The sequence below is a fragment of the Erythranthe guttata genome, chromosome 6 (genome assembly GCF_056151865.1).
Source record: "Erythranthe guttata isolate IM_541 chromosome 6, IM_541, whole genome shotgun sequence".
In the NCBI taxonomy this organism is placed as follows: Eukaryota; Viridiplantae; Streptophyta; class Magnoliopsida; order Lamiales; family Phrymaceae; genus Erythranthe; species Erythranthe guttata.
This window is the reverse complement of record NC_142538.1, coordinates 16911389-16963401: the sequence shown is the minus strand read 5'-3', so window position 1 is coordinate 16963401 and position 52013 is coordinate 16911389. Positions and strand designations below refer to the sequence as shown.

At 32.9% G+C, this 52013-nt stretch overlaps 7 protein-coding genes across 7 annotated transcripts in view; 3 read left to right on the top strand and 4 right to left on the bottom strand.

Moving 5' to 3' along the window:
- The window catches only part of LOC105955687 (eukaryotic translation initiation factor 2 subunit beta), a 4022-nt gene extending 3564 nt beyond the window's left edge, over positions 1–458 (top strand). Inside the window, exons 9-10 of the mRNA XM_012979468.2 lie at positions 1–70; positions 163–458. The exon at positions 1–70 is cut by the window's left edge and continues 16 nt beyond it. Of these exons, the coding sequence (XP_012834922.2) occupies positions 1–70; positions 163–240 (148 nt within the window). The 3' untranslated portion in view covers positions 241–458. The remainder of the gene's footprint in view (positions 71–162) is intronic.
- Positions 459–3213: 2755 nt separating this feature from the next.
- On the top strand, positions 3214–12316 carry LOC105955688 (Duplicated homeodomain-like superfamily protein). Its single transcript, XM_012979469.2, has 4 exons — positions 3214–3986; positions 4516–5436; positions 7432–8553; positions 8924–12316. The coding sequence occupies exons 1-4, from the start codon at positions 3734–3736 to the stop codon at positions 11851–11853; spliced, it is 5226 nt and encodes a 1741-aa protein (XP_012834923.2). The 5' UTR covers positions 3214–3733; the 3' UTR covers positions 11854–12316.
- Positions 12317–12945: 629 nt separating this feature from the next.
- Positions 12946–17483, bottom strand: LOC105955689 (Pseudouridine synthase family protein). The gene is made up of 13 exons (XM_012979470.2): positions 17329–17483; positions 17190–17247; positions 17032–17106; positions 16755–16845; positions 16324–16471; positions 15482–15569; positions 15204–15288; positions 14963–15038; positions 14811–14878; positions 14490–14559; positions 13730–13808; positions 13305–13398; positions 12946–13136 (listed from the first exon to the last, which is right to left on the bottom strand). Exons 1-13 carry the CDS (start codon positions 17405–17407, stop codon positions 13074–13076), a joined length of 1074 nt encoding a protein of 357 aa, XP_012834924.1. The 5' UTR covers positions 17408–17483; the 3' UTR covers positions 12946–13073.
- A 527-nt stretch (positions 17484–18010) lies between these two features.
- LOC105955690 (uncharacterized) lies at positions 18011–20565 on the bottom strand. Its single transcript, XM_012979471.2, has 4 exons — positions 20218–20565; positions 19564–19717; positions 18899–19192; positions 18011–18800 (listed from the first exon to the last, which is right to left on the bottom strand). The coding sequence occupies exons 2-4, from the start codon at positions 19696–19698 to the stop codon at positions 18216–18218; spliced, it is 1014 nt and encodes a 337-aa protein (XP_012834925.1). The 5' UTR covers positions 19699–19717; positions 20218–20565; the 3' UTR covers positions 18011–18215.
- Positions 20566–24103: 3538 nt separating this feature from the next.
- On the bottom strand, positions 24104–27804 carry LOC105955693 (Transcription initiation factor IIF, beta subunit). Its single transcript, XM_012979475.2, has 6 exons — positions 27435–27804; positions 25899–26007; positions 25154–25284; positions 24974–25048; positions 24703–24846; positions 24104–24492 (listed from the first exon to the last, which is right to left on the bottom strand). The coding sequence occupies exons 1-6, from the start codon at positions 27711–27713 to the stop codon at positions 24376–24378; spliced, it is 855 nt and encodes a 284-aa protein (XP_012834929.1). The 5' UTR covers positions 27714–27804; the 3' UTR covers positions 24104–24375.
- A 999-nt stretch (positions 27805–28803) lies between these two features.
- Positions 28804–33372, bottom strand: GTE6 (general transcription factor group E6). The gene is made up of 9 exons (XM_012979472.2): positions 33270–33372; positions 32453–32580; positions 31989–32204; positions 30785–30862; positions 30172–30396; positions 29944–30042; positions 29774–29832; positions 29451–29601; positions 28804–29322 (listed from the first exon to the last, which is right to left on the bottom strand). The coding sequence occupies exons 2-9, from the start codon at positions 32576–32578 to the stop codon at positions 29107–29109; spliced, it is 1170 nt and encodes a 389-aa protein (XP_012834926.1). The 5' UTR covers positions 32579–32580; positions 33270–33372; the 3' UTR covers positions 28804–29106.
- A 1895-nt stretch (positions 33373–35267) lies between these two features.
- Positions 35268–37385, top strand: LOC148770308 (uncharacterized). Its single transcript, XM_088820001.1, has 2 exons — positions 35268–35499; positions 36502–37385. Exons 1-2 carry the CDS (start codon positions 35442–35444, stop codon positions 37146–37148), a joined length of 705 nt encoding a protein of 234 aa, XP_088676127.1. The 5' UTR covers positions 35268–35441; the 3' UTR covers positions 37149–37385.
- Positions 37386–52013: the final 14628 nt, after the last annotated feature.

The following is a 52013-nucleotide window of genomic DNA, read 5'->3' as shown; positions in this document are numbered from 1 at the left end:
CAATGGCTGCAAAAGTCCGGATACTATCCTTTCTAAGGAAAACCGTCTCTTCTTTCTCAGATGTGAAAAGGTAGTCAGTCGTCTCCCTTTACTTCTCGTCTTTTTTCGTGTATATGAAATGTCGCTCATTTTTTTTTTTCCGTGTGCTAAATTTCTTGTTAGTGTGGTTCTGGGAGATCGGTTGCTCCAATCAAAGCTGGATTTGTTGCTCGTGTTGGTCGTCGTAAAGCTGGAACATGATCGAATTCGGCTTCCTATTTATTAGAACAATACTTTTTTTTTTTTAAATACTTTTGATTGATTTTTAGATGTTTTGTGGCAGTAAATAAATGACAATGCATTTTATTTTCCTAAAAAAAAAAAAAGAAAAAAGAAAAAGAGATACACATTTGATATTGCATTGCGTGAGCGTAGTAGTAACCTTTCATTTATGAAGTGGTACAGATGAGACTTTTCAATTTGGTCCTTGAAGTCTTCCCATGTCAGAATACTACCCCACTATTTTCTTATTGTTTGCTATAACCACCAACTTTTGAAACTTTCTCGTGCATACTGTTATCTAGTGTTGTTTACATCTCTCGTGAACGAGGCGAGAGTTTAACTAGTGCACTTTGAATGATTGTACATTAACTTGTACATAGTTTTTCTTTATATATTATATATACATTATTATTAATAAATCTTAAAAAATATATATATAAATAATTACCAAAAAGTATGGAAGATATGTATTGTAGGGAAAAATATGTTTGAGGTTGGTCCTACCATGTTGGAGGCCTAATTATGAAAACAGGCAGTGGGACCCATGAAAGAATAAATATGCATATCAACAATAATTGATTAATTTTTCTATAAAAAAAAAAACAATAATTGATTAATTGCAAATATTAAAAATATTTTTTTATAACCGCATGATTGCAGGATTTTGTAGCTACAAGTAGGGCCATCAAATGAGAGTAGTTGGATTTAGTCATATGGTATAACTTCTAGTTTTAATATTTTATTTTTTATTCAAGCTTCTGGAGTATTCCCCATTAATTTGGATGTTTTGATTTATCAATTTCAAGAATCAAGTTATTTTAACAAAATAGAATTTGCAAAAAAAAAAAAAAAAGAAAAAGAAAATGCTGAATTCAATTGGTCTTCTTATCGGTTCTTTTCATGCTTCAAGTTCAAGTCAATTAAAGTCAAACTATGGACTGAAATCAAGGTCAACATGTCCCCAATAACCTAATTATTCACTCACTAATGTACCTTTTAGATACATATTGATCGATCTTCGATCGCCGGTTTTGGTGATGATGTCAGCATAAAATGATATCGGGATTGCGATTGGCTTTCGTTCCTGCAACGTCGGGAGAAATTTCTTGACGTAGAAGTTCCAACGATCAAAATATAATTTATGTTTGTACGTATATTGTGAACTTTAGTTAAAAAATATTAGGGAGTAAAAGTTTGATTGAATCCCTCTATTTATACATATTTTTTATTTATTGAGATGCAAGTTTCATTAAGATTTTTAACCTAAGTTCCTTTTTATTTGGGTCTGACGCGTTTAATGGACTTTAGTTAAACAAGCTTCATTTCCCCTAAAAATCCCGATCCGAGGTTACACCATAATATCTATGGCCTTACTTCGTGTCGCCGTGCGTTGTAAGGGCGAAAGACACTTCCCCTCCTTACTAGGGTTTTGTATGCTCTTTTAACGGAGTTGGGCTTTTAGTTTTGGGGCCCCCTTCTTGGGACTTCGTTTGTTTGATTGGATAAGATCTTTCGTCCTTTTGAAATAGTGGTTATCGACATGTTAAATTGAGTAAATTAAGACTTTGTTTGGTTAGTGAGATTAATCTCGATTAACCAAATAATTGAACTTTATTTGATGTTTGGTAAATCAATAACTTCTCGAGTCGACCCGAAAATATTATCATAGTGTATCTTGTATTTTAGGAGATTTTTAATTGGATCTTCTATGGTCCCAACAAAATAATTGAGATTTCGTTAGATTGTTTAATCTTATCTTGACCAATCATGTCTTCACAACCAAACACGGCTTAATGAGGATGTAAGTTGAATAGCTCATAACTATTTTATATGAAATTGAATTATATTGATTTCAATTGTATTAAAAAACTAACATACATAACTACAACTTTGTTTATGCTTTATGAAAATTGGGCCAAGCCCAAGTTGCAATAGCCCAATCCTAGTTAATTAGCATGTGAGAATCACGTGACCTCCACCGTAATATTTCCTGCAACGCAGGGGTAATTTCGGAATAACGCAAAACGAAATGAACACAAAAGTAAAAGTTGGAAAAAAGAGGGAAACCGGGGGGGGGGGGGGGGGGGGGGGGGGGATGGGGTGATGTAGGTGGGCGGGTGCTGGAAAAATGTGATCATTTATTTTAGTTTTTAATTTTTAATAAATTAAATTATAAAAAAAAAATTTGGACGCAAAAAAGCTATTAAGCTGAGAATTTAATTGGCCCGTTGGAATCCGCATACACACACGGGCAACGCACACGTATGCGGCGCCGATCAGCTACACCCGTGTTTTCCTGCACCTGCTTTGCCGAGTTGTACGTTGAGAAAATCTACTACTAGCAATCATCTTGTCATAAATAATTTGTAATTACATTTTTGGGCAAATTAAATAAAAAGAAAAAACCCATTTTTTAATTTTTATATTTTTAATTTTTATACTAAACATATGAAAAAAATAAGAAATTAAATATAAAAGAACGATATTACAAAAATTAAATTCCTATAGTCTAAGGTCAACCACCATAGTTTTTTGCTTATTAATAAGCGATTTCTTCTGCATGTGAAAATATCGTTTAGGTGTTTACTGTAAGTTATTATATTAAACTATTATTTTTTAAAGTGGAAAAAAAAATCTAAAATCATTGATGTGTATAAAATAATAGTTTGAAAATTAATTTTCATTAAATTTAATTGTGTTTATATATATAATAGAAAACAACCTTATGTTACAAATATAAAAGAAAAAGTGAGACATGTATTACAAAATCTACAATTCTTAAAAAAAAAGAAAAAAAATTATTAATTAGTGGTATTCATCACGGTACAACTCCTCAAATCACACAATGCCACGTGTCAAACTCTAGAAAATCTTTTCTTGTAGTAGCATATTCCACCCCCCACCCCCACCCCCACACACAATAACACCACCCCCACTTCTTCTCACCTCATCACAATGGAAAAAATATTAAAAAAACAAAAAAAATAAAAATAAAAATAAAAAATAAAAATAATAATAAAAAAAAGATAGAGAGAGAGAGAGAGGAAGAGAGAGAAAAAAAAACCCCTCTTTCTTCTGTCACTTCTCTCTCTTCTTCTCTTTCCTTTTTCCCCCCTTTGTCTCTTATCACTTCACTTCTCCTACCCCCAAAGATTTTCATTTCCTTTCCTTTAATTTTTTTTTCCAATTCCCCCCACAAAATCAAGAAGAAAAAAAGATTAAAGAAAAAAAAAGAGAGAGAAAACCCATATAATTTTATTCCTTTCTTCTTCGTTCCTCACAGCTTTGAAACCCTAATTTTTTTTTTTGATTTTGATTTTGATTTTGCCCACCATAAATTAATTAATAGCATCCCGTTGTTTGACCCAGCGCACAAGTGTTGTTTCTGGATGAAATTAAAAGAGGAGGCGGCGGCGTAAGGAGGAGACCCAGAAGAAGCAGGTTGATTTAGGAGGATAAAATTAGTTATTTGATGCCGCCGGAGCAGGTGCCTTGGGATCGGAGAGATTTTCGGAAGCACGAGAGATCCGGGTCTGACCCGCGCTTTGGTGGTGGAGGATTCGGCGGCGGCGGCGGCGGAGGAGGAGGAGGACCCGATAGATGGCGGGAGCAGCACCATCATCCACACGCGCCGCCGCCGCACCCGCCGCCTTATCAGACCCACCACAACCATCAGCAGCAGCGCTGGTATTCGGATTTTCGCTCGTCTCGCCCTATTCCTCCTGGTGAGTTGTCAATTGAGTTTTTCAATCTATTTTTTTTCAATTGAGCGCTGGAATTTTTTTTCTCATTAGAATTAAAAAAGTTTTTGGTAATGGAGATTGCGTTCTCGTTCTTGTTGAGACGATTCTGAAAGTTTCTTTTTTTTTTTTTACTTTTTATTTATTTATTTCATGTGATTCAAAGTGGGCCGAAGATTTTGTATGTATTTGAGGGTAAACAGTTTTCTTTCAGTGAGTAGGTTATAAGTGAAAAGCTTTTCACGTTGTTATTGCCCGTCTAATTTCTTGAAAGTAGGCATGGGGACCATGTTTTTCGGCCATAATTTGTGCAGATCTGTTATTTTTTTGTAAAATCTACAGTGTTGATGTTGCTGTACAGATCCGTGTCTGTTCAGCCTTTCTTGCCCCTTAGAATATGTGAACCTGTAACTACTGAAATTATTCTAAAATTGCAAGATTTACTGTGTGCGAATGCTTTTTTTGATTGCTCTCCAACCCTATTATTGGGTTTGGAATTTTTTTTTTGGTGAAGGTCAACATAAGCAGGGTGGTTGGCACATGTATCCTGATGAGTCTGGTCATGGATTTATGCCTTTTGGGTCCAGATATGGTGACAGAAACCTAGATGATGATAACTTTCGACCTTTTGCCTCTCGCGGCGAAGGAAATGGAAGGTATCTTAGAAACAGCAGGGAAAACAGGGCATCCTTTAGCCAGAAAGACTGGAGATCTCCCTCTTCAGAACCTGCTGCATCGTCCAGTGGTCCTGGCAGACCTACCATCGAGGTTAATAATCAGAAGTCTGTAGAGAATAACCAAACATCCCATAACAATGACAGCAAGAGCAATGACTCCTCTCACCTTCTTCCGGATTCCTTACCAGGTCAATCTCAACCTCTCGTAAAAGAGAAGCATGAGAAGGACGATGACATTGCTGATGTAACGGCCAGCTCAGGTCAGAAAAACGAGAGAGAAAATGGGCAGGAATCGGTAGATTGGAAGCCTCTGAAGTGGACGCGCTCAGGAAGTATGCCTTCAAGAAGTCCTGGTGTCGCCCATTCTAATAGCTCCAAGGGTGTTGTAGTTGACCCTGTTGAGATAGTGGCTGAGTTGCAGCATAAGAATGTGAAACCTATTCAATCTCCTGCTGCTTTTTGTGCTGTCTCCACTGCTCCAGCTCCAGCTCCAGCTCCAGCTCCATTGGATGAGAACATTTCTAGGAAGAAGCCTCGTCTTGGATGGGGTGAGGGTCTAGCAAAGTATGAGAAGAAGAAAGTTGAAGGCCCTGAAGATATTGAGACAGAGTATGGACTGGTTGTTAGTGTTAGCAATCCAGAAACTGTAAAGTCTCCCTCTGTTAACCTGCTTGACAAGAGCCCTAGAGGAGTTGCAAGTTCGTCAGATTGTGCCTCACCTGCTACTCCGTCTTCGGTCGCTTGTAGTTCATCACCAGGTAATATATCAGATACCCTGCTAAGCATTTTACCATTTTTTTCTGTTCTCTGTTTTTTGGCAGTTACCTATTTGTCCATTTATTTCTTGTAGTTTTGTTCCCCTCAGCTTTCAAGAGAGCAATAATTCTGATACACCTAGCCGTCTTGCAATCTGATTTTCTGCTATATATTAAAGAAATTCCTTTCTTGTACAACAAAATTAACATGTTTATTTGTTTTAAAATCTTATATACATGTCATCAGAAAGAACAAATTTCTGCCATGTTACGGTGTACTCGTCCTTATGTAAAGGAGGCAGCTAGTTGTAATGGTATCATTTTCCAATAAATTTTCTATGGTTCTTTTTGGCTTTCCTTTCACATTGAACTGGTGATACCAATGCATGTAAAACAAGCTACCACAAGGAGGCTTTATTCTGGGTTAGATGGCAAAATATGAATTAGGATTCTATTATTTGGAACTCTTACCTTTGTAACTCCTTGCTTCTTTAGAATGTGGACTCGATCTAAACAGAAGTGGGACTTATCCTTTATGGTTTCATGCCTGCGATATTACAATTGTTGCCTCCAATGATCTTGTACGCGTTGAAGGTACATTGAATTACAGAGAACTTGAGAGCCACTAGGGAATTGTTATCCGAAGATTTTTGATGGATAGAACTACTTATCACTTATCAATTATAGATGATATTTAGAGATTGATTTACTTAACTGAAAGTAAGACATATACATCCATACCCAACTTTTGATCACTGAACAACTGGCAGCATCTTGGCCAGACACCCCTTTTTTTCTAGTGGCCATCTTGCTTTGTTTTTGGATCGAGTTTCAGAAACAAGCTGTCTTTGGTCATAGGTTAATCACTTGTTGCTTTGTGTTGACTCCATAGAGTACTTAAATTAGTAAATATTTTGATGACTACAGTCACTCAACGACTACTCATCTAAGTTCTTATCGCAAAAGAAATGATGAATTAGGATTCCGCAAATTCAATGCAACTGTACACTAGTGGCGCAAAGAAAGGAAAGCCTTCAAGTTTTAATGCCTGGATCACAATTTCAACACCATAAATATGAATTTGACCGGTCTCATTGTTTTGAAGATTAGTTTGACCCAAAAAACCCGTGTGTTTATGTTGAGAACATCATATTTTGCTCTTGCAATGTTTTTGTGAAGTTATCAACAATTGATTTTGTTTTACATGGAAAGGCTAGTATACCATGAAAAAAATCTTGTTTTAGCATGTTAAATAAAAGAAGGGTTTTTGGAAGACTTGGTTGCATATTATTTCTTAAACAAACTCAAACATGGATTTCTTTGTGGAAAAGAAACTGCGTATATATCATTTATTAATTGGCGTATATGAGTCTCTCTGTTTGTTGTTTCGAGAAAACTTGAACTGAACTTAGTGTAAAATATTATGGTGTATTTAAATGTGTTTTAGATTCTTTTTGTTGGTTTGTCATCCTTGTAAAATCTTTCTTGCTGGAGTGTTGTCTGAACTTCCAATAAACTTGGTTGCAAATATTTGAAAATTAGGCAGAAACATGCTAATTTGGCTATTTCTTGTTTAGTATTCTAGTCCATCATGAAACTTAGAGATTATTTGCTTCTGTGCCGGAAGAGCACGAGGACTGTTATAGGCTGTTATGATAAAGAAACAATCAGTTGCTTCAATAGTTATCGCCTTGGGCTGCAGGTAATACACGTGGCACAATTTGAGCCCCCTCTTGCCATTAACATTATTTTTGCTCTTGTGCTGGTGGTGGTTCAGAGTTGTAGATTACTTTAATTGATGCTTGATCAACCTTCTTGGGGTTTTCACTGATATTCTAGAGGAAAGCTGATTGTTCTCCTGTATTTCACTAAAACATATATTTGTTGCACTGTGACGAAATTAAGATTGAGTGCAGGTTGCGTCATCAGTAAAATTGCTTGTTTTTCCCTCCGAATGCAATTTTTTGCTTCTCATTTCATGTTCTTTTAATCTTACAGGTATTGAGGAGAAAGAATCCGTCACGGCTGCAAAGGTTGATCATGATACCACAAGCTTGAGCTGTTCACCTAATATTATGTCCCAGACTAACTATGAGGGACCAACTTTTAATTTAGAAAACTTGGATCTCACATCTATTGACAAACTGAGCACCTTAATTAATGAATTTCTGCAGTCCGACGATCCGAGTTCTGTAGAAACAGGTTATGTACAAACCATCTCAATGAACAAGTTGTTGGTATGGAAAGTCGACATTTTAAAAGCACTTGAGGTGACTGAATCAGAGATAGATTCGCTTGAAACTGAGCTCAAGTCATTGATAGCTGAACCTAGAAGTTTCTGTGCTCAGCCTGTTACTTCCAGCTTGCTACCGGAAGACTGCCATTTGAAACCTGGTGAAGAGCAAGTTACTGATTCCAGTTTTACTGTTGGATCTGCTCCATTGCAGGTTGTTTTACCTGGAGACATGACTGTTGAGAATATGCCTGCTGGACTGGACGACGAGCATGTGGCGGTGAAAGACGAGGAGATTGATAGTCCAGGCAGTGCCACGTCTAAATTAGTTGAGGTGTTGCCTTCTGTGGAAGAAACTGTTCCTTCTGTCACTGCAGAATGTGGGGAGGAACTGATGAATTTGGATAATGATCCCAGTAACTCAGGGACATGTTTAGAATACGGTCTCAGCGATGAGGATAACGCTTGTCGTATTGTGATTAATTTTGAAAATCTTGGCAAGGTTGGCTGTGTGCTATGTGATATGGGTCATATTTATAAATCTGTATTGGCTTCCAATAAAGATTCTATGCATGAGGCTTTCCAGGAGTTGAATAAGTTATTGCCGGCACAACAATGTCTTTTTGATATTCCGACTGCATCCGGTGTCTCTTCTTCTCAAAGTGATTTGTCAGTAATAAAGGAGAGGTTTCTGATGAGGAAGCGGACCTTGCAATTCAAGCAGAAGGTTATTACCCTCAAGTTTAAGGTGTTTCAGCATTTCTGGAAAGAAGGTCGCATAGTTTCTATTAGGAAACTTCGAGGGAAGTCTCACAAGAAGTTTGATCAAAGTCGGACTGGATATAAAAAGAATCGCTATTCCAGTCGATCCAAATTCTTTTGTTCTGGTAAGCAATTATCTATTTCTTATTTTCCTGTTGTGTTTTTTCTTTCTCCCTCCCTTTCTCCCCGTAAGTGTTACCCGCATTCATTTCGTTTGCAATGATGATGATGTATACTTGCTGCCAGTGCTCTAGCTTCCAACCATGATAAAACAAACTACAATTTTTGAAATGGGACTGGAGACAGATCTCTGTAAGGGGGGAAATAGCCACAGCCATAATAGTGATTAGTGAAATTTGAATTTTGAAATGATTTTACAGTTACCGTGACCTCCTTACATTTGCTTCTAACTGATGTATATATGGGATTCAAAATTGATTTTGTGTAGGCCAATATTTCCTGATATTTCACAAATTATGTCTTATTATTTTGCAGCTGGGAGTCCCAGAACAGTGTCTGCGGAAGAAGTAATCGACTTTGTTAATAGGTTGTTGTCGGAGTCACCATTCAAGCTCTGTCGGAATACTTTAAGGATGCCGGCATTGATTTTGGATAAGGAGATAAAGATGTCAAGGTTTATCTCAAATAATGGTTTGGTGGAAGATCCTTGTGCTGCTGAAAAAGGAAGATCTTTCAGCAATCCGTGGTCGGCTGAAGAGAGGGAAATTTTCATTGATAATCTTGCTATTTATGGGAAAGATTTTAAGAAGATTGCATCTTTTCTGGCCCACAAAACAATAGCAGACTGCATCGAGTTTTATTATAAGAATCACAAATCGGAATGCTTTGAGAGAGCTAGAAAGAAGCCAGATTTTGCTAAGCAAAGTAAATCTCAGTCCACCACGTACTTGGTCGGAACAGGGAAAAGATGGAATCGTGAGGCAAATGCTGCTTCTCTTGATTTACTTGGTGAAGCTTCTATGATGGCGGCTAATGTAAATGATGGCATAGATATTCAGCAGAAATGCACATCTAGGATCTTCTTTGGTGGGTCTAGTTCTCAGAAAGCGCCAAGGGTTGATGATGGTCCATTGCAGAGATCAAATAGTCTGGATATGTACAGCAATGAAACTGTAGCTGCTGATGTGTTGGCTGGTATTTGTGGTTCCCTGTCATCTGAGGCTATGAGTTCTTGCATCACGAGTTCTGTTGACCCTGCTGCTGATGGGCAACAAGATTGGAAGTCCCAAAGAGTCAGTTCTTGCGTAAAACGGCCTCTGACCCCTGATGTTACACAGAATATTGATGATGAGTGCTCGGACGAGAGCTGTTGGGAGATGGAATCTGCCGATTGGACTGATGAGGAGAAATCTATCTTCGTTCAGGCCGTGTCAACTTATGGCAAGGATTTTGCAATGCTCTCGCAGTCTGTCAGAACAAGATCGAGTGACCAGTGCAAGATATTCTTTAGTAAGGCTAGGAAGTGTCTTGGATTGGATCAGATTCAGCCTGAAGGTGGCAATGCTGTCTCTGCGGATATTAATGGAGGTGGCAGTGACACTGAAGATGCATGTGTTGTGCAGACAGGGTCCGTTGTTTGCGATGATGCAGAATGCAAGATGGAAGAGGATCTCCCCCCTCCTAACATGAAGTCTTCTCATGAATCTGGTATGGCAGGAACTCATGATTTAAAGCCTGATTTCAAGTTATGTGAGGAAAATACCCAACCATGTGCCACCGCTGATTCTATGGCAGCTGAACTTGTTTCACAGAATTTGTCGATGGGTGATAGTCAGGTCAATGATAATGCGAATAGCAGAGAACGTAATGGTGAATGTAGATCTGTGCTGGAAAATAGAACCTTGGTTTTATCCTCTAATACAGAACCAGTACGAGTTGAAGAGGGAAATGATCTTGGCCGGCTTAATGGATCAAATGAGGCGGCATTGCCTGAGGTTTCTAATGGGCGTCCTTGTGAAGAGAATGACGGACACGGGCTTATCTTACCTTTAGATAATTTGGACAATAGGAAAGTTGAAGACAGAGTTGCTGATTCTAGTGAAGCGACTGCTCTAAACTGTGCAGCACGTGAGATGAAGTCTGAGCCCCAACTGGCGGCTGGGAATGGACGTCACCCTTCTGTTGATAGCCAAAAAGGGGCTGACCTTGAAACAACCAGTTCTGTAGAAAAGTCTCATGTCATCCCATTGCGACAGAATGGTCACTTTGCATTGGTGGATTCATCGACGTTGTTTTCTGTTCCCATCAAGTATCAAAGACACTCGAGTACTAATGCTCTATCAAGTGTTGGTGCTAACGGGATAAGTGAAAAGCATTCTCAGAAATTTTCTAAGAAAGGTGATTACCAGCAGCAGCAGCAAAGTTTGAGCCACTCACTATCCGATCCTGTTGAGTCCTCCCAGATTCTCAGGGGTTACCCCGTTCCGGTGCAAACTGTGAAGGAGATAAATGGGGATCTTAATTGGAAAAAACATGTCTTGCATCAAAATGTCTCAAAGTCGGAAGGAAAATTGCATTCAGATCGGCATACAGATTTCTCCCTTCAGAAATGTTCTAGTAGTTCAAGAAATCAGAGTGGCATTGTCCAGGCGACATTTCCAATCAAAGAACAGAGCAGGAATGATTCTAGACCCCGATCGGGTAGCTCATCCGACGTGGATAAGCCTTCCAGGAGTGGTGATGTGAAGTTGTTTGGTAAAATCATAATCTCTTCCCAAGACAAAGCTAGTTCTCGTCTGCAAGAAAACGGTGATAGTAACGGTCCGCAGCATAAATCGGGTAGCCAGTCACTGAACCTGAAATTCGGCAGTGATCACAAGGTCAACATTGATTCTTCTCAGTCGAAATTCGATTACAGTAACTACCTTGGCTCCGATAATATTGCGCTTAGGGGCTTTGAATATACAGGCTTCCCTCCTTTGCCCGATTCTACTCTCTTGTTGAACAAATATCCTGCTGCATTTAGAAACCACCATTCTATTATGCCAACGGTGAAATTGGAGCAGCAGCCGCATTTACATGGACTCATTGGCAATCACCACCATCCCCCATTGAATGCCGTATCTGTTTATCCGAGTGGAGATTTGCAGCAGCCTTTTACAATGGATATGAAGAAGCAGACACAACAAGATGTATTGTACTCTGAGATGCAGATAAGAAACGGGTTTGATGTAATGCAACAACAGCAAGGAAGAGGGGGTATGGTTGGAATTAATGTTGTGGGTAGAGGAGGGGGAGGGGTTGTTGTTGGAGGGCAGTGTTCGTCTGGCGTTTCTGATCCTGTGACAGCCATTAAAATGCACTATGCTAAAGCTCAGAATTTTAGTATACAGGCAGGAAATGTAATTAGAGAGGATGATAATAATAATAGTACATGGAGAAGCAGTGGGGATGTAGGCAGGTAGCAGAAAGTGAAGAGAGAAGGCGCCATCTTCTCAGTGGCAAGTTTTCTTCGTAATTCTTGTCGCGTTTGTATTATATAGTTTTTGTTGAGTAAGAAGTTGATAGAGAGCAGCAGTTGAACAAGTTTTAGAATCCGTATTTTTGTTTTTTTGTTCAGAAAATTTCTAGATCTTGTAATATTTGCAGGAGATTTGTATTTGTTGTATTTGTTGATGGAAAATACCCAAAAAAAGAAGAAAAAAGAGAGCTACCCTATCCTGTTGGAATTTCTGTTCGGGTGCGCGTATAGTGGTGTTCGACGATCTATATGAAGAGCTTCGCTAACTCTCTCTCTCTCTCTCTCTCTCTCTCTCTCTCTCTCTCTCTCTCTCTCTCTCTCACAGGTGTTTGTTTGATTCTCTCTTTCTTGCATATTTTTTTGCAAGGATTGATTTGTTGTTAATACAGAGGATTGACTTTAGTCAACTGGGATTTAAGCTTCTTAAGCTATGGAAACAGGTGCTGCGTGTGAAATTTGGTACAACAGGTGAATTACCAGTAAATAATTCCATAAAACAAAACAACCTGTGTCTATAGTTATATCATATGTTACTCTTTAATTTAATTATTATTTATTTTAATTTTCTAACTTGCAATAAGTTAATTTTAATTTATTCCCATGTTGTGTGGCATGTGTTTGTTAGGTTGGAATTGTTAGTAGGTTGGATTGGAGTGATGAGTTTGTAACGAGTATTTCAACTTTGGTGGTACACCAAAACGTGACCACTTGTTTTTTTATGAGTATTAATTACCAAATGGATGGGACTCTCTCTCTCTCTCTCTCTCTCTCTCTCTCTATATATATATATATATATATGTAACTTGGTCAACTCACCTACTTCATGCTCATCTCTTAATTCTTCTCTCTCTCTCACACACGCACACACACATATTATATAATAATATTTGAATGAATGAATAATTGTACTAAATAGAACAAGTGGATGATTAAAAAAAGTTCTCCATCTTATCTTTTTCTCATGAAATTCGGCTTTTCGACGACATGATTCCGTTGAAATTTTGCCAAAAAAGCATAAATATAATGTGGAAAAATATGCAGTAAAGCAATGTGTATAAATTTTGGACCTTTGCATAAATATAATTTTACAAAAATAACAAAAAAAGAAGAAAGAAAGCAAGCACAATAAAAACTAAATTTATCAAACAAAAGTCGTAAAGGACACTAGTCAATTACGTCTACCGTCCGTCGTAGAATAGATGGTAGAGGAGCAGTGATTTCAATTATCTGCAAAAATGGAACATATATGTAAATTTTCGACTTAATTACCTATTTCTCCTTAAATCACATTATCACGATATTATCCGAATAAAATCACGCCTTTTTAAAAACAATAGATAAACGAAAAGCATATATCAAGAAGTATAATATGTAGGAATGTAATTGTATACGTACCTCATTAGATACAGGGTGCGTAAACAGTACACGATGTGCATGCAAATGGTATCCGCAATCTCCAGGAACAGGTTTTTCAGGCCTCTCATATCCTCTGAAACGTAAACAAAAAGAAATAAATAAATAAATTAGAAAAAAAGAACTGTCAGCTAATCATCAGCAGTTCTATTCTATGACCAATTTTAAGCTATTTGAGACTATATTAACTCACGAGTTCATGTAAATTTTTGGGGTTCAAGTTGCATAAATCAACATTTATACTGATGAAGAGCATATGCTGGTAATTTCTTCAGTTAGTTTCGTCAGTTGTAAGTGAATAACAAACTAGGTAATGTCATGAAGGAAGTATAGCAGCTAAAGAAGATATGATCCGTATGATAATAGCAAATAAGAATGATTATATAATTTAGAATATCATTCTATACCCGTCTTCAGCGAAACTTTGATCTACAAGTTCATGATCGGAGCACTTTGGTTGTCCACCTGTGCTATAAAGAGGATCACCTGATACGCAGCAAGACATAATTAGAACATGACTATTGCAAGAAGAAAACAAATATTTGCACTTCAAAAGATGTAAAATTTTCATTACAAATAGAACTTCGCTTTTACTTTTTGTGACATATGGTTCTTGAAAATTTAGAAAATCTTCATGCATACATAAACTCAAAAACTTTAGTGCGGTAAAAAAAGTTTTTCAACATGATTTCTCAAAATCGTTTTGAAAAAATTCTAGATTACTAATTCACATGAAAAGAGTACTGTAGAAATAATGTCTTTTGTTGTAAAGAAGCTGCCAATGGTTAGTTGCTAAAAGAATCCTGAAAAAACAGGTACATGACAAACAACTGTAAATGTTTCATCAATCAATGTGGGTGCGAGCCTGTAGTTTCACAACAGATTGATTTTACAGAAATGCTTGAGATCGAACTATAAGGATGATATAATATCATGAACTTGATCATTTAAGACAAGTAACGTACGTATTAAGGCTATTATGTTCATGTTGACTGGCGGAATCAAGAGGGAGGATCATACAATAACTAAATAACACAAAGTAGCAACTTTTTCAGTGCAAGCAGAACTCTATGAACTCTTTGAAACTTTGAACTCTTTCATCTACCTCATAACCTTTTTTCAACATAAACGTACATATATCATGAGAAGAAGAATTTTCAAACTTACCTATCAGTGGATGCCCAATGAAAGAAAGATGAATGCGTATTTGGTGTGGCCTCCCAGATTGAATTTCAACCTAACATACAATATTGTACTGAATCAAGACTATACGTAGAAAAGAAGTTGCAAATAAAGCGAGTAGTTATGTAATGGTCAAATACTCCACGATATATCCAGAATCGACATAAGGCATATGAAATCTAACAGAAGAACTTTCTTGCGGATGGAACAATAATACTAGCATTTTTTATTATCCTAACAGACAAATTATCAGGTACAGATAAATAAAGAGCTTATGATTAGTAATGTCCTATGTAATCACTAAACCTGGACCAATGTGGAATTGTTCAGCATGTTTCTCTCCAAAACAACTACTTTGCTCCAAGCAGGTTTCCCTGAACAATAGAATGGTAGAATATGAATAACCAGCCAATAATGTTAGAAAAGTAACGTCTGATAATTGATAACATTTACAAAACCTGAAGGTGAGGCAACATACAACCCATTGGCAACTCCAGGATATTTGACCAGCCCAATGGGTTGATCGATGACAACCTGTCAAGAAATAAAGTAATGTATGAAAATAAGAAACGATATGGAAACTGAAATGATGCCCACTGGTTACTCATGTATGACCAATTTGTTTGATACGGAAAATTGACGAATCTACATAAAGAAAGAAAGACGAAATAGGGGAACAAAAAGAACAGTAGTTATTACCTCATCCTCAATGATTATCCCACTTGCTAGGGCTCGATATAGTTTTGTTATATTTCTTGTTGATTTCTGCTGTTGATCATTTTCCCTGTAAGAAAATTGTATCAGCGGCACGTATGTAATACAAGAGCCATGTGAGCATCGATGTGGAAACTTGTTTGGGTTCCAAACTGAAAACACAAAAAAGTATTGATTCTTTTATATGACATCATCCATGACAATGAGTCTAGAGTAAATGGGTGATGATAAAAGCAAATTATCAAATAGCTGTTTTCACTCACCTACATACCCCAACAACTGATGTCCCATCAGCAAAAAATGCTGCCAGACGAGATTTTGCGAGCTTCGTTTTTGCACAAAGTAGTATTCCTAGTGGCACAAAAGGATACGAAAAGGTGCAACTTTTATGTGATCTTGAGAAATATCGAGTTCCATGAAGAGTAAAATAGCATCTTACCAGCAGAAAGCAATTTACAAAGTAAAGGAAGATTTACATTTATCAACTAAAAAAGAGAGAATTAAGGCTTTCCGTCTAATATCAACAACCTACTTACTATCTGAACTCCGACCTCTGCCATCCAAGATTAACAAAAAGTTCATATCCATATAATGATGCAATACGCATTTAAAGTCATGATTTCATTGGCACAGTAAAGGTTTTTGCTTTCCTCTACTCGAGTGTGCCTAGGTCTGTAGGCTTATATCCAAGAGAAAAACACACTTATCAAGGACCTATATATGTATGATCTTTTATACACCCTTCTTTTACAAACTAAATTAGCTTCTGGATTGAGAATAGTATTACAATGAAAGAACTTTATGCGAAAGAAAGAGAAAACCTTTCACCTTGTTTTCCAGATTCAAAATTGAATAAGTGCACAATGCATACAAGATCTATGTCTGACCACCTTCAACCACCTCTCTCTTTGGATGATAAAGCAGGTGATAGAAAGTCTAACTTTTGGAAAAAATATTTCAAAAAAAAAACAGCAAAAAGAATTTTCAGGAAAAAAGTGAAGGGTAGCCTAAATAGTATAATCAGAATACATCCTGATTAACTGTCATTTGAATTTATAGATACAGAAATAACTTTGAGATTTAGCTGCTGTACATAAAGACTAACCTGATGTGCCTCTTCCAAGCCGATGAACTGGAACAGGATGAGGCTCTTGGCATCCGCCTGCATGTCGTTGGAGCTGTGTCAAGACAGTTCGCTGCTGGAATAACCCTCCAGGTAGAACTTGTAATCCCGAGGGTTTATTCAAAGCAATCTGGATGGACAAATAAAAATTAAAATTCAACTAAAAGCATTTATCATCAATATACATTGATTAAGTGGATATGTTAAGTGGCCATTGTAGTTGACATTTCTTCGATTTTGTTCCTTCATTTTGAATATATCATAATATTTTTTTTCTTTTGTCAATTAGTTCAATACAGAAATTTAAGTAGGAGGAGAATATTTAACCTTAGTGATGGTTGAGATAATAAAAAAGATCTACGGTTTTCCCCGATTACTAAAGAAAGCATTCAAATTCAACTTTATTTATTTACCACATCGTCATCCTCGTATAGAATTTCCACCAAGTGTGGAGCATCCGGCTCTTTCCAAGGAAGCCGATGATAAACTAATTCTGCACCTCCCCTACCATAAAACAGAAACAATACTCAATCAGAACCAAACTAACAATAGTATTCCTACAAGCATCTCAACACAATTTTCATCCCTACATTTAATTACAATAATACAATATCTTTTTCCCCCCTTTTTTTGATATGTGAATTGCATTAACAGTTAATTATCAAGTGACATAAATCTCAAACAAAAAACCTGAGAATTGTATTGGGATCGGTCACAACACCGCCATTGACAGTTATCTGCTTATTGTGAATTCTCTGCAACCAACTACTCAACAATCAGCGCACAATAAAAAAAATAAAAATTCCCATAATTAGGTTTCTTTCAGTAAATTTAATTTAATTCGTTACCCGTGTAAAGGGGCTGAACTCTGGTACTTTCTAGAGTAGAATTCAATCAGTGTCGCACCTGAAAAAAAAAAAAAAAAAAAACGAGAAATATTACTGGACATAAAATTATCAATTTTGTGTGAGGCGGCGAGAGGCGTACCGTCATCGGAGGGGCGGAGGAGGTCACGGTAGTATATGCCGTCGTTGAATTCCGGCCAGGGATCGCCGAACGAGACCATTTTCTTCTAGTAAAAAGTTGGGGTTTCCGTTGAGAGAAAAAAATGAGGGGAGGGAAGCATTAATCATCTCTCTACTAATTTAAAACGAAGCCAAGTAGCGACTTTAATTATTGGGTAAATTACAAACACCCCCTGAGGTGTGGTCAATTTACAAAACAACCCCTCTTGTTTGGATAATTATATCCATCCCTCAACTATGATTTTTTCTTACACCTCCACCCTTATGGTGTCAAATTCAATATAATCATCTAGATTTACGTGGAATGTGCTCTAGTTTGTACTCGTTTTGTGTAAAAATAGAGTTTCTGATGCACCACGATCTGATATATACAAGCCGAAAAACACATATTATGATCATCTTCCCTCAAAATGTAGAGTTCGAATGGGATAAAACGGGTACAAAAGTGATAATATTCCATATAATCTCGAATGGGATAAAACGAGTTCGTTTTTTAGCGACACATTTTTTTTACTGTAGTAGTCGTCAATTCATTCATTCATGGAGGAGATATAAACTTTTGAAATTATTGTTAGAATTATTATTTTGAAAAGCTGAACAAACACGAATTCATTTCGTGAAAAGAATAAAAACCAAACCAAACATTGATGAAGTATTGTTTTAATTGAAATTCATCTGCACATGTTTTCCAACCCTAAAAAAGATTGAAGATAAACTATAAAAAAACACTCTTTAATTCTCATTACAAATCAAGAACTATTTTAAATCATCAATTACATAATACATATATATAAGTACAACAAAATCAATCCCTCATTTATTCAATTATTTTTTTTTTAAATAATAAAATCAGCTTACGACGAGGGCACTCGCAGACGATTCCAACCCAATTTCGAAACCTGCACTCTCACCACAACCACCACCATCAACCGCCGCCGCCGATTTTTTTCCGGCAGAAACCGTCAGAAGGCGATGCCTCTCCGCCCGAGAACCGATAACCTGACCCAAAATCGAAGCTCCGATAGTAAAAGCCATGGCGGACTTTGGCATCAGAACCGATTTCCGGAGCATAGCTATGAACGGTACAGCCGCGTGCACTGCAACAAACCACGACGGAGAGAATTTCTCAGTGTGCTCTCTCCAAACTCCCAACGGTATATTTGCCGCCATGCCCAAAACTCCGATCACGAGTACTTTTGCAGGGAGGGGCTGAGGGCGGAGATTCTTGGCGAACGCGGTTTTCGATAGGGCAGCTCGGGCAGCTACTATGGCTGGCGGGCAGACGTATTTGACACCTGGCGGTGGCTGGAGCGCCTTTGCTACCAGAGGGATGACGTGGCTTACGGCTCGGTAGGATTTCGCGATCGGGCAGTTTCCCGTTTGGAACCACTCGTTGCTCATTGCTTCGTGTTTTGAATTATTATTATTATCTCCCTGTTTTTTCGAACATAAATATTATTATCAGATCGAGTTTTTATTAACAACGTAATTAATTAATGCGAGAATACGTTGGACGAATTTGATTTAATTACCTTTGAAGAAGATTCCTTTTTCGAGGGATTCGGTTTCTTCTTTGAATTCTTCCACTTCTCGGAGAACGCATCGAATCCAAAAGCTCCTCCGAATGAAGATAAGCTGATGGTAGCTGCCTTTGCAGCCAACGGATTGAATCGAGCCGTTAGTGATTCGGAAGAAGAAGACTTTTCGGTGCGTGGCGTTGACCTTCCGTAAAGTGGGACAACACCGTTTTGGCCATGGAAAAGTTTGAAAGCCATGTCGAAATTTGGACCATCCTCAAAAATAGGACCCTTTTTCTCCCTTATTACCTGAAAAAAAAAAGGTTTTCGTCAATAACGAAAAATACGATACTTCTAATTTAGCTAAACCTCATTATTAATGCAGTCGGGACTGGGGAAATTCTATTAATTTAGCGAATTAGTAAACTATCGAGTTAATAATTTAATACGTTTTCACCGAGTCAGGACCGAGAGAAACTAATATTTAATCGAGGTTATTAATTTATCGAGGTTCTGTTGTATATATATATATATATATATATATATATATATATATATATATATATATATATATATATTATATATATATATATATATATATATATATATATATATATATATATATATATATATATATATATATATATATATATATATATATATGCAAAGACGAAACTTACGGGCATGGGGAAAGCCATTGCTTTGGAGAAGGAGAAGTTAGTGGGCTCGTTAATGTTCTGCAAAAACGGACACTTGACAATGTCCTGATTAAATGTCGACGAATCCACGTTCGAGTTCCCCAAGAAACAATCCATCCTAGATGAATAAATTAATCTGCACAAATACGAAACAAAATTCAAAGGATTACACTCTCGTTTAAAGCTCAAACTAATCGATTTTTAGAGCTCCGAATACGGATCTTATCGTTATAAAAGCCGACGAATCAAGGTATAACAACAAGCACCATCAAATCAAAGGATAACCAATCATTCAAAAGTATTCCAAACCAAATTGAAATTATTCTCATCAAAACTATATATGAAATTATAATCCCTTGTAACCAAATTCTTTAAACCCACATCAGCTCAAATTAAAATCTCAAAGAAACTACGGAAAACCCAGCAAAGTATTTACAGAAAACCCCAAATGAGTACCATTCAAGAATTAGAATTACAGCTCAAATTAAAAAAATAAAATTAATGCAAACCCATAATATTTTCAAAAAAACATGAATGGAAATTCATCATTAAAAACAATTGAAAACGCAGAACCAACCCCCACCAATCAGAAATCGGTAAAAAATGCAGGAACCAAAGAAAGGGAAGATCAATTACCTAATAAAGCAATGCTTCAATGGGGTTGGTTAACCGATCAAAAAACCTCCAGCAAAAAATGGGTTTTTTAGTGAGAGAAACAAGGAGTAGAGTTGGTGGTAAGATGAGAGAGAGAGAGAGAGAGAGAGAGAGAGAGAGAGAGAGTGGGGTGGGAAGAAAATGTACAGAAAGTTAGGTATCTTTTAGAGAGAGAGAGAGAGGCGACCACATCAACGCCACAAGCCACAAATACAAGGTAAGAGGGGTGGGTGCATGCCGAACGCCTACTTTGATTTTTTGGCAATTTATTTATTATTTAATGAATTTTGGAAGATTTCTTCTTCTTGTTCTTCCCCACGTTTCTTGAATGGGGAATCATTCTTGGGTCAATTATTATAGTCTGGCTGTTTTTAGTAAATTTTGCATTTTGCACCCTGTAAATAGAATCTTTTGGACATTGCTACCTGAATAAATAGAAACTAACAGTTCACACCCTTAAAATTATTGAGGTTTTTTTTTTTTTTTTTTTTCTTTTGATAAATAAAAAATTGGGGCTTTAAGATATAGGTACAAAACTTATTAGAACTAAATGACAAGTCTAACTAAACATTTGATTCACATCCTTTATACATTTCATTCCAAAAATGCCCCCACATACAAAAAATGAAATATACACCAAATAATATTTAAACTGCATTTATAATTTTTTTCATTCTGCATTTAACATTTTTATTTTCGCATCTAGCATTTTTTTATTTTTTTTTTCGTAGAACATTTTTTTTTTGCATTTTCGTATTTTTTTCTTTTTTCTACATAATATTAAAAATTGTGATTTTTTAACTTTTTTTTCAGCCGTAGTCTTCTATATAAACCCGTAGGAAACCATAGTAGTCCGTAGTCATGTATAGACTCGTAGAAAATTGTAGTAATCCATAGTCACGTATTCTCAAAACCCTAATTCCTCCTTTGAACCCTAGCCGTCAGACACCATAGACACCCATAGATACTCATAGACATCTATAGACATGAAGTCTCCTCCTTTGAACCCTAGCCGTCAGACACCATAGACACCCATAGATACTCATAGACATCTATAGACATGAAGTCGAAAAATCTTAGATCTGTCCCACCAAACCGTAGATCTCCTCCACCAAACCCTAGATATGTGACGCCAACATCACCACGCCGCTAAAAATGCCACAAAACCCCACCCACGCTGCCATAACCCCCCACAACGTCGAGCACCACCGACACCATCCCCCAGCCCCCGAGCGCCGCCCCCCACCGCCGCCCTCATGACCAACCCGCCACAGAGCCACCGCCGCCGCCCCAGAGCCGCCGCCGCCATCACCATCAATCCCCCCATGCCACCCCCTCCAACATCATAGTCGCACAACGTTGAGCACCACCGACACCATCCCCAGCCCCGAGCGCCGCTCTCATGACCAACGCCGCTCACCGCTGTCGCCGGCCCAAAGCCGCCGCCCGCCATCACCATCCCTCCCCCCATGCCACCGCCTCCAACATCATAGTCGATTCCATCGTCACAACCACCACCCCCTCTCAAATCATGAGATGGAGTGTAGCGAGAGATATCTTGAGATTGAGAGAAATAAATCGAGAGAGCGAGACAGAGAAAGCCAGAGAGAGAGAGCGAGACAGAAAGACGAGAGAAAGAAGAAGAATAAAGAGGAAAAATAGATCTGAGAAGAAACGTGAATATGTGGGTTATAAGATTTAGGGTGCAAGGGCAAGATAAGGATTAAAAAAAATTAAGGATGTGAGTCATATATTATTTCAATATAGGGATTTAATTAAAAAATTGGATTTAGACTTGTCATTTAGTTCAAATTAGGTTTCGTACGAGGGACTCCTATCATATTACCCCTAAAAAAGTTATTGAGGTTGACTCTTTGAATATTTCAAGAAATGGGAAATTTGGTAGAAGGCCCTCGTAATATAATTGTATTGCTATACGAACATCAATTTGTTTTTTTTTGTTTTTTTAGTTTTTATGTATGTATGTAAGCTATAAAACTTGAGTATATTGAATTGTGGTTCCTCGTATAGGCGTCACCAAATGCGGGTAGTCGTGGGGATCCATTGGTTCGATTGAGAACTTAACTGATGATTAAGCTCTCGATCAGATGCTCGATTAGCATATCGTGGAGTGTAGGATTTGTAGGTTATGATTCGTACTTCTGGTGAAATATTTTTAACACGAAAAGAAGAAAAAAAAAGATGTCTTTAACAGGAAAAAATGTTTTGGAAAATATGAAGAAAAATTAGTGATGGAGAATTTTTGATAAATAGGTGTTGTAAATCTATAGTTTCTATTATCCAATAAGATCATTAATGAAGTTACGGTTATCAATATGGACGATCAACATCCCGATTTAGAGGTAAAAATAGCTATTTTGACCCAAAAAAAAAAAACTTAGAGATTCGGGCTACAAAGCCCGAAACAAAAGAACACAATTTAGTCGCAGTCTGTATTTTTGGTCAAAGACTTTTAACCCAAAAAAAGAAGAGTTGTTCTAATATGAAAGAATTTTAGTGATGAAAGGACTTGTAAATAAATTACTACTTTATTTTATTTGGAGATAAATTATTGAAGTACAGTTATAGATAGGGGTGCAAGTTGGAACGGAAATTCCGATTTCCGCCGGTTCCGATCCGAAAAGTTCCGATTTTGGAACAAGTTTTTTCATTCCGATTTCCGAAATTCCGATTTCCGATTTTTTCCGATTTTTTTGGATTGGAATTGGAATTATATAAAAAAAAATTGGAATTTCCGATTTCCGATCCGATTATTTCCGAAATTAATTCCGAAAAAAATCCGATTTTTTTCCAAAAAATACATCTTTGAGTAATATATATATATATATATATATATATATATATATATATATATATATATATATATATATATATATATATATATTATACTTATTTTACATTATTTAGTTGTATTTATTCTTTATGGGCCATGTCACCTAAAAAAGCCCTAGTTTATTTTATGTAAAACCCTAGTTTTACGTTTATTATTTCTTGTGCAAAGCTAAAGAGTTTATTTAATTTTTGCTAGAAGTTTTATTGGATATTATGATGTCGTTTATTTTTATTTATTTTTTGAATTGAAATTTGGTAGTTATTTTTATCGACGTGGATGTTTTTGTTTTTAGCAAATTATGAAATTTTCAGCGAAGTTTCGAAATTTTAATACTTATATCATTTCCGAAAAATTTCCGAAATTCCGAAATTTCCGGGCCTTTTGGAATTGGAATGAATTTTTAGATTCCGAAAATTTTGGAATTGGAATTGGAATTGATTTTGTACTTCCGAAATTTTTTGGAAATATTCCAAAAAGGCTAATTCCGATCCGATCCTTCCGACTTTCAGCCCTAGTTATAGAGCAGAGTGACTAACGCATCATAAGGAGATTATAATAAAAATAAATAAATAAATCAGCCACATGAAACATGCATCATGCCTTTGAATGAATTGGATAGTTGAATAGTCAAAATGCTAATTCAATCCATCCAACCAAACATGTATATCAATATATCCTTCCATAATGCATTAGTCAACTTACGTCTCCTTTGATCGGGAAGATTAGTCATAATTAACTAAATAATTGAACACTATTTAATGTTTTGGTATCCCTAATAATTTATCGGGTCAATCTGCAAATATTATATTATTATAATTTATCTTGCCTTCTAAACATATTTTTTTATCGAATTATCGAATATTAAATAGTATAATTGGATTTTATTAGATTATTTAATTTTATGTTGATTAATCTTGACAACCAAACAAGGACTTTTATAAATGTTCTTTGCATGCCATGCCAGTGAAGAGCAATTAAATAAGACCCAAATTGTGTTAGTTTAGCAGCAAAATAAGTCAGCAAAAGTGGTGTTTACTAGTGGGCACGTATATTAACGAACGAGTCAACACGGTATTGAGTTGGGTAAACTAATATATCCACTATCCAACCTAATACCACAAAGTAAACATGCCTTTAATTCCATCAAACATAGTATTACTAGATCACTAATCAAAAAAAGAAAAGAAAAAAAAACACTAAATTCTCGAGTTAAGTGGTTAATGCTGTGCGACGACGAACTATTTCCAGCAAAAAAAAAAATTATCTTCAAAATCTTGAATTATATACTATGTATCTGGTTTGTCCTCTGATCTTCGATATTCAGGTTTCAGCTCATACGATCCTTGGTTGGCTCCCTTGTTGTTGTATACACACAGAAGCTTCAGCATATCTTTAAGAAATTGCTGCCATGTAAATCGATATATAGACACGTATAAGTACATTCGTCCGTGCCAATATTCTTTCCCAACAAACGACACAATAAACACGAGTAAAATGTATTTCAGTGATTTTTTGCGGTAATTTTACGGCCAAATTTTAGTATCATTACAAAGTTGCCTTCGAGCATCATCATAAGGGAGAACATGATATATATATATATATATATGACATACCTCAGGCTGATCGGTCTTCTGAACCAGTTGTTTCAGTGTCCAATTTGGTTGTTGCTCAAAGAGCTTAAACATGATCTTCTCCATTTCTTCAGGGTCTCGTCTTGTTCGTTTCGTTTCTGATCCCTTTGCTGGAGCTTTCTTTTCCTATTCATCACATATAACACCACATTTCATAAGTAAACACGGTTAATTATGTACATTCATCAACAAATATAATCAGCTCCACTAATATTTTTATTTAAAATCGGAAGACAACGATGAAGTGAAGTACCACTGCTACAGAGGACTTCATATCAAACATTCCAGGCATGGGCCTCATTCGCATTCCACTATCGTTATCAATGATCTGCATAAGATTCGAAACAAGTCGAAAACAGAGGATATATTATACGCATCAACAAAACTAGGTCATGATTATTCCTTGCCCAAGGGAAAGAAGGCAATAAACCACCTTTATTTGTCTAGTTTTAGTCGAATATTTATTTGTCCTCTCTCTGCAGAGTTTTGCATAGTCATCAATATTCTCATTGTGAGGCTTCATGTCGAATTTATGGTAGATTTTTCCCTCCACCGAAGGTTTCCCTACAAAAGCATAGATTTGGTTCAGGTCTCGATAAAGAGCATCATGTGAAGAAATAATCCAACGTTAAATACATTAGCTAGCGACTATATACCAGCTAAAAAATGTTTATAGTTTCGGAGTTGATATTTTGGTGTAGTTTAATAGTCCGAGCATGATAAAATTTCCAAGAAAGTAAAAGAAAGATTATCGAAGAGGTGAGCTTATGCTGAAGGCATATCAACACTATCAAAGTTTTTTTCTAAATGCAACTAATTACATCTCAAAAGATATTGCGACTCGTTTTCCTAATAAGACAGACTACATAAAACACAGTAAGGCTCTTAAGATGAACATAGCAGCAACATAGAAAAATGTGAAGTATTTGCAAACTCATCAACGAGCAAGAAACGCTTTACAAGACTATAACAGAGGAATTCTGAATTTGAGATTCATCTATAAAATACTAAAAGCTAAAATGTAACCACAAATATGATGTCCTCGGTCCCGACTGAAATCCATGACCTTTCAACTGATAGGAAAAATATATCTAAATTTATAATGAATCATCACTGCAACAAAATAAATAAATGATATATTCGTTTAATGCACAAACAGTGTAATAACACAGTCTGACCTTGGGGTACCACCGAAAGAACAGACATAGGAACAAAATCCGTGGACATGTCCATCGAGTAGCGCCTTGGCATGTTACTGTTTGCATTCCCGGCTAACTCCATTGTAAACTGATGATGATGATGAATTCAACGATTCATGAAAATGGAAAAGAAAAAAAAAGAGTTGAAGATTGAAAGAGTTAAAGTAAGAACTTCCAAAAAAGAAAAACAATTGTACTTCATTGGTTCTACTTAACTTGGAATATATGATTAAACAAGCAAAGAATGCCATGCACTACTACAGATGATGCTATACATATAAAAAGTAGAAAATGATATACAAAGCTTCAAATAAACAATGAATTTTTTCATTAACAAAGTATGTTCTAAAGGGGAAACAGTGTAAAAATACTCGACTTTCCCTTTTCAACTATTTGGATGGAAGGTCCTAGTTCCCAATTGCTAAGATTCCAACTATTTGGCGTCATACGAAAACCTATCAAACTAATAGAAGAAAAATACGAACTCTGCCACAGTCTCCTACAAACACCATTTTCTTTGAATTTCTAATCCACTAAAAAGATCAGCGGGACAAGCATGAAGGGTGAACCGATTCATTTGATAAACTACAGAAACCACAATCTGGATATACATGAATAACATTAAGAAGTGACAAAATCTTAGACTTCACCTACACGCTCAAGGTAGAGAGAAAACGAACAAGTCTTTTCAATTGCAAATTACATCCATCATTTTTATGTATCGAATTAGCTGATGGCGTTTAAACATGAAAACAAGGTTGCTTCAAAGGCAAGTCGAATTTAAGAAATTGCATCCCGTGAAATATGTTCACCTCCCAGCCCATAGTCCCAAAGCAATAGCCATGAAACAGATGCAACCAATATAATGTATATCCACAAACATTCGTGCATATAAACTCGAGAATAGCTCCCTCAATCCACTCTTTGCACAATAAGATGCGTTTGAGGATGCGTTTTGCAATGTGGTCATACAGTGATACAGATGAATGAATGAATGATTATGAAACAAAACAGAGTTAACGGTGCACTATATACCTACCGGAAAACATACCACCTAAATGCACACCCACGCAATAATGTCCAAATCACTCTTTAATTCTATCTCTCTAATAGAGCAAATTCAACTGGAAATAGTGAAATGGCATCATTTTTTCTCCACTGTTCAAGTCGCCTCGTTTCGAAAATAGGGCATAAATTCACAGATTTTCCAACCATAAGAGGCACAACACATATTATTCCTGAAATATACATCAAAAAATTTCAATATAGGGGCCAATTATAGTTCAATTAAGCGAAACATAAACAATTAAAATAAATCATGCATGCAAAATCAGACGCTCTGGAAACAAGAAATGGCAATTCAACAAACAAAGACCACAAGAAATAATTCACCCCCAAAAATCGGAGTCGGGGAAATCAAAATCGAGAAACGGAAGCAGAATGCGATACGTCAGCGCATATCTACATACAAAAAAATCCAGCGTATATAGGACTGGTATAAAACGTGTATTATACCTGGGTGGAGGAACCGTCGTCGTTAGGGAGTAGCGGATCGATGGATACGATAACCTTGCCGACGATCTGTCCGGCCTCGGCGTCGGAGGAGAACGGCGGCGGAGGCTGGTGCTGGTTGTTCTGCATGGCGCGTGAGACGACAGGAGGGCATTTCATCAGCCACACGTGCCGCTCCGCCTTGCTCGTATCCAAGTGGATATTGTCGCTGGTTGAAGTCGCCGCCGCCGCCGCCGCCGCCGGAGCAGCATTTTTGGCCTCGTGATTAGGTTTCTCCGCCATGAGGTGGTGGGGGTGGTTTTCGCTGTGAGAATTATTTGTACTTCGATTCCGAGCAGAGTGTGGGTGGGGGAAATGCTATTGTACGCACCCGTGGACGTAAAGTTAAATTACGAAAAAATCCTTTATGTTTGAATGATTATAATTTATAACCACTTCCAACTATGAATTTTCTTATACGTCGAATTTAGTGGAATCTTTTAGATTATGTGGAATATTCTCCAGTTTGTACTTATTTTATTCTAATCGAGTTCCACATTTCGAAACAAGATGATCATAAGATGCGTCTCTCTTACTCTTAACTTGTATATATCAGATTGTGGAGCATTAGAAACTGCATTTTTGCACAAAACGGATACAAACTATAGAACATTCCACGGAATCTAGAAGATTATGTTAAATTTGTCACCGTAAAAGTTGACGCGTAAAAATATCATAGTTGATGGATGATTGTAATTATCTAAATATAATGAATTTTTTTTCGTAATTTGATCTCACCTCAGGGGCGACCGTAATTAACCCTTATTAGTTATTACTATATTATTTAACCACATAGTGTGTATGGCATATGATTTCATTCTTTCTATAATTAATTCTTGTCAATATGTAATTATCGTATTTTAAATAAATCAGTTGTATATGATATTAATTATTAAATCAAATTTGATAAATTCAAATATTTACGTTAGGATATATAGTTTAGCTTCTAAACTATTCGATGACGTAGATACTTCAACTTTGACGGACGATTTTTTACTGAACTTTTAAGTTGTTAAAAAAAGTTTTAAGTTATATATATTCGCAAAAGCCAAAACAAAATGATTTTTCTGTTGATGACTCGATATACTATAAATTATTTTAAAATGACATATTTAATTTAGTTCTTTGGTTTGATAATTGTAGAAATACATAAGAATGTAAATATGACAGAGCGATATAGTACAAAATTATAAACTTCAAGTGGCTTAAGATAAAAATAACCAAATTTTATATTAGTTACAACATAAATCTTATTTTAAATAATTGTAGGATTCTCTATCGCATATGAAAATGCATTTTTTAAATAAAATAATCATAAATGTAAACTCCCATATTGAAATGAATTTTGTTCTATCTCACTTCTCAAATTCACTGATAGTCTTGATTCTTGATTAATATTACAAATTCATCAACTCTAGCTAAAATATTCAAAAACTGAACTCAGTGATTGATCTATTGAATTCTAAAAATTAAAAATTCAATTTACAACAATCAAAATCTATTAAAAGAGAAAAAGAAAAAAAGATGAATAAAATCGGCCACATAATCCATCTCACACGTCAAAGTGCCGTATATAAATGGTCAAAAAACGACCAGTAAAAATTACGACGTTTAACCAAAATAACACTTTTTATCCTCAAGTGCGAATAGGCTTCTTCTTCCGTCTTTTCGCGGTCTTAGCAAGAGCATCACATATCTCTCGTTTACGTTTCGAGACGATGTTATTATCGTCTATGTTAGTAGCATCTTCACAAGTTATGTTGTTTTTGTCTTCTTCCTTGCTCGAATTCTTACACCCACCCTTTAACACATCCTTCACGAAAAACTTCAACCTCCACAATGTCGATTCACTCTGCTCAGAAAAAAAACAAAACAGACATGTCATCGTTTCACGCATAAAAACATACACATCCATGTTTGTGTGTGTGTACCTTTACAAGGTGATAATAACGGTAGATTTGACTTAAAGATAAGATTTACCTGAGCGTTTATGTCGAGCTCAACTTCTTCAGCTGTAGCTTCGAAGGTCGGATTATTTTGAGCTACTATCTCCAGAGCTTTATTAAGATCTTCAGGACATAGTTTGGAGAGAGCAACACCTAGCTTTCTTTTCTCCGATGTAGATATTCGCCTGTAGCAAAATTGTGTTCATTTCAGCATTGAAAACAAGAACATGAATAATAACACTGACATTTTTTTACTCGTTTTTTTTTTCTTTTTTTTTTTCGAGCAAACTTCACTTTAAGTTACTGAATGCAAGTACACTGGAATTATCAAGTCGACTGGACTAACATCTAACTAACCTGCACTTTTGAACCACCGTTTCTCTGAGCTCTTCTATATGCATATCAATGTCATAAAGCTGAAACAGATTTCGAACAAATAATCAATTCATTGATAAGCACGAGTAATGCTAAATGCTCAAGATAGTTTCTTCATAATGTCTCTACCAAAATTAGAAATTCTCTCAGACCTCATTATTTAAATCCCGGGCCAATTTCGCATGAGCTGCCTCCTGAGCAAGCTGAATGTTTATTTGTGCTTCGGCTTCCTCCTTTTCTCGTCTTTCTTCCTGTAAATACAGATGCAGCAAACGATGGAGATATTCAAATATTCAACGTCTCAGTTGCTTTTTGGAGGGATTACATGGTAGGGAGATATATAGTAGCAGCGAAGCCGCAACTTAGTGTAAGTAATTTACCTCTTCGGTAACTTTCGGCAAAATCTGCAGCCACTTCTCTTCGAATTTTTCCAGTAATGTTTTCGCCATAACATGAACATCACTCTTTTCGTCATTGTACTTCATTGCATTTTTAAAAACCAACCGTACGTCAGAACATATCTCGCGGACATGCTTGTATCCGGTACCATCCTTGCCTTCCATTTGGTTTTTTATTGTACTGAAGTCCATTGGCCTGTCAATAATCTGACATACATCATTTGGGACTAATCAATCCGAGTTTATAATAAAATCTTTTGAGGCATCACGTTCTAAAATATTTACTGTAAAACTGAGATGCACTTTTTTTTCAAGTGTCAATAATCAGATGTAAGAGCTACTTCCAAACGAATATACAATTTACGCCACAAAATCGTGTGGCCACAATTTATGCCATAAATTCATGTATGGTCAGCACACGAAATGCTCAATTTTACACCTGGATAGTCAATTTTAGCTTTCTTGTTTAGCAGCGAAGGGAGAAGGATGAGTATTTATCTAATCATATGCATTAATTTTCACGTGTAGGTTGGCAACTCGACATGCAAAAAGTAGAAAAGGGATGAAAATACAGGAAAGAAGCAAGAGACTATACCTTATAGTAGTCTTGCAACCCAAGTCCTTGAACATCTACTGGCTGCATAAAGGGCCACGCCCACTTGTGCTGTGTCATCTAAAAACTAGAAACGACGTATGATAATTCATTTGATAATTGAAGTTATAATACTTCTATTAAATAGTTTATTCCTTTCCATACTAAATACAAATACAAATAAGTTAAAAGTAAACACAACTTCCTCAGATTGCTATGCACGTCAATAGATGATAAATTGGGTATTAGTTAGAACTAACATTGATTAGTAGTACTGAAGTCCGTTTCACCACAAAAAAATGAAATAAACTTGAAAGGTCCTTCCCCTTGGGGGATACCAAATATCTTTCATTGATATTCAAGAACTCTGACGAAAATAACCACAATGCACAATCTTAATTTGATTTGTCATTTTTGCAGATTAGTGAAGAGATCCAAAAAGAAACGTTCGTCTACATATCTTTGATATCCATCCAAGATTGCAGATTAGTGAAGACAAAATGTCAAAAAATGGGGAAAGCCTATTCCTCTTCCCCCATCACTAAACATCCAGAAATATTTTGGCATTGAGCGTATGAAGCATTACTCCTATAAGACTTTTATTTTAATGGTGTCAAAAAATGCGTGCTTTTTGCAATAGGCTTATATGAAGAAATCTAAGGGTGGTGAGCTTATGCTGGAGGTCATAGTAGAATTAGCTTAAAGTAATCACCCTCAGATTCTACAAGCTAGCACCTTCATAATCTCGAACCTACATTGGTATATTATGGACAACATGCATTAGCTTAACTGGCATTTCTTTGTAAACTGTCCTCACAAAATTAATTAAGGATACAATAAGTCTTCTCGTGGCAACTGTCCTAATTGGAGGTAGATTACCAAGGCAGTCATACACGTTACAGGGATCTTTCTAGAAGCAACAAAGTGCCATAACGAGAGATTGCCTTATCGAAAAATTGACTGGCAAACAATTGCGAGCAATGACACATATACCCTACGTGGAGTTTGGTCCAGCAAGAATGAGCCAGACAGTGATAAACTCAAAAGAATTTTTTAGGAGCACGTGCACTAGGAAATGCATAAAAAGATCTAGCAGGTTGCACGCAACGCAATTTTCAGGCTACAAACTTTTACCCATGAGGAGGTGGTTAAGTAAAAGTATGTCAAACAGTTAAAAATATTTACGTAGCTAAATCAAGAGACTTGCCTGACGAAATATACTCCCAAAGTTGCGGATAAGCTCTTGCATTCTCTTAGCAGCAGCAGCCTCTCTACGAGAAGCATCCTGATGCAGCTTTTTCATGCTGGGAACATGTTTCTCTTTTTCTTTATCCTTTGTAGTTAAAGCATTGCTAGAAGTGTTGGATTCGTTTAGTTTTGTATTCGAGTAAAATTGTTCAACTTCATTCACTCTTTGCTCGAGCTGCAAGCCAGAAAAGAACTCACAGTAAGCAAATAATTACACGATGATACCAGTGGAATAATAAATACTAAGGCTGCGGCACTGCCTGTAAAAGCAATCTAATTAATGCATATGATTAAAACCCAACACAAGAGAGATCGAAATCAAATGTAAAAAGAGATACTTATCAGGGAATTTAAGATAATCGATCATTAAAGATGCATTAATCATGTTAATTTTAGACCGTTCAGAAATGAGAAAATGCTTACATTGTCAACCTTCGCAAACAGCTCATCAACCTTAGTCTTATAGTCATCCACTTGAGCAGCATCACCGTCCATCGCCCTTTGTATCATACTTGTAATATCCTCGTTTGGCACATCCACCAAATCCATCTAACATTGAACCAAGACAAAATGAATTCCATATCAATTACTGTGTTTACGGGCCTTATTCCGTTAAATTGATTACAACTATGCGAGCCCTAGCACCAGTCAAAAAATTGAAAAAACTACAGCAACTAAAAGAGTAACGAAAACTTATTTTTCTCTCTTTGATTTTCATTCAGCTTTTCTTCATCTGCATCTCATTTCATTTAAAATTAACTTATTGAATACCCTAAACCGTGTAAATTATATCCGTAAAACAAAATCTAGTCACTCTGATCCAACAAGGTAGTAATTCTCCCACATAATTGAGAGCATCATAAACAATAAAAGACGACTCCTTTCGGATCGAAAAAAAAATCAAAATTGGCATTTAACATTTTTTTAACAGAAATTGGAATCAACACCGATCAATCTACACGATATTTCAATTCGATTGATACATTAACTGTTTGTTCACTTTTCCTCTATGCTGAATGACATTGGCCTTGATTTGAACTTCAAAATTAAAATTCAGCATTTTTTTACACCCTGGATTTATTTCAGATGCTTCCAGATTCTGGTAAAATTACAGTTTTCAGAAGGAAAAGAAAAAGCATAGTATAACAGATGAACACACACACACACACACACATACATACACACATAATTACTTACATATATAGAGAGAGAGAGATAGAGAGAGAAAGAGATGCGCACCTTTTCCGGCGTGGAATTGTTGGTGTCGGCCGGAATTGACAAGTAAAGGAAGGCAGGGTGAATTTGCGGCAATCTAGTTAATACTTCTGATATAACCTAAATTCCTGGTTAACGGCAAATTTAACTCTTATAACGGCTTCTTTGCCGGTATAATTTTCATTTTGATCCCTATAGTCTCTCTAATTGCAAGTTTGCCCCAGTTATATTTTCTTTCCTCGATTTCATCCTTTGGAAAACTTGTGAATGTCTTTTTTTTCTCAATTAAAGTACTTTTAAGTAAATGAAAATAAATATTACTATTATCATTGATATTTTTATTTAAATAAGTGATATTATTATTATTATCTATGGATATTTGCTCCGTTTATAACTCTTTATAGAAATCGTTAGGGTTTGGAAAATTTTAATAAATGAGTATCCGAATCCATCCATTTTGGATCCGGGTAACATTGTAGGTCAAAAGAATGAATTACTATAATTAAAAATATATCTTTAAAGATTGAAGAAATAAGAGAATAATGAACCGAGAAACGGATTACAACGATCTATTCAAAAAAAGTAATATATTTATTTATGAATTTTACTATATAGTTTTAATTCAAGGAGTCCAATGGGGTTCTTAAGTTATTATTTATCTCTAATATAGCTTATACAAATTGGTTTATGTTTAAAAAATAATAAATTTATACAAAAATTAGGGCCTTTTTCCTTTTTTTCTTTTTGTTGGTGGGGGTTTAATTTATTACAATAGAAGCTCGATTAATTAATTACTTCGTTTAAATAATAATTTCTCTCAATTCTTAGTTAGTGTAAACGTACTAAATAATTAGTTCGATCATTCAATATTTCGATAAAATAAATAGAATGTTGCTATTCACAACTCTATTAATTTATAAATGTTTAACTGTAATTTTTTAAAATATGGATACGCTATTTGAAAATAATAATACTCTATAAATCCTCCATAGAAAGAAAGAAAAAAAGATAAGGTAGAAAATATTATTTAGGCAAAGTTTGAGGGCCTCACGAGAATTAGAATCTGAAAATTTAGGGCAAATTACGGCCACCCCCTAAGCTATGGTCAAATTACGAAAACCCCCCTTCTGTTTGGGTAATTACAGCCACCCCTCAACTATGTATTTATCTTACGAAAAGACCCCTCTAGAAGTAAATTTAGGGATGTTAATTTGGTAAAACCGGACCAAAATTTCGGTACGCCAACATTTCATACCGTTTACCAAACAAAATATACGATTTGGTTCGATAAATAACCGAATTACATAAATTTTACGTAAAAATATTTAAAAGGAGGGGGTGGCTGTAATTACCCAAACAAGAGGGTTTTTTTCGTAATTTGACCATACATCAGGGGGTGGCCGTAATTTGCCCGAAAATTTATAATAACTAAAAATCCATATATAGAACTACTGAAATGATTTGTGCAGGCCAAAATTAAACATTCAGGCACATTTTTTACCATTTTTCAAAAAACAAAAAGTAAAAAAACTCAAAACTCTCTCAACCTTTCGATTTTCTTTCGCAAAGCCCGTGCAAATCGTCAACAGATCGGAGGTAATTTTTACGTTTTTACGATCCTCTTGTTATGTAGATTACGAATCCGGAAAAAAAAAACGAAAAAAATCACACGTTGGCCTGCTCGTGTGAATTTACACGAGCACATCCACTGTGCTCGTGTAAATCCACACGAGCAGGCATTTTTATTATTTGTTTTTTTTTTTAATTGCTCGTGTAAAAACACACGAGCGGTTGCAAAGTGCTCGTGTGAAATCACACGAGCACTTTGCAACCGCTCGTGTGTTTTTACACGAGCAGATTATTTTATTTATTTATTTATTTATTTATTTTTGATTTATAAGATGCTCGTGCAAAAACATGCGAGCATTTCAACAGTGCTCGTGTGAAATCAGATGAGCACTGTTGAAATGCTCGCATGATTTTGCACGAGCACAACAATTTAATTTTTTTTTGTTTTTTTTTATTGGGTAGGAATAGTACAAAAGGTAAATAGTTATGGTAAAAAAGTAAAAAATCATGGTAAAAAAGTGTCTGAATGTTTAATTTGGCCTGCGTGTATCATTACCCGTAGAACTAAAACCCTTGAGCAGAGAGGACTTGGGTTTTTCTACCGGAAAGTGAAAGCAGACGAGCAAAAATGGCGAGAGCTACCCTTCTTCATCTTCTCCGATCCCAATCCACAAGCTTCCGTTCAGGTTCTTCTTCATTTTCATGAATCTTCAATTTGTTACTTCTTCTTTTTTCTTCATACTGTTGTATACTTTGATCCATGTTTCAATTTTATGAATCTCGCGCGTGTGTTTGTGTGTGTGTGTGTGTGTGTGTGTGTGTGCGTGTGGGCATCGCGCTCCTTTTTCTCCCCCAATTTATCTCTAGGGTTCAATATTTTAATTTGCGAGGAAATTAAAAATTGTTGAAAAAAGCACTATGAATTGAATATTTGTGTAAATCAAATCCTCCACGCATAAATCAATGGAAGGAGAATTTGATTTGATATTAATCTTATCTGGATTATGTTGAGGACTTGTGTTTTTCTTGATCAAGTAAATTTCACAGGATTAAGTGTTGTGATATTCGAGTTTTCGGTAACCCTAGAAACTATAAATGTATTTCTAATTTATTGCGGCCCTTTGTCATTCCCCAACCGATTATTGTCGGATAGAAGTTAGTTTGGTTGGCTGAATTTTCATTTATCCTGTAAAGTCGACATTTCTGCCGTTCTTGCTATTTGGTGATTCGCTGATGTGTGTGCCTCGTTTGTCCATGGCTAAGGTTGAAGGTTGATCTTTGTTCTGATTTTTGTCGATCCTAACTGGATACTAGCAAACAGCTCGTAAAAGATATGTCAAGCAAACAGCAAAAATGCATTGCTGAAATGGTTGTTTATATCCATTTTTTCCCCTTAAAGCTCATGCTAATGCTAACAGTAATCCGTGATTATAAAAAGATAATTATAGTTGTGTGTTGTGGTTGACAATTGTGATGCAGAGTTTAGCCTAATCCGGTTTTTTTTTTTTTTTTTGTTGGTTCTAAAATCTAAATATATCATAACCTCGGTTCATTGAACCCTTTATCCGACTCCCTTGTGATGCAGCTTCGTATTTTTCCTTAATTAAGTTAATCGTACAAGTATATTGCGTATTTGACTTTGCACTAATTGAATTCTTTTGTGATCCATAATTTTTTCGTTCCATCAGGTGATCCCCTTGCTAAGGTTGGTCCGTTTGCCCATTTACTAACTACCAAGACAAATACCAGCTCCCCCGCGCATTTCCCTCCTGCCCATACACGATTTTTATCTCAATCTGCAGCAGCTGAAGAAGAAGAAAGCAAGATTAGTATCGGACCTCGAAAGGGGGCAAAAGAGGGAAATGACGAAAAAGACCCTGGAGTTGTATACCACGGTCCAATATCAAGTACAGTCAAGAAAGTCAAGCTCCTCTCGCTCTCCACCTGCTGCCTCTCCGTTTCGCTGGGCCCCGTCATCACTTTCATGACATCACCGGACATGAACGTAATTCTAAAGGGGGCAGTGGCGTCCACCGTAATTTTCTTGAGCGCTTCCACCACCGGAGCTCTTCACTGGTTTGTCAGCCCTTACGTACACAAGCTGAGGTGGCAGCCTGGCTCGGACAGCTTTGAGGTGGAAATGATGTCATGGATGGCCACGCATGTGACAAAGACGATCAAATTTGCTGATATAAGAGATCCAGAGACGAATAGGCCCTTTGTTTCGTTTAAGGCTGACGGTAAGTTTTACTTTGTTGATGCCGATCACTGTCATAACAAGGCATTGTTGGCGAAGCTGACACCTCAGAAACAATCTGTTATCAAGAACTTGTGATTTTTTTTTTTTTTTTTCGGGTATGAAATAAATTATTCCAGGCATTGTTAAGCTTACATAACTCTTTGAAATATGTATTTGGTACTTATGGAAACAATGTATTTTGTTTGCGATATCGAGCCGATATTGATCGGATTTACAGAAATGTATTACTCTGTAGAAAAATCTTGGTTCATGTTAAAGATGTAAGAACTTTTTGTTGGCTTGGCTTTTGTCATTCATTATTTTCTTCAATTATTCGAATTTTCTTTCTTTTTTTTTTCTCCCATTTTGTACCTATTATTGAAATCCTTCTAGAAAGAATTAATTCATTATATGTACTCAATAATGTTTGTCCTTTTAAAAGCGTTACAAATAATTGGCTCTTTATTTGGATTAGCTTTTGATTTATTATGATGAATTTGAAGTTCTACCTAGTTATTTTATAAGAAAAGAAAAAAATATCTCATATCTTTCGAATTTCTTATATTTTTTATATAAATGAAATACAAAATTATCAATGATGCACGGAAACTTCAGTACATACGTATTTCTATGTTTCGGAAATCGAAATTTCATGACACCTGTTAGAAACATTTTGCGATCGTTTCCATAAATGTTTAAAAGTTTCATGGACGTTTCTGGTAATACTAAAAAATCCAAAACTCGTTTTAAGTAAAGACACATAATTGCCCTTGCTTAAAAAAATCTTAAATCTCATGTTTTTTTCTCTACTTCTAGTGGTATTTTAATTTTTTTTAGATGCTAATTTCATACTAAAATACATTCAGAATTTCATATGCCTTGTATGTCATTTATCGAATGATAAAATGGATTGAAACATGTAAATTAAATAATTTGTAGGTACAAATATGTAATTGATGATAAGTATATATACAAGTTAACATCATAATATATTTTTAAAATTTATGGATGTATTAATATATTTTTAATATTTACACGTTTCCCAACATTCATATATCCATTTTTTTGGTACATGAAGCTCCCTTTTTCGCCGGGTCCGCATTCCTGTATCCGTGCTACATAGCTGAAGAAGCATTATTTCTCAAATTATAAGTACTTTGTAATGCATATTCCATTAGAAATGTAAATGGATTGAGTCGATTGTTTGAAGTTTGTTTGAATTATTGTAAAACTTTAAAGATGTTTTGAGATTGGCAATCGAGTCAAACGGGTTTTGATTGGAACCGAATCAAACTCGAGCAACTTGATTTTTTTAAATGTTTTATCATTTATCTTTTTTGTCAAACTTAACTTGAGCTTAACCTACCCTTTAATAATCAGTTTCGAACCGAGTGTAGATCTTAGATTTAATTTTCAATTCAAAATGTATTTTAGGGATTAATTAAAAATTAAAAGAAAAAAGAGTGAAACAACTTGAGAGGAGGTGCACTAACATTACTCCTTTAATTGTCGGATATTTCCATAACACTGATAATGCAAATCGATTTTTAAAATTCATCAATAAATTTAATTAACAAGAGACCAATTCATTGAACATTATTTTGGTTTTAATCTAATTGTTGGATTCCATGTTTGATCTTTGTTGGGAAATTTTGAACTTTCAAATATATAAAAACAAAAAATGGAGTAATAATTGACAAGAAGATTTCTTTAGAAAACAATATCATCCAATCATGAAACCGTGTAACAAAGTGAAGTTCGTACGGGTACAGCTCAACTAATTTCGGAGGTAGTAAGTTGGCGTAAGGTGATCAGTACTGGCAGCTGCAGTATGGAAATTTTAACTTCGATGACGATTTATTCCTAGTGGGCGCCAGCTCCAGATCCGTAAAATTAGCACGATTTACATTCCTCGATAAAAAAAAAATCGTCGGACTAGAGATTTCGTCTTCTGGTACAAGTCTACTAAAGCAAGAAACACAAAATTGGATATAGAGACAAAGTAAAGCTTCAAACACGGAATAAGGTCAAATTGGAAATGTTGGGCAACCCACATTATCATTATTTGTCTTTATTCTTTATTAAGTCCAACTAATTGAAAAGTATGACTTAGTAATATTATTTGGTTAATAAAATTTAAATTGATTTATAATTACAGTAAAATATGAAATTCATAATTAAAATTCGTAGTTATCCTCAGCATAATTATAAAAATATATATATATATATCTCTAAAATATGAGTTACTATGATTTAATATGTTCAATTTTGAAAGTTAATGGAAATATTATTAAAAATTGATCATTTTGGGAATTAAATGGCATATATTAAATAAATTACCTTTAAAATTTGGGACATTCACAAATCTCTATATATTTTAATTAAAAATAACCTAATGACTAATGAGTGAAATATTACAACTATTATTCTACTTTATTTTCATATTTTATAATTCATAAAAAAATAAAAATAAAAATACAAATTTAGATATTTTTTTTCTCCCATATAAATAGATAAAACAAATCAATAATTTAAATTGAAATAAAATTATAAAAACATCCGAACTTTCAATTACTTTTTTTAATTCTCAATTAGGAAATCCATTTTATAACGCCATTTAAAATAAAAACATTTCAATATTATATTAAAAAAAAAATCGACCAACCATCATTAGGAGAATGAATACATAGCGTTTACTATTAGGGTAAATTGTGTAGGATTCAAATCTTGTAATTCCTAACTTCTCCATTTGTAATAGGATTTGATTATTTCATTTATTTTTTTATTTTTTATTTTTTATTTTTTATTTTTTAAATTAAATAAATAATAAAATGAAATGGGGCCCATTAATAAGCTAACCCCAATTTTAACGGTTCAAGAGCGGCAGTTGGGGTACATTTCTACAAGTACAAATGTCTTGTCTACAACGACATGTAGACAACTTCTTTCTTTCTTTTTTATTTATTTATTTATTTATTTATTTATTTATTATATAGTATATAAAAATAAATAAAATCTTAGTTTTTATAATTTAACTTCAATTGACTGTTTAATTTACTTAATAAATTGTTAAGTACAATGTTTATTGAATCAACCTCACTACTAAGTAGACATGTACACCACTCTTCAACAAATATTAATCCTAATTTTCAATATTAACACACTGACTGAAAAATAGGAATATTTATGGAATTTGAAATATATTTCAGAATAAATAATAAAGAGTTAAATTAAATACATAAAAAAATAATTGGAAGAAAAATGTAGATGTAGGTGCAAAGATTGTAATCAATCAAATTCAACAGTTTGGAGTGTGTATCTTGTAAAAATCCATTATTTATTTCTATATTGTTAATGATTGTTATGTGTTTATGTTTGGTGGAAAACAAAATGGATTTTAATCATTTTATACATTATCCATGGGTCACATAATTAATAATGAAATGTTTTTTTCCGTATGGATATAGCTTAACTGATTGCGAAGTGGTAAGTGTAAGGTTCTAGGATCGAGTACTGATAGTTAGGTCAATATTAGGGGTGGAAATCAGACCGAATTGATCGGAAATGGTTTTTTTCGAATAATTTTTAAAAATTGGAAGTAAAAAATGGGTTCCAATTTCTGTTCCAAAAAATTCGGAATGCAAAAATTCATTTCGATTTCGAAATGCTTCGTAATCGGCGGAATTTCGAAAATTTTGGAAATTACATTAGTTTATAATATTTTGTTCCAAATTCGGATATAATGAAAATTTTAACAATTTTTTTTCTATATTTTTGAAAAAATTGCATGAAAATGCAAGTCCAAAAGATAATTCGACAAAACACAATAAATAAAAACACATGTCGGAACAACAAATTGAAAAGTATATTTTCTTATAAGGAAAAAAAATACAACATAAAGTTTGCGATACCGATTAATCTTTTCTATGGTTTTAATTTGCTTGGGCCTTCGATATTTATATTTTTCATATAAAATATAACATAAGTTATATTATCGAATTACAAAATATATCATAAAATTATCTATATATAATATAAAAAGAGGATCTATGCTCTATATGATTGACATGTGGCAAATGATGATGTCATTTGTCAAAATTGCTTAGTTGGAGTTCAATTGATTAGGTGGATTCTTCAATTGATTAGGTGGCATTTTTATTTATGGATGTTTTTTAGTTCTTTCCTATTTTACATTTACACAATCATTTAATAATTACCACATGTATATATATTATTTCCAAAGTTAATATTTTATAAATTCGAAATAAAAAAATCTTATTTATATTATTAGTATTTCAAAATATTTTTATTGGTAGTCTTTTTAAAAAAAATCACTACACTCAATTTTTTTACGAATATTCAAATAATTTTCAGAAAAAAAAAATATTTTTTTAATATTCAAATATTTAAATAAGGGAATACCGTTTTTTTTTATTTTCAATATTCTGGAATATTCGAATATCATATAAATATTTCATGCATTTAATATCATATAAATTTGAAAAATATTATTTTTTTAATAGTTTAAGTTTTCGAAATATATTTTCCACCTATATTTTTTTAAAATTCAGAAAACTCAATCTTTAATGTATAAATATTCAATTTTTTTATATCATGTATATATTTTTGATTTTTTTAATATTATGTATATATTTTCAAATTTTTTTATATTATGTATATATTTTTGATTTTTTTTATATTATGTTTATGTTTCCGTAATTTTTGTATTTTTTTAGTATTAATTCTTTGAAATATATTATATTTATAGGATTTCACAAACTAATTCGAAATATCATGTTTTTAGGTAATTGCTTGATTTTTTTTCTTTTTAAATCTGATAGTATATATATTATGCTTTAAATATATTGAATTGTAACTAATTTCTAAGAAAAGATAAATCTTCAAATATTAATTTTGGCCAACATATCATAATTTTATTATTTGATTTGATAAATGTAAAGGATTTAATATGGGATAATAATATATTGATTTTATTTCCCATTTTGAGAATAAAATATTTACATGACACAATATTGTACCATAATTATTCAAATTTGCTTATTGATTTCCGGAAAAAAATGATTTCTTAATAATTAATTGATTTGTGCCTTAATTATGTATTATTTACCTATTTAGCAAACTAAAGACAAGTATAAAATCATTTTTACCCCACACTCATCACTTTCATCCAATTTCGTTCCAGAAAACTACAAATGTTCCATAAAATTTCATTTTTTCTGTTAATTTTTCGCATGCTTTATATTTATGCGTTTTTATTATTAATTATGTCGTATTCATACAATAATTATTTATAATTTTATTTACATATAAGATTGTATATCTAACATTTTATTTTGTTTGTTTATTATTGTAGATATAGTCGGCAAAGGTTTGTTTTTCGTACTGATTGATTATTTTATGTTAAGATTTAACTCCATAATAATATATCATTACATTAAATAATTGTCTTATTTGAAATTGCAAGGAAAAACTCAAGACTCGGTGACATCAAATAATTGTCTTTTTTGGATTGTGCCAAGAGAGCCGGTGAGTGGAGTTTGATTGGTCTACCAATTGTTCATACGAATTTATATATATATATATATATATATATATATATATATATATATATATATATCTACAACGAGTACTGCCGCAATACAAGATTCGTTGTGTATCATTTTCTTCTATGGTGCAGAATGAACATTTTTTCCACTATCTTTAAGATTGTTAATACTATATGATTTGATTGCATTTAGTTGCTTATTTTAATTTCTTTAATGTTGATTTTCATTTTTTTTCAAATATCTAAAATTTTGTTTTGGTTATTCATCTGGACTTTTTACAATAATTCAGTACTTAGTGTAACGAAGAAATAATTTAATTTTTTTTTTTATTTCTTACGTGAAATATTTATTTTATTTTTCTAATCCATAAGTTCTTAGAAAATTTCGAAACAAATAAATATTTTGTATTATCTATAAATGAAACTGTTTGTTTTGGTTATTATAATTTTGTAAAATCTTTAATTATTAATTTAAATGTATAAGTGAGCTTTTAGAACTATTAGTGTGCTGAAATATTTGAACAGTTCACATAACCTTAAATGTCTTAAATTATCAAACATATTGGTAGAAATATATTTTTATGTATATATATAATAAAAAAATATCTTTAAATAACTTCTAAAATAGTATATCATACTTTACCTTATTAAAATATATTTCAATATTAATCATATTATTAATATACAATATTCGTATTATTTATAATATAACAAAATATTTACTAATGGGCAATTCGAGCTACTATGTAAAATATCGTATTTAGTTTGGTTACCTACATGAATATTACTTACTAAAAAAATCAGAACTCCAGCTACAAATAGGTGGTATATTTTTTTTTTTGCTAGATTTAGTTTCATATATTAATTGTCAATTTTGATATAATTTATCTTACATGTGTAACTAATTCTTACAATAGATATAATCAAAATAAATATAAAACATAATTTGACATGACGTCGATTTATTAGAACTTTTAAATACTTTAATAACATTTAAATGAGTTATTACGACTCTGATTTTTAAGTTACAAAATATTTGTTAAACATATAAATATTTCTATGGGTTATTATTATACATGCATGTGGTGATATATTACAAAATATTTTAGTATTATGGACCTCACATATCTGAAAGTTATTAAATATATATTCGTACTTACTATTTCCACAATTTTGTACTTAAATATGTAAATATACAAAATTTTATTTTTATTATTATATATATTCATAAATAGTTATATAGTGAAATTTTTTATAAAATATAATGTAACATGTAAGAGTATATATATATATATATATATATATATATATATATATATATAGTGGCGAGGCCATAAACATTTGTGAGGGGGGGCTTAAACGTATCGGGGGTTCAGGGGCAGAGCCCCCGAAATTATTTTTGTTATCAAAGAAATTTAAGATGAAAATTTGATATGAATTTTTTTTTCCTTCCATTTTTAGAAGATAATACCAAAGTGATGAATCGCGAAAGTTAAATAGCTATAAAAATCTAAGAAACATGAATATCAAGTCGATTATGAAATTTACACAATGGACTTTTAATTAATATTCATTATAAAAATTAAGATGAAAGAAAAGACGTCAAACATTAATTGATTGTTGCGGGATAGCAATTTAACCGCCATTAGTACGATTATGCAATAGAACAAAGTTTTTTTTTCTTTTTCAAAGAACGAGAGAGAAGTTAGGAAATAAAAGATGACATGAGGGGTTTTGAGAAGTGAGGCGGCTTTGAATAAGTGAACTTAATTGGACTAAAAGTAAGTGGATAAAATAATGTAATTGGGTAGGCTAAAAAATTAAAAAACAAGTATTATATATATATATATATATCTATATATATATATATATATATATATATATATATATATATATATATATATATATATATATATAGAAAAAAAAAATTGAAGTGAGGGGGGGCTTGAGTCCACCCTAGCCCTTGGGTGGACTCGCCCTTTTATATATATATATATATATATATATATATATATATATATATATATATATATATATATATATATTGATATTGATATTTTCTCGGATATTGAAAATACTATCAAATTCATTTAATCAAATAATGAACTACGGTCTATCATAAGAAATAAATATTATTAAGGGTTGTTGTGATGATTTTTATATAATTAATAATTTCATAAGAAGTCAAATTATTTAAAAAAATAGATAGATATAATATTAATAATATTTTAATTATACTATTTAGGTTATCCTTGCTTGAGTACTCATTGCTTATCTTTTCAGTGAGGTGCAATTTTTTCTGAATTTTAGAAGTTGGTCAATATGTATTTGCAATCTCTTTACGCAGAAAATTGCTTCATGTGCATATGATGTTGTAAATAGGTCACTAGGTTGGTGAAGATTTCATTTCTATTTGTCATAATACTTCAATCGTTTTTATTCAGATGGTTATTATGTCGGCATACGATCGATAACAAGTTTATCTAAGTTGAGGAAGTACATTTTTACTTTTCGGGGGAAAATACTAAATTTCTAATGTATTGTGACTCAATTTCATAAAACATTTAAACTTTGAGTATTAGTATGGGTTTATTATTATTAGTATTAGTATGAGTTTTAGTATTAGCATTAGTATATATTAATATTAGTATTAGTATTAGTATTAGTATTAATATTAGTATTAGTATTAGTATTAGTATTAGTATGAGTATTAGTATTAGTATTAGTATTAGTATTAGTATTAGTATGAGTATTAGTATTAGTATTAGTATTAGTATTAGTATTAGTATTAGTAATGTGTTAGAATAGGTGTTAATATTAGTATCAATATCAGTATTAGGTGGCGGCTGCTAAAACATCGGATAAAGCAGAACACTCAAAAAGTCAAGAAGACTCGGCTTAGTATTAATATTAGTATTAATATTAGTATTGGGGTATTAGCATTGGTATATGTGTTGGTATTAGTATTGGTATTAATATTGATATTAGTATGAGTATTCGTACGTGTATGTGTATGAATATGAATATTATTATTAGTATTAGTATGAGTATGAGTATGAGTTATATGAGTATGAGTATTAGTCTTGGTATTAGTATTGGTATCGGTATCGGTATCGGTATTGACATTGGTATTGGTATTGGTATTGATATTGGTATTGGTATTGGTATTGGTATTGGTATTGGTATTGGTATTGGTATTGGTATTGGTATTGGTATTGGTATTGATATTGGACATTGGTATTAGTATTGGTATTGGTATTGGTATTGGTATTGGTATTGGTATTGGTATTGGTATTGGTATTGGTATTGATATTGAACATTGGTATTAGTATTGGTATTGGTATTGGTATTGGTATTGGTATTGATATAAATATTAGTGTTGGTTTTAGTATTGGTATTAATATTTATATTAGTCTTAGAGCAACTCCAATGGGAGATATCAAAATGGAGCATTAAATATTCATTTGATAATTGATATAATACTTTGATACTTTTAGAAAAAAATTCACTCCAACCACAAGTATCAAATAGATTATCAAATTTTAAATATATTAATAATTATATTTTTAAATGTCACATGTCAAATAATGATAGGTTAGTGGAGTGGTTATATATTTGATACTTCATTTTCCAGGGAGCATTTTTGCTCCTCGGGTGGTTGAGTATCAAAATAAATATCACTTTATTGCCTCCATTGGAGAAGGATTTGTTAATTTTGGAGTATCAAAGTGATAGTTTTTTAGTTTGATACTTCATTTAGTTCTTGCATTGGAGTTGCTCTTAGTAATCATATTAGTATTAATATTGATTTTTGTATTAATATTAGTATTAGTATTAGTATTAGTATGAGTATGAGTATTAGTATTAGTATTAGTATTAGTATTAGTATTAGTATTAGTATTAGTATTAGTATTAGTATTAGTATTAGTATTAGTATTAGTATTAGTATTAGTATTAATATTAGTATTAGTATTAGTATTAGTATTAGTATTAGTATTAGTATTAGTATTAGTATTAGTATTAGTATTAGTATTAGTATTAGTATTAGTAATGTGTTAGAATAGGTGTTAATATTAGTATCAATATCAGTATTAGGTGGCGGCTGCTAAAACATCGGATAAAGCAGAACACTCAAAAAGTCAAGAAGACTCGGCTTAGTATTAATATTAGTATTAATATTAGTATTGGGGTATTAGCATTGGTATATGTATTGGTATTAGTATTGGTATTAATATTGATATTAGTATGATTATTCGTACGTGTATGTGTATGAATATGAATATTATTAGTATTAGTATGAGTATGAGTATGAGTATGAGTATGAGTATGAGTATTAGTCTTGGTATTCGTATTGGTATCGGTATCGGTATCGGTATTGACATTGGTATTGGTATTGGTATTGATATTGGTATTGGTATTAGTATTGGTATTGGTATTGGTATTGATATTGGACATTGGTATTAGTATTGGTATTGGTATTGGTATAAATATTAGTGTTGGTTTTAGTATTGGTATTAATATTTATATTAGTCTTAGAGCAACTCCAATGGGAGATATCAAAATGGAGCATTAAATATTCATTTGATAATTGATATAATACTTTGATACTTTTAGAAAAAAAATCACTCCAACCACAAGTATCAAATAGATTATCAAATTTTAAATATATTAATAATTATATTTTTAAATGCCACATGTCAAATAATGATAGGTTAGTGGAGTGGTTATATATTTGATACTTCATTTTTCAGGGAGCATTTTTGCACCTCGGGTGTATGAGTATCAAAATAAATATCACTTTATTGCCTCCATTGGAGAAGGATTTGTTAATTTTGGAGTATCAAAGTGATAGTTTTTTAGTTTGATACTTCATTTAGTTCTTGCATTGGAGTTGCTCTTAGTAATTATATTAGTATTAATATTGATTTTTGTATTAATATTAGTATTAGTATTAGTATTAGTATGAGTATTAGTATTAGTATTAGTATTAGTATTAGTATTAGTATTAGTATTAGTATTAGTATTAGTATTAGTATTAGTATTAGTATTAGTATTAGTATTAGTATTAGTATTAGTATTAATATTAGTATTAGTATTAGTATTAGTATTAGTATTAGTATTAGTATTAGTATTAGTATTAGTATTAGTATTAGTATTAGTATTAGTATTAGTAATGTGTTAGAATAGGTGTTAATATTAGTATCAATATCAGTATTAGGTGGCGGCTGCTAAAACATCGGATAAAGCAGAACACTCAAAAAGTCAAGAAGACTCGGCTTAGTATTAATATTAGTATTAATATTAGTATTGGGGTATTAGCATTGGTATATGTATTGGTATTAGTATTGGTATTAATATTGATATTAGTATGAGTATTCGTACGTGTATGTGTATGAATATGAATATTATTAGTATTAGTATGAGTATGAGTATGAGTATGAGTATGAGTATGAGTATGAGTATTAGTCTTGGTATTCGTATTGGTATCGGTATCGGTATCGGTATTGACATTGGTATTGGTATTGGTATTGATATTGGTATTGGTATTAGTATTGGTATTGGTATTGGTATTGATATTGGACATTGGTATTAGTATTGGTATTGGTATTGGTATAAATATTAGTGTTGGTTTTAGTATTGGTATTAATATTTATATTAGTCTTAGAGCAACTCCAATGGGAGATATCAAAATGGAGCATTAAATATTCATTTGATAATTGATATAATACTTTGATACTTTTAGAAAAAAAATCACTCCAACCACAAGTATCAAATAGATTATCAAATTTTAAATATATTAATAATTATATTTTTAAATGCCACATGTCAAATAATGATAGGTTAGTGGAGTGGTTATATATTTGATACTTCATTTTTCAGGGAGCATTTTTGCACCTCGGGTGTATGAGTATCAAAATAAATATCACTTTATTGCCTCCATTGGAGAAGGATTTGTTAATTTTGGAGTATCAAAGTGATAGTTTTTTAGTTTGATACTTCATTTAGTTCTTGCATTGGAGTTGCTCTTAGTAATTATATTAGTATTAATATTGATTTTTGTATTAATATTAGTATTAGTATTAGTATTAGTATGAGTATTAGTATTAGTATTAGTATTAGTATTAGTATTAGTATTAGTATTAGTATTAGTATTAGTATTAGTATTAGTATTAGTATTAGTATTAGTATTAGTAAGGTGTTAGAATAGGTGTTAATATTAGTATCAATATCAGTGTTAGGTGGCGGCTGCTAAAACATCTGATAAAGCATAAAAATATCACTATTATACGTAGTAACATGGAGAGTTAAGAGTATAGGTGGCATAAAAATATTCATCAAGCAGGAATAGACGACTAATATTACTTACAATAATGTCTACTACGAAGTTTTTCAGGGAATATAAATGTACATCAGAAAATTGTATATTGTGATTCAAATATACATTTGTTGTTTGTATTTTATATTTGTATAATTATTTTTCCGTGTTAGTTTATTTGCACTTTATGCTAATTTTATTGCATACTCCACTGAATTTGTTTTTTTTTAAATAAAGGTGATTTAGTACAAATTGTATTTATTTTTTACACTTTTATGTGATTATGTTTCAGTAATGTGTATCACTGATTGCAATTGAACAACGAAAAATGTGCATGTTCCTCGCAAAGAGAGTTATAAGCGATGTTAATGCATGTGCTCTAAATCACTACTTGGAGAATTAAGTTTATGTTAAGGATACGAGTGTATTGGACGAGAAAGTTGTACAATTTGGATCAAATAATGTATCTTAATTTTTATATCACAATTTTGGTATTTCATATTTTCTTTTGTCATGTACTTTGTTTATATCGGTACTTAAATCAAATGGAATTGCTATTGTTTTTAAACTTTTTAGATTATATCGTAATATATATCAACTATTCAAAGTTTCGTTCGATTATTTTATCTAAAACATATTTTCATTTTTTATATTACTCCCATGCCGATTAACATTCTCTTTTCATTCATAAAAGTGTTTGATTTACCTCATCGTCGTGTTTTAGTCATTAAAAAATTGTACTTAGAATTGATCCCGTGCATCGCACGGGTGAATTACTAGTATTTATATATTTCGAAAAACCATAGAAATATTCGAAACTACAATTGGATTGGAAATTGGAATTTCAGTTGATTTTATATACCATTCTAATTCCGTTCTAAATAAATTCGGAAGAATCGAAAATCGGAAGAATCGAAAATTGGAACTTCGGAAATCGGAATGGAAAATATGATTCCAATTTAGATACTTTTGGATCGTAATTGACGGAATTCGGAAATTCTATTCCAATTTTCACCCCTAATCACTATGACTTATATTCTTCCATCAATAACATGTCGGACTGGGGATAAAGGCCCTGGGGCGAAATTTCACTTTTTTGTACAGTATTAATATATTTTTAATAAATAAATTTTAATTACTCTTTTTGAATCAACTAACGAAGAATTTGGATCCATATTTCTAGGAAAAAAAAAACTTTCAATAATTACTCCGGTCAGGCGAACCCACTTCTTTTTCCCGATAAGTAACTCTCCATCTTAATTTTTTTTTTTTTGAGTAGCCATCTTAAAAAATCAAAAGGCAAAAAAAAAAAAAAAAAATTATGACCCTTCATCAAATCACATAATAAATTCGGAGGTAAATTTTTTTATTTTGTCTTTTAAATTAAATTCTTGAATATTGTAGTTAGATTTACATAATTTGAAAGTAAATTTATTGGATAAATTTGGATTTCATTACCTTCTATCACTAAAGAAAATGAAAATATAGCTGCAGTTTATGTTGTAAACTTTTTCTTTTTCATATATATAATGAAAAAATCCGCAGCTAACTATATAAGTGCACTGAGTAAATCTAAAAAAATATATATATATATATATATATATATATATATATATATATATATATATATATATATATATATATATATATATATTTTTTTTTTTTTTTTTTCATGAGTAAACAACATGAAAACATCCAATTTTTATCCCAGTGTTTAAAATTTTACCTCATTGTTGGAGAATTTTAATCTAGTATAGATTATCAATAATAATTTATTTAAGTATTGTGATAAAAAAAAATCTGATTTTTTTTTTAAATAGTCCAATATTTAACAAGTCTCCATCATTATTTTAGAGGGAAAATTTCTACCCATTTTAAACTGAAAATTTAAATATTTTGAAAACAGAGTTTTGGTGTTATTGACAGAGAATATATATATAATCTTTTTTGGTATATTCTGGTCATTCCTTTTTTCCAATCAAAATTGGTTTATAATTAAAGTAAAACAACATTTGATTATGAAATTGATGTGCCAAGTAGTATTTTATATTATCTAGGTACACTATTATATATAAGCATCTCCCTCACATATATTCCTTTGTATTGAAAATTAAATTAAATTGATTGACCAAATGTTAATACATTTTTTATTTTAAATATTCAATAAAGTAGGTGGAATATCAACTATCCAACTTATAAGAACTCGACAAATCAAATGTATAGTTTAACAATATTATATTTTTGGCCTGAAATTAGGCCATAAAGTATATATGGTACAATTTTGATTTTCTGATCCTCTAGAAATATAGAAAAGAAACAAATTTAGTGAATTGTATGCAAAAATATGTCTTTATGCTATTAATATTAGGAAAAATATTCTTTAATTTAATAAATTCGATAAATGTCCGGTAAATCTCAAAACACGAAATTTGCAGTCCTTTGAGTTAGCATCCGAACCCAACTTGAATCACCGAGATTGATTATCCGGTAAGAAAGATATGCATGAATCAACGAACATTGTCCACGATTTTATTGTTTTGAGTTGTGTAAAATTTAGAAATTGAACTCATCTATGCATAACTTTATCACTCGACATTCAATCTAACCGATTCAAATTTGATTAGAAAATTAACTCAAAGGACTATTTCCTTAACTTGAATTTTGCAAAAGATCAGACAAGAAATCGGTCAAAACTACATTCGAAGTCAAAATAATAAAAATAAAATTAAAACGGCATTTAACATTTCAGATTCTTTTCAACCCCAATCTCAAAATTCTGAGATTTTGAGGATACTTTGCTCAACAATTGAATGGTAGAAATACTTTTATTAATAAAAACACAAAGAAAAAAAACTTTAAAAAATAACAATAAAAATAAATATATAAGGATATTAGCACAAACAACTCAAAAAACCAACCTCTTCTAAATCCAACCCACTCTAGGAGTGTGAACGAGCCGAGTTCGAGCCAAGCTCGCCTGTTTTGGCCGGCTCGAGTCCAATCTCATTTTTTTTTATTATTATCAAATTTTATTATTGAAAAATATTTAGATTATAATAAAACATATTCAAAATAAACA

Coding starts and splice junctions, on each gene's coding strand:
- GTE6 (XM_012979472.2), bottom strand. CDS start 32,578: ATGGATTTGGTGGATGTGCCAAACGAGGATATTACAAGTATGATACAA. Junction 30,043..30,171: donor TGCCGAAAGTTACCGAAGAG/GTAAATTACTTA, acceptor CTGTATTTACAG/GAAGAAAGACGAGAAAAGGA. Junction 29,833..29,943: donor CCCGGGATTTAAATAATGAG/GTCTGAGAGAAT, acceptor AATCTGTTTCAG/CTTTATGACATTGATATGCA.
- LOC105955689 (XM_012979470.2), bottom strand. CDS start 17,407: ATGGTCTCGTTCGGCGATCCCTGGCCGGAATTCAACGACGGCATATAC. Junction 17,107..17,189: donor AGTTCAGCCCCTTTACACGG/GTAACGAATTAA, acceptor ATTGTTGAGTAG/TTGGTTGCAGAGAATTCACA. Junction 13,399..13,729: donor CAAAGTTTCGCTGAAGACGG/GTATAGAATGAT, acceptor TTTACGTTTCAG/AGGATATGAGAGGCCTGAAA.
- LOC105955693 (XM_012979475.2), bottom strand. CDS start 27,713: ATGGCGGAGAAACCTAATCACGAGGCCAAAAATGCTGCTCCGGCGGCG. Junction 25,285..25,898: donor TCTTTCGGTGGTACCCCAAG/GTCAGACTGTGT, acceptor ATGCTTTTGTAG/GGAAACCTTCGGTGGAGGGA. Junction 25,049..25,153: donor CTAAAACTAGACAAATAAAG/GTGGTTTATTGC, acceptor AATCTTATGCAG/ATCATTGATAACGATAGTGG.
- LOC148770308 (XM_088820001.1), top strand. CDS start 35,442: ATGGCGAGAGCTACCCTTCTTCATCTTCTCCGATCCCAATCCACAAGC. Junction 35,500..36,501: donor ATCCACAAGCTTCCGTTCAG/GTTCTTCTTCAT, acceptor TCGTTCCATCAG/GTGATCCCCTTGCTAAGGTT.
- LOC105955690 (XM_012979471.2), bottom strand. CDS start 19,698: ATGGATTGTTTCTTGGGGAACTCGAACGTGGATTCGTCGACATTTAAT. Junction 19,193..19,563: donor CAATGGCTTTCCCCATGCCC/GTAAGTTTCGTC, acceptor TTTTTTTTTCAG/GTAATAAGGGAGAAAAAGGG. Junction 18,801..18,898: donor AAAAGGAATCTTCTTCAAAG/GTAATTAAATCA, acceptor TCGAAAAAACAG/GGAGATAATAATAATAATTC.
- LOC105955688 (XM_012979469.2), top strand. CDS start 3,734: ATGCCGCCGGAGCAGGTGCCTTGGGATCGGAGAGATTTTCGGAAGCAC. Junction 3,987..4,515: donor GTCTCGCCCTATTCCTCCTG/GTGAGTTGTCAA, acceptor TTTTTGGTGAAG/GTCAACATAAGCAGGGTGGT. Junction 8,554..8,923: donor ATCCAAATTCTTTTGTTCTG/GTAAGCAATTAT, acceptor ATTATTTTGCAG/CTGGGAGTCCCAGAACAGTG.